Genomic DNA, 72,089 nt, shown 5'->3' on the forward strand with positions numbered 1-72,089 from the left:
TGTTCTTCTTTGGTACATCCCCATTTACTTGTACATCCCCATTCTCCTGCCTCTCCCCATAACCCCTGATCCCCTGATTAATCAAGAACCTATCTATCTCTGTCTTAAAGACACTCAAATCTCTTTGTGAGGTTGTTGTGGCTTTGCCTTGTACCCACAGTAACACAAACCTAACAAGACCATATGCCCAGCAACAGGTAGAAATCTGCCTCGCAACAGCAGTAGCCAGCCGACAAAAGGCAGGATGGGATGCGTCTTTCCCAGTAATGATATTAGCAGTTAGGATCAAGTGTGAATCCCCTATTGGTCGAAGCAAATCACAAGATGCTTGGGGGATCAAGGAGGTATACACATGCTGATATCCAGAGTCAAGGAATTTGATCGGGGCAGACAGCCAAATACACAGAAGGCAGCATCAAAGTGGAACAATGGCATAGTTGCCAGGATCCTCAGGAGCAGCAAAGCCAGTTTCCCGACCGCGTGTCCTCGGTGGCGTGAGGCAGCAGTGCTAACTCTGCGCTACCGGGCCACCCCTCTAAAAGATTTTTAATTGTGATTTAAAAAAAAAACATTTCGGCAGTGAAGAGAGAAGAGCGAGTTGGGTGGAACTCCATGATGTAGCCGAGAGGAGAAGCCGCACATCAATCCCGCCTTCTGCGGCAAAGAGTTCCACAGATTCACCACCCTCTGGCTGAAGAAATTCCTCCTCACGTCTGTTTTAAAGGATCGTCCCTTTAGTCTGAGATGGTGTCCTCTGGTTCTAGTTTCTCCTACAAGTGGAAACATCCTCTCCACATCCACTCTATCCAGGCCTCGCAGTATCTTGTACGTTTCAATAAGATCCCCTCTCATCCTTCTAAACTCCAACGCGTACAGACCCAGAATCCTCAAACGTTTTTCATACGACAACTTCTTCATTCCAGGGATCATTCTTGTGAACCTCCTCTGGACCCTTTCCAAGGCCAGCACATCTTTCCTTACAATACTCTAAATGGGGTCTGACCAGAGCCTTATACTGCCTCAGAAGTACATCCCTGGTCTTGTATTCTAGCCCTCTTGACATGAAAGCTAACATTGCATTTGCCTTCTTAATTGCCGACTGAACCTGCACATTAGCCTTCAGAGAATCGTGAACAAGGACTCCCAAGTCTCTTTGTGCTTCTGCTTTCCGAAGCATTTCCCCATTTCGGAAATAGTCTATGCCTAGATTCCTCCTTCCAAAGTGCATAACCTCACACTTTTCCACATTGTATTTCATTTGCCACTTCATTGCCCACTCTCCTAGCTTGTCCAAGTCCTTCTGCAACCCCTTGCTTCCTCAATACTACCTGTCCCTCTACAGATCTTTGTATCATCTTCAAACTTAGCAACTGTGCCTTCAGTACCTTCTTCCAGATCATTCATGTATATTGTAAAATGTTGTGGTCCCAGCACAGACCCGAGGCACACCACTAGACACCAGCTGCCATCCTGAAAAAGACCCCTTTATCCCCACTCTCTGCCTTCTGCCAGTCAGCCAATCCTCTATCCATGCCAGGATCTTACCCTTAACTCCATGAGCTCTTAACTTATTTAACAGTCTCCTATGCGGCACCTTGTCAAAGGCCTTCTGGAAATCTAAATAAATCACGTCCACTGGTTCTCCTTTGTCTAACTTGCTTGTTACCTCCTCAAAGAACTCTAACAGATTTGTCAGACATGACCTCCCTTTGACAAAGCCGTGCTGACTCAGTCCTATTTTACCATGCACTTCCAAGTGCTTCACAATGTCATCTTTAATAACAGACTCTAAAATCTTACCAATGACCGAAGTCAGGCTAACCGGCCTATAATTTCCCGTCTTCTGCCTCCCTCCCTTCTTAAACAGTGGGGTTACATTTGCCACCTTTCAGTCCTCTGGGACCCTTCCTGCCTCCAGCGATTCCTGAAAGATCATCACTAATGCCTCCACAATTTCCTCAGCTATCTCTTTTAGGACCCTGGGGTGGAGTCCATCCGGTCCAGGTGACTTATCCACCTTCAGACCTTTCAGTTTACCCAGAACCTTCTCCTTTGTAATGGTCACTGAACTCACCTCTGCCCCCTGGTTCTCCTGGAGCTCTGGCATCCCACTGGTGTCTTCCACCGTGAAGACTGATGCAAAGTAACTATTCAGTTCATCTGCCATTTCTTTGTTTCCTATTATTACTTCTCCAGCCACATTTTCTACTTCAGCACAAGCTCGCCAAGACCAATTTCCACACTCCCAACTAGTGTTCTGGCTCAGACGACATGTGCACAAGTCCAGCACCTTCCCCGGTCTCCCCGGGAACGTAACTAACCAGTCGGTTGAAATATCAGTCTTGTAATACGGTCTCCCTCTACGAATACTTCCGAGTGTCCGGCATGCAGAGCAACAGGTACCATTGTGGAAACAATTTACAATTTACAGTGCCGTCAATAAAGCAAAACACCCTGAACCACATCACAGTAAGGGCAAGGCCTGAGCAGGACTACTTGGTAATTTAGTCATTTAAGGCAGATCTTAGGGCAGCACGGTGGCGCAGGCTAGGTAGGTGGATTGGCCACGCTAAATTGACCCTGAATTGGAAAAAAAGAATTGGGTACTCTCAATTAAATTTAAAAAGGCAGATTTTAAAGAAAATAACTTGCATTCATATCCCATTTTTCAAGCCACATAAGAAGATATTGGGTCAGATTTCCAAAATCATGGTCAAAAAGGGAGGTTTTATGGCGTATCATAGAAGCTCTACAGTGCAGGAGGAGGACATTTGGCCCATTGAGTCTGCATCAACACTCTGAAAGATCACTTTACTGAGGCCTCACAACCCGTAACCTCACTTGACCTGCACATCTTTGGATAGTGGGAGGAGACCGGAGCACCCGTCGGAAACCGCGCAGAGAAAATGCCAGGGGGAAAGTGCAAACTCCACACAGACAGTCACCCAAGGCTAGAATCGAACCCGGGTCCCGGGCGCTGTGAGGCTGCAGTGCTAACCACTGAGCCACCGTGCTGCCCACACCGGTCCCCCTTAAAGGAGGAGACGGCGGTGGAGAAGCTGCACGGCGTCGGGAGGGCACTTGGAGCCGAAGCAACTGGAGGAACGGCAGATGATGAGGAATGTTCAGTGCTCACAGACTTGGTCAGGGCGCACTGTGGGTGATGAGGGAGCAGGACGTGCAGAGAGTTGTGACATGGACAGCAGAGTTCTGGACAGCATCAAATTGGCGGGGGCTAGAGTGTGGGAGACCAGCCAGGAGTGCTCTGGAATAGTCAAGTCTGGACATAACGAAAGGCATGAACAAATTCAATCTTTTTTTTTAACGCTGCCAGTGTCGAAAGGCAGGGCAACACTGCAGCCAATTCTGAGCACAGCGAAGAGCCCTGAGCAGTAAGGAAGGGAGCAAGACATGAATATCATAGTCCATGTGACAAACGTGGCTTGGCCCCTTCAGGCCATTGTTGTGCGTCTGGAGCGTGTCGTGATCTCTGTATGTGCATGTACAGAAGGGGTTAATGTGTAATCAGTAGCACCAGATGATCACTAGAGGGCCGGACCAACAGGTGTATAAAAGAAACCACATTGGATCTCTCTCTCTCTCTCTCTTTTGGATGGACTGTGACCAGGACAGGGGAGTAGCTCAGATGGTTAATGTAGTTACTGCAGTTAGATCTTGTTAACCTTATCACTAGTATCAATGTTAAAGTAAAGAACTCACGCAATTATTGTTACAGTTACTCAATAAACCTTTTGTTACTACTGGAAGAGTTTGAGTCTTCTTCATCGAGATTCCGAAGACCTCATCAGTAGCAAAAGTTGAGTACATCAAAATACACAGAGAAGCGTAATAAAAGATAATACAGGAGGGTAATAAAAGAGAGAGAGCCAGAGCTGTGGTCACCAATGGCTTGCCGCTGGAAATATCACACTTGGAATCGGTGCAATCTTGACAGCTCTCTTCACTCAATGCAATTGTTCAAAAAAAGTTCTCCAACCAGCAATTCTGGCAGCTCCAAAATCCTGACCTTGTTGGTGATGAATTTCAAAGCCCTGTGACTGATTCCCCCTCATAAGCAGCTGAAGAGTTGCTGCTAATCCAAAATTATGGGCTCAAGTTAACATGGGCTGCATCATAATCTGCCCTCGATTAAGCTCCTGACATCAATGGATTGAGCCAAAAGGGAAGACTCATGCAATTTTAAAATTATCTTGACCGTAAAAAGATCTTATACGAGATATTAAATTGTACATCTAAAATAAATGTGGAGTATTGCTTCAATAAATCTGGTAGTTTTGGGGATGGCATCATATGGAAGACAATCTGACCTTTTACCCTCATAACTGGCTATCATCCAGCACAAGACAACTTGCATTGGCTGCAGAGAAACAAGGATCACTCAGTTCATCTGCTCACCCATTAAATTATTACTTTCAGGACGATAAATCCCAATCTGATTTAAGGATCTGCTACAAAATAATAATGGGAACAATTTAAAAACCAATTCTAATTTGTTCCTGTTGAACTGCCTTTGTCCGAGAGCCCTCCGATTTTAAATGCATCATTCTACCAGTGTCTTACCCTTATTCTCTTTTCTAAATGTTCCTCCTTGACCTCTGTTGTGGGGAAGTTGCTGGAATCAATCACTGAGGAGGAGGTGACTGAACACTTGGAAAGACAAAGCTCAATCCACCGTTGCCGGCATGGGTTTTATGAGGGGCAGGTCATGCTTGACAAACTTGCTCAAGTTTTTTTCGGACGTAACCAGCAAGGTGGATAATGGGGAACCTGTGGATGTGGTATATCTGGCCTTCCAGAAGGCGTTTGATAAGGCGCCGCATAAAAAACTGATCCAGAAGGCGAGATCGCAGGGGATTGAGGGTAGAGTACCCAGATTGGATTGAGAATTGGCTGGCTGACAGAAAGCAGAGGGTCGGGATAAATGGGTCCTTCTCTGGCTGGTGAACTATAACGAGCGGGGTGCCGCAAGGGTCAGTCCTCGGACCACAATTGTTTACAGTTTATATAAAAGGTCTGCCAGCAGGGTCAGAGTGCAAGACAGCAAAATTTGTGTACGATACTAAAATAGGTGGGAAAGCAGGCACTGAAGAGGAGATACAGATTTTACAGATGAGATATAGATAGGCGATGAGGTTGTGATAAAATTTGGCAGATGGAGTTTAATGTAGATAAGTGTGAGGTTATCCATTTTGGCCAATAAAATAGAAAGACAAATTATTATCCAAATGGAAAGTAGATTCAAGATGAGTCTGGGCAGAGGGATCTGTGCATCTTTGTTCATGAATTACAGACAGTCAGTATTCAGGTACAACATGTAATTAAAAAGGCAAATGGAATGTTAGCGTTTATTACAAATTACTGGAGTATAAAAGTGTTGTTGCAATTGTTTAGGATGTTGGTGAGACCACATCTGGAGTATTGTGTCCAGTTTTGGTCCCCTTATTTGTGGAATGATGTTGTGGCATTGGAGGCAGTTCAGAGGAGGTTCACCAGATTGAATCCAGGGATGAAAGGGTTGACGTACGAGGAGAGATTAAAACAGTTTGGGCTTATACTCGCTGGAGTTTAGAAGGATGAGAGGGGATCTGGTCGAGGTATATAAGGTACTAAACGGGATTGATAAAGTAAACGTAGACCAAATGTTCCCCCTTGGGGGGAAATCTCGAATGAGAGGTCACGGGTACAGGATGAGAGGCAGTACGTGTAGAACTGAGATGAGGAGGAACTACTTCTCGCAGAGGGTGGTGAATTTGTGGAACTCGCTGTCCCATAGTACGGTGGAATCTGAGTCATTAAATGTTTTCAAAAAAGAGATAGGTATATTTTTGATCAAAGGGTTAAAGGGAAATGGGCAACAGTGGGAGGTGGATTTGAGACCAGGAAGAGATCAGCCTTGATCTGATTGAATGGCGGAACAGCCTCGAAGGGCTGAATTGCCTCCTTCTGCTCCTAAGTCCCGTCCACTCCAGGAGATCCTGCCACTTGCGTAGTTGTCATCCACCACGGCTCAATGGGGTAGAATTCTTACCCCTGAGTCAAAAGGTTATTGCATTCATGGCTTGATTACCTAATCCGGGCTGACAATCTAGCACCGAGGGACTGGTGCGCAGTTGTTCCTGCTGCCTTTCAGATGAGACGTTAACCTGCGGCCCCGCCTGACCCATCAGGAGAACGTGCCAGGTCTGAGAGCACAATTTCGAAGAACTGGAGGGGAGTTCTCCCTGACGTCATGGCCCATACTTAGCCTTCACGGACAACTTGCCTGCGTACTTGCAACTTGGGTTTAACAGAGTCAGAACGCTCCCATAGCACTTGGGCAGGAGTGAGGTGAAAAGATACTCGGACAAGTGGGGAGCTAATTGGCACTAAAAGAGCAGAGGCAGGGTGGGTGGAGGTGAGGAGACCGTCTTGCGCAGTGAGTTGCGAGGATTGGGAACGCACTGTTGGAAAGGTGAGCTTTGACAGCAACTTTCAAAAGGCAACTGGATGAAAACTTGGAATATTTGTTGGGCGAGGAGAAGGGCATAAAAGTGGGGCGAATTGAAAGTCACTTTCAGAGAGCTGGAACTGATCTGGTGGACTGAATGGTCCATCCCTGCCACACGTGCCTGGATTTGGATTCACTGAAAACATTTTTAGCTCGCTAAGTTTCTCACTGACTGATGCACATCTGTTTCATGCTGGGTAGTCAGGTCTAAATAGTAAGAATCATAATATTAGTTCCAGCCCCAACGGGCCCATCAGGAAATCAATGTAATGATCCTAATATAAGTCCAGGCTGTTGAGCAATGAAGAGCTCATGTATAATTCAGCTGGGCTTATTTCGTAGCATCCACAGTGAAGCGAGGAGTACCAACTCAGATAGTTTTCAGAGAAAGAGATCAATAATTCTACGCTCATATTGGAAATGCTTTCAGAAATGATTTGCAAAAATATTTGTCCTACTCACTCAAATAATCTAAACGCGTGCTTTGAACTCCTCCAATAGCCTAACATTTAATTGGATGGATGTTGAAAAAAATGTCAGCAAGACCAGAACTAGGCCCCCGTCGCTAGAAGTCACTAAAAAAGTCCAATAACAAAAAGGGCAACTTGTGCTCACACAGTCCTCTTAATGTCATAAAATGTCCCAAGGTACTCATAGTGATGCTACAGCACAAGATTACACTGAGCCACATGAGATGGTACCAGGGCGCATGTCTAAATGCTTGGCCACCAAAGATTTTAAGGAGTATCTCAAAGGAGAGAAGAGGGATAGGGAGGCGGAAGGGGTTTGGGGAGGGAATCCTCGTGCTTAGGATCTGGAGAGCCGAAGGCTTGTCCACCAACGGCAGCGCAAGATGCTGATTTAGAGGAGGGCAGATGGTTATTGTTGTGTCCTTTAGATGATATAAAGAGGGCAGTCACTCATAAAGGATTTGGTGAGCGCGTTGTGGGTTCATTCATCTAGAATTGGCACACGAGAACATTCACACAAAGGAACAAAGCTTGAAGCCATCAGCAATGGAGCTGTGTGCGTTGTGCACTGCTCACAGGCAAAAGTGCAACTCAGACTGGATCGCAAGTCACAGTTCCCTTCCAATGATGCCATGCTGCCACCCCTTAAAGGCATATTACAACAGTTGTCGGGTTGCAAGGGAATACCGAGATAGGAAGAGATGACCTCCGTGAAGGGACAATGCTAACTCGGAGACTACATAGGTACGTCTGACCTGTAAGACTGCTGCTGTGGTCTGTTCACAGACTCAGGGGACTATCCATCTCATCCTGCTAATGGATAGCGAAGGACAGCTGTTTACTGTCCACTTCCTTGAAGGTAGATGTACCCCACATCTCAACATCCTTCAAAATCCATGGCCTCTACCACCCAGAAGGACGAGGGCATCAGATGCAAGGGGCCACCGCAACCTGCAAGTGTCCTTCAGGTCACACCCCATTCCTGACGTAGAAATACATCGGACATTCCTTAATCACCATTGGGTCAAAATCCTGTGCCTCTCTCCCTAACGGCACTGTATGAGTGTACCCACATAACAGGGACTTCAGTAGCTCAAGAAGACAGCTCACTACCACCTTCTAAGGATGGGCAATAGAGGCTGGTGCACATTGCGAATATTCCAACTTTGGACCAACAACTCAAAAGCAAGAGTGCCACCAACCGAGACAAGGATTCCTCCTTCGCATGATGAATGCTTATCCAGCTGACTAAATCCATCGTTCTTGAGACCATTGACTGCCACTTATATCACCACAGGCTTGACCGAATCCACGGTCTTTTAAATACTTGAGGGGAGTCGTTGGGGTCACGATCAATCAAAGTACAAGAACAATCACCAATTCCCACTCAACACTTCTGCTGAAAACAACTCTCCCATGCACCACACAACTGTTGGAGCATTCCCCACTTTGTCTGGCTGGAACTGAAGAGGACGTGCAACAGCTGATAACAGGAAATCATAGAATTTACAGTGCAGAAGGAGGCCATTCAGCCCATTGAGTCTGCACCGGCCCTTGGAAAGAGCACTGTACTTCAGCCCACACCTCCGCCCTAACCCTGTAACCCCACCTAACCGTTTTGGAGATTCAGGGCAATTTAGCACGGCCAATCACTGCACTTTGGAGCATGCAGGTGGCGGAAAGCGTCATAGATCGCAGTTATGTAAATGTGGTCACACCCAAGGTGCAGGCAGAGAAATGGGTGACCACCAGAAAGGGCAGGCAGTCAGTGCAGGAATCCCCTGCGGTTGTCCCCCTCTCAAACAGGTATACCCCTTTGGATACTGTCGGGGGGGATAGTCTATCAGGGGAAAACAGCAGCAGCCAGAGCAGTGGCACCACGGCTGGCTCTGATGTTCAGAAGGGAGGGTCAAAGCGCAGAAGAGTAATAGTAATAGGGGACTCTATAGTCAGGGGCACAGATAGGCGCTTCTGTGGACGTGAAAGAGACTCCAGGATGGTATGTTGCCTCCCTGGTGCCAGGGTCCAGGATGTCTCCGAACGGGTAGAGGGCATCCTGAAGGGGGAGGGCAAACAGGCAGAGGTCGTTGTACATATTGGTACTAACGACATAGGCAGGAAGGGGCATGAGGTCCTGCAGCAGGAGTTCAGGGAGCTAGGCAGAAAGTTAAAAGACAGGACCTCGAGGGTTATAATCTCGGGATTACTCCCTGTGCCACGTGCCACTGAGGCTAGAAATAGGAAGATAGAGCAGCTAAACACGTGGCTAAACAGCTGGTGTAGGAGGGATGGTTTCCATTATCTGGACCACTGGGAGCTCTTCCGGGGCAGGTGTGACCTATATAAGGACGGGTTGCATTTAAACCGGAGAGGCATAAATATCCTGGCCGCGAGGTTTGCTAGTGTCACACGGGAGGGTTTAAACTAGTATGGCAGGGGGCTGGGCACGGGAGCAATAGGTCAGAAGGTGAGAGCATTGAGGGAGGACTAGGGAATAGGGACAGTGGGGCTCTGAGGCAGAGCAGACAGGGAGAAGTTGCTGAACACAGCGGGTCTGGTGGCCTGAAGTGCATATGTTTTAATGCAAGAAGTATTACGGGTAAGGCAGATGAACTTAGAGCTTGGATTAGTACTTGGAACTATGATGTTGTTGCCATTACAGAGACCTGGTTGAGGGAAGGGCAGGATTGGCAGCTAAACGTTCCAGGATTTAGATGTTTCAGGCAGGTTAGAGGGGGATGTAAAAGGGGAGGCGGAGTTGCGCTACTGGTTCGGGAGAATATCACAGCTGTACTGCGGGAGGACACCTCAGAGGGCAGTGAGGCTATATGGATAGAGATCAGGAATAAGAAGGGTGCAGTCACAATGTTGGGGGTTCACTACAGGCCTCCCAACAGCCAGCGGGAGATAGAGGAGCAGATAGGTAGACAGATTTTGGAAAAGAGTAAAAACAACAGGGTTGTGGTGATGGGAGACTTCAACTTCCCCAATATTGACTGGGACTCACTTAGTGCCAGGGGCTTAGACGGGGCGGAGTTTGTAAGGAGCATCCAGGAGGACTTCTTAAAACAATATGTAGACAGTCCAACTAGGGAAGGGGCGGTACTGGACCTGGTATTGGGGAATGAGCCCGGCCAGGTGGTAGATGTTTCAGTAGGGGAGCATTTCGGTAACAGTGACCACAATTCAGTAAGTTTTAAAGTACTGGTGGACAAGGGTAAGAGTGGTCCTCGGATGAATGTGCTAAATTGGGGAAGGCTAATTATAACAATATTAGGCGGGAACTGAAGAACATAGATTGGGGGTGGATGTTTGAGGGCAAATCAACATCTGACATGTGGGAAGCTTTCAAGTGGCAGTTGAAAGGAATTCAGGACCGGCATGTTCCTGTGAGGAGGAAGGATAAATACGGCAATTTTCGGGAACCTTGGATAACGAGAGATTTTGTAGGCCTCGTCAAAAAGAAAAAGGAGGCATTTGTCAGGGCTAAAAGGCTGGGAACAGACGAAGCCTGCGTGGAATATAAGGAAAGTAGGAAGGAACTTAAGCAAGGAGTCAGGAGGGCTAGAAGGGGTCACGAAAAGTCATTGGCAAATAGGGTTAAGGAAAATCCCAAGGCTTTTTACACGTACATAAAAAGCAAGAGGGTAGCCAGGGAAAGGGTTTGCCCACTGAAGGATAGGCAAGGGAATCTATGTGTGGAGCCAGAGGAAATGGGCGAGGTACTAAATGAATACTTTGCATCAGTATTCACCAAAGAGAAGAAATTGTTGATGTTGGGTCTGGAGAAGGGTGTGTAGATAGCCTGGGTCACATTGAGATCCAAAGAGACGAGGTGTTGGGTGTCTTAAAAAATATTAAGGTAGATAAGTCCCCAGGGTCTGATGGGATCTACCCCAGAATACTGAAGGAGGCTGGAGAGGAAATTGCTGAGGCCTTGACAGAAATCTTTGGATCCTCACTATCTTCAGGGGATGTCCCGGAGGACTGGAGAATAACCAATGTTGTTCCTCTGTTTAAGAAGGGTAGCAAGGATAATCCCGGGAACTACAGGCCGGTGAGCCTTACTTCAGTGGTAGCGAAATTACTGGAGAGAATTCTTCGAGACAGGATCTACTCCCATTTGGAAGCAAATGGACGTATTAGTGAGAGGCAGCACGGTTTTGTGAAGGGAAGGTCGTGTCTCACTAACTTGATAGAGTTTTTCGAGGAGGTCACTAAGATGATTGATGCAGGTAGGGCAGTGGATGTTGTCTATATGGACTTCAGTAAGGCCTTTGACAAGGTCCCTCATGGTAGACTAGTACAAAAGGTGAAGTCACACGGGATCAGGGGTGAGCTGGCAAGGTGGATACAGAACTGGCTAGGTCATAGAAGGCAGAGAGCAGCAATGGAAGGGTGCTTTTCTAATTGGAGGGTTGTGACCAGTGGTGTTCCACAGGGATCAGTGCTGGGACCTTTGCTCTTTGTAGTATATATAAATGGTTTGGAGGAAAATGTAACTGGTCTGATTAGTAAGTTTGCAGACGACACAAAGGTTGGTGGAATTGCGGATAGCGATGAGGACTGTCAGAGGATACAGCAGGATTTAGATTGTTTAGAGAGACTTGGGCGGAGAGATGGCAGATGGAGTTTAATCCGGACAAATGTGAGGTAATGCATTTTGGAAGGTCTAATGCAGGTAGGGAATATACAGTGAATGGTAGAACCCTCAAGAGTATTGAAAGTCAAAGGGATCTAGGAGTACAGGTCCACAGGTCATTGAAAGGGGCAACACAGGTGGAGAAGGTAGTCAAGAAGGCATACAGCATGCTTGCCTCCATTGGCCGGGGCATTGAGTATAAGAATTGGCAAGTCATGTTGCAGCTGTACAGAATCTTAGTTCGGCCACACTTGGAGTATAGTGTTCAATTCTGGTCGCCACACTACCAGAAGGATGTGGAGGCTTTAGAGAGGGTGCAGAAGAGATTTACCAGAATGTTGCCTGGTATGGAGGGCATTAGCTATGAGGAGCGGTTGAATAAACTTGGTTTGTTCTCACTGGAACGAAGGAGGTTGAGGGGAGACCTGATAGAGGTATACAAAATTATGAGGGGCATAGACAGAGTGGATAGTCAGAGGCTTTTCCCCAGGGTAGAGGGGTCAATTACTAGGGGGCATAGGTTTAAGGTGCGAGGTGAAAGGTTTAGAGCAGATGTACGAGGCAAGTTTTTTACGCAGAGGGTAGTGGGTGCCTGGAACTCGCTACCGGAGGAGGTGGTGGAAGCAGGGACGATAGTGACATTTCAGGGGCATCTTGACAAATACATGAATAGGATGGGAATAGAGGGATACGGACCCAGGAAGTGTAGAAGACTGTAGTGTAGTCGGGCAGCATGGTCGGCATGGGCTTGGAGGGCCGAAGGGCCTGTTCCTGTGCTGTACATTTCTTTGTTCTTTGTAATCCACCTAACCTGCACATCTTTGGACTGTGGGAGGAAACTGGAGGAAACTCACGCAGACATGGGGAGAACGTGCAGGCTCCGCATAGACAGTGACCCATGGAGGGAATCGAACGCAGGTCCCTGGTGCTGCAAAGCAACAGTGCTAACCGCTGTGCTACCGTGCCGCCCCAGCATTGTGCTACCGTGCCAGCCTGAAAGGAAAAAAAATGTAACGTTGCCCCATTAAAACCCATCTCCTCGTGAATCCCCTTTGCCATGATGAGCACTCGCCAATCGCTTCGAGGGCAGAACCAACTTTGTGTAAAGGCCCAACTAAATAAATCTCTGGCTGGTTTGTACCCATAGTTGTTGCACACCAACTAACCGGCAGAGAGCCATGACCTCCAGCCTTTGGAAGGGAAGTCAGGGTTTACTGAGGGGATGAAAACTGCCATTCTCTGCTCGCTAAAATGTTTCTCTGGGGACACCTTAACCATCCTTTCTAGTCAAACACTGCTGAGTTATCCCTCAATTGGCAACTCATGCTCATTCTAATTGCTCGGCTAAAAAGTGCAGGGAACAAACTTTTGTGTCGGCAAGAGACAGGATTCTGAGGCGGCGAGGGTGGTAGTGGAGTGTTGTGTGATGCATTTGGTTGAAACAGAGTAGAGCGTGTTGTAATATTCCTCTCAGGGACAGGAGCATGCCACCACTAGAAAGGAAGTGTGTCATGCCATCCGGCTGTACCTCCACTTGTGCTTTCCAGCGGAGCGCGCGCGCACACACACTCGGCAGCCCTGGTACCATCAAACTTTACACCTCTGTCTCGTCTACAGAACGGAACACACAAATTGTTCACCCAATCCCTTAGGCGTATTTGGTGCTTTTATCACCATTGTAATGAAATACAACGGTGCAAATGTGAAATCAGGAGGGGGTAGCCTGGCAGCCTTGGAACCGAGACTTACCATTTGGTGTCACGCTGAGGAAATAACCTATTCCCTTGCATTTCTGTTTTTTCGCGAATGCTTGCAGGCGCTCAGGAACCGGAAGAGGTCATTAGGCCCAACAAGAATCCCTTTTTCATTTGACAGATCTCCACAGTGGTTTGTCAACTCCTCAAATATTGTTCAATCCCTACTCCCTCCAGAGAGGCATCAGATCGTCTCTGATTGAACCCAGCCATTGAGCCTGCCTTCAAAGCCATAGCCAAAGGACACGAGTGTTTTTCCTGCTATTGAAGCTGAATTCTTGTGAGATTACCCAGATTACAAAGCGGACGGTTTAATAGTGTGAGCGCAGACTCGACAATTCCCCCGGCCTTTACTGTCTCCTGTTCAAAAAAAAAACATCAAAATGGAGATAATGCCCGGTGGATGGCCCCTATGAGAATATCCTCACTGTTTTCATTTTGCTTCGACTTCCTTATGCTGGTTTTTGATACAGAAATTGGTTATTTCATTTTAGCCATGGCAATGGACATGATACAAGGCAAGTGTGTGCGCATTCTTCCCTCTCCCTCCATCCTTATTTTAAAAATAAATTTAGAGTACCCAATTCATTTTTTCCAATTAAGGGGCAATTTAGTGTGGGGCTAATCCACCTAACCTGCACATCTTTGGGTTGTGGGGGCAAAATCCACGCAAGCACGGGGAGAATGTGCAAACTCCACACGGACAGTGACCCAGAGCCGGGATCGAACCTGGGACCTCGGCGCCGTGAGGCAGCAGTGCTAACCCACTGCGCCACCGTGCTGCCCGACCCCCTCCCTCCATCCTGACTGTCTGTAGATCAAGTTCAATTGATTGGAGGGGGTGCAGAGGCGATTCACCAGCAAGTTGTCTGGGACGGGACATTTAAGTTATGAAGAAAGGCTGGATAGGCTTGGGTTGGTTTCGCTGGAGCAGAGAAGACTGAGCGGTGACCTGATTGAGGTGTTAACCCGTTTTTAAAAACGGGTTAAAATGACACGGGAAACAGGCAGGGAGGCGGATTTCAGACCAGGAAGGCATCTGCCGTGATCTGATTGAATGGCGGAGCGGGCTCTGGGGGCTGAATTGCCTCCTTCCGCTCCTTGTTCCTCTGTTCCCATAACCGTCATCATTGAACATGCCTCTAAATGCCCTTCGAGGAGCAGAGGCATAATCACGCCAAAATGAAAACTAATGCGCGATGCTAAAAGAAAATTACTCTTTGAAAAGCAATTAAAAAGACGATAAGCACCCTCTCCTCAGCCATCTCGCAACTGGTTTGAAGCCTGATGGATTTGCAAAGCAATTGAAATGAGATTTCCCTTCACTTTATGGGATGCGAGTTGTTCTCGTTTACAAGTGCAGGCGAAACCCACATAAATCTCACTTCAAAGCGTTCTGCTTCAATCAGGATTTGCATAAGCAAAAAAAAGCCAAATGGCAAATATTTACACAGCAGCTCATTTTAATAATTAATTCAGCAACAAAAACAAAAAAACTATTCAACAGATAGCTATTTTACACTGAAGTAATTAGATTTCTCAAATACACTACAGTTTCTCATTAAAAATTGGCTGCGATTTCAATTCATGCGCAGGGGCTCAGCCGTGACAATACTCCATCCAAGAATGGATGTTGCTCGTGCGGACCACGCAAAACAAGAGAAGACTGAAGTATTCCATCGCTGGCCTGATGGTCGGCGCACGAGCTGGGAACGTTGCAATTTTCCATCACGGACCCAAGTTACGTTGTCTGTCGCAGTGAGGTTCCCGAAAGTCAGACGGTGCCTGCGGCTGGCTGTCGGGTGAGGATCGCAGAATTGCAGCACCGTGGCAGCACGGGAAAAGGCCATTCAGCCCATCATCTCCGGCAAGGCTCTCGCCAAGTGAGCCACCCTCCGAGTGCCGCACACATCCCCCGCTGCTACCCGTCGCGTTCTTGCATTCTTCAGATGACCGCCCAATTCCCTATTGAACGACGCCTTGACTTAACCTGCCTCCATCGCGTTCTCAGGCAATTCACCTGGTGACGGCGCTGTGTCACCTTGCAAGATGTCGGCTGTCTTACCCCGCCCAACCTCAAAATAGCAGTCATCAGACCGGTTTGGGAGTGGTGAACCACGGTGGATCATCAGTTGGGGCGAGCAGGAGATCTGCCCGAAGACAAAGAACCTTTTTCAAGGCAACCGTCAATAATATATTCAACTGTGTGCAGGGTTACAAAGCACTGGGACAGAGCCACAGCCCTTCTCTCAGATTCTCCCCATTCTCTTCGGACATCTTGATGACATATCTCCAAACGCACACGCTCAATTAGAATAGTGTTTGAGTTTACCCTTTACCCTACAGCGAACAACAGATCCCAACCAGTTGCTGCGTTGGATATTTTTTCTTCACGCCTCCACTGCTTCTTTTGCCAGTTACCTCAAGTTGGCATCCTCTCGTTCCCGGTCCTTCCGCCAGTGGGAACAATGATTCCCCCTTGACCCTGTCCAGACCCCGCCTGGTTTTGATTTTGAAGACCCCTGACAAATACCTTCTCTTCTCCAAGGAAATGGTTGGGAGGAGATTCAAAGGAGGTACTGAAAATGATGGGTCACGCTCTGACACATAGCCCTCCACAGGCTTTAAGGCCGAAACATTGAAGGATGAATCCTGGGTTGTGGTGCTCTTTTGTGAATCGCTAAATTCAGGATGGTTGGCGCAGTGTTCAGGAAGACCACAAAATAGCTTGAACTTGAACAAAGCTAAACATTTATTAACACTACTAATTTGGATTCGACACTTACTCCTGAAGAATACACAGTTAATTATTAACATTCATCTACAACTAATCTTTGTCCTGTTATAAACTATGATCTGCTCTTACTCACACTATCTTTACTTCTGACTGTCTCTAGCTACCTCCTGCACACTTTCTCCCTCAGAAGGCTTAGCATCAATGCCGTATATAATTGTAACTATAGCTCCCTCTAGTAGCTATTCTGGACATTTCATTAACCCTTGCAGTTCTTACATTTATGATAATACCACAGTGGGTGAGATGCTAAAAGGCGACCGACATTCCTGTGAAATCCCAGCCCAACGAGAGCCAATGCCATCGACGAGGTGGGGGGCGCGGGGGGGGGGGGGGGGGGGATGACGACAAATATATTCCTCTCCATAACTAGCTTTCTAACTGGCAATCAACAGCAACATAACTACTGCGTTTCAGCCTCCTGTAATGAAATGCCCCACATCTTGCTTGGTGTGCTATTGCTCACGCTGGGAAACCCGACACACTCCATTCTCCAGCATGAACAACACTGTGCCGAAAACTGGTGAAATGCAAAGGGAAAATGCTTAACCATTCAGATCCATTGAGACATTGGGCACCAGTCCAACCATTATCCTCAATTATGCTTTAAAATAATGTTTGCCCAGCTGCATAGTTTCAACGTTTATCTCAAAACTTCAGCTGTTCTATCCGTGCGCGTGCACGCGAGCTGGGTGCATGCACTCAGTGCACTACTGAGGGAGTGCTGCACTCTCAGAGGCGCTGTCTTTCAGGTGCTCTCTCAGGTGGAAGTAAAAGATCCCTTTGTGCTGTTTTTAAGAAAAGCAGAAGAGTCTTGCCCTGGATCATGGGCAATGTTTATCCCTCACTCAACATGGGGCGGATGTTGTGCAGTGCTCAGAAGATGTGAAACATGATACAAAAAAGCAAACTCTACCAATCATTCCAATCCATCCTCTTTATTCCATCTCCATAACATCACGTGACTCTGACCTTCCCTCGCTCTGCTGCTGATGCACTCAGTCATGCTGTCAGGAACAGAATAACTGGTGCAGGCCATTCGGCTACCCGGAGGCTGTTGCATCATTTAATCATGGTTTTGTTACTCTGAGACTCGACGATTCCAACGCTACCACCCCCCCCCCCCCCCGCCCTACCCCTCTTCGGGGGGGGGAGGGGGTCAGCCTCCATTGTTGTGCTTTCTGACAAGGTGCAACTTGAAGTCAAGCCACCACGTTTTTCTTGGCAGGGCGGCGGTCTGGGAAAATGTGTGTTGCAATTTACACCGATGTCGGCGCGCACTCAAAAAAAGAGCTCAGATTGCAGATGGTGGTGCTGCTTAGAGTACCGGTAGAGAGCACCGAAGAGATCGGAAACCTCTTCAATGCGCTCCGAAGGGACACCTGTTGCTGCATTAGACCTGTGCCCCTTGGGGTTCAGAAGAATGAGAGGCGATGTGCTTGAAACGTCGAAGGCTGTCACGGGGTTAGACGGGGTCAAGGTCGGGAGGGTGTTTCCACTCATGGGGGAAGTGTAGGAGCAGGGGGTGTCGTCGAACAATAAGGGTGTGCTCGTTTAAAATGTTGAGTGGCGAATCTTTGGAATTCTTTACCCCAGGGAGCTGCGGAGGCCAGTACCTTGAACATTTTCAAGGCCGAGATCGGTGGGTTTTTAATCAGTAGGAGAATTTTACGTTGATAAGGCAGAAACTTGCACAAAGCGTTAGATCAGCTCTGATCTTGTTACACGGTGGGGCAGGGCTGAAGGGTTTAATGTTCCCGTCCCTTCTGGTCCTATCCTTGCTGCCTGGGAAGCAGACACTTGTCAGTTTAACAGGCTCAGGCTGTGAAGCCCCTTGTGAAGTAGTCGGCTCGTGACATTCCCTGCCCACGTTAAGGCAGGAAGGTTTTATTCCGTTCTCCATTCTCAGCTCGGCGTTTGTTGCGCCTCGGCAGTTGACTGCGAGGAGCTTTTTTCAACTACGGCAGCCCTTGCATTGAAGGCAAAGCACTGAGAAACGGACGACTCACTTGAGTGAGCAGGTGACCGCCGGTACGCACGGCACTAAGCAGCACTAATCAGTGGGGGAGTCAATAAAATTGGAGTTGGGCAAAAAAAGTTCTTCCTGGGTTATCAGAAGCTGTGTCAGGCGAAGGTAGCAACATGGACCATCTCCTTGGTATCATGGTTTGAGCACGTAGGTGGGAAGAACGGTTTGCACAAGAGAATTTTCAAGAAACCCTCACTTCTCTCAGCATACCTTGGTGCAAAGACATTTTCAACACTGGGGGTGGTGGGGGGGGGGGGGGGGGGGGGGGGGGGGTGGAAGGCATCCAGGTGCAGGCCATCCTCAGGCTGTCTCGAAAGTTGCTAGTTTAGTGGCTCACAACTGGCCACTGGCTGCTCCGTTTGAGAAAGGACAAGGGTGATCAAGAAGGGGGATGTCCCAGGGGTGAGGAACAGGAGGGACAGCATGTTTCAAACCCGCAACCTCTACTACCTCAAAGGACAAGGGCAGCAGATGGATGGGGATGTCGACCACCTGCAACTTGCAACTTCCCCTCCAATCAATCCTGCCTTGGAAAAAAACTGGATCGTCCGTCCCTTCACTGCCGCTGGGGCGAAATCCTGGAACCCCCTCCCTGCCAGCGCCGTGGGTGTACCTACGCCGCATGGACTGCAGCGGCTCAGGAAGGGGGCTAAGTTCCACCGGCGCCCACCTCCAGTGAACAAATTAAAAAAATAGCACCAAGAAAAGGTCGCGGCGAAAGGTCATTAAGCTGGAACACCAATCCACTTCCTCTCTCAGCAAATGGCAACTGAGCACTTCTATCATTTTCTGTTTTTATTTCAAAGTGAATGCTTCACTGATGACAGCCCCACTTACAGGGAGTGCTCCCTGACTAGTCACAGCAGCAAAAGATAATTTATGATAGATAAGCTTTAAAAAAATTATTTGCACTTGGCATGTGTGCAGCCAGCACTTGGAAATAGAATGCCCCGAAAGCATCAACGACAGCAAGTTGCATTCATATGGCGCATTAATATAAAATGCCACTGCCCCATAGGACTGCTGCCTCATGTGCCCAAATATATGTGGGTCAAGAATCAACCAGTTCCGTATTTATCGGATTCAAGCTGGTTAGTGAAGTCTAAAACAAGGGGCATTTTCTTTATTGAGTGTTTCTTGACTTGTTCAGCTCTTGTGCCCATTCCACCCAGTGTCCCAGCTAGCCCCTATTTCTCTGCGCTGAAAGGCAATTAATGATCATAGCCTGTTCCTCCGAACCGGAACAATGTAAGTTGACATTGACAGACTTTAACAATGTAACTGACGCGATGATGGCATTCAGTCACGTGAAGACCCACGGCAGGAACCCACGTCCCGGATCAGACGTCACCCTCAAATCGGACGACAGCCAAAGACGAATGAATGTAAAATGCCCCCGGGGCGTCTCACGCGAGGGGTGTCGGACCAAACCGTCGCTGAGCTGCACGAGGGCTGGTGACCCCAAGATTTGTCAGAGGGGCTGTTTTGGAAGGAGCGTCTGGAAGGAGAGCAGGGAGGTAGAGGGGAGAGGTCAATTGCGCGAAGTTCAAAAGCTTAGAACCTCATCCGTTGAAAGTGTGGCCTCGACTGGTGGAGGCGATGCTTGCGGAAGCCCAGAACTTCAAAAGTCAAGATATTTCCTGAACATGAGCCAATGCGGGTCAGCGAGGATGGGCGTGACAGCGGAAATGAGCACTATGTAGTCAAGTGACTGAAATTATTTCATTTCAATGCATCTGATTCTTCTCCAAGGCATAGTTACAGCCCTCAACTCACTTTGGTAAATGAGTGATTAATGGCTGGCAGCACTTTTGTTTTTTCTCATCTCCCTTTGGGACTCCAGCCAGAGGTAGGCCTGGCTCGTGCTCTGCTGGGCGAAAGACTTCAATGCTCCAAGTGGAACGCTTCTGCACAGCGCAGCCAGGCAAACCAGTCCTTCTGGGCAGACTTCCCAGTTTCGCTGACATTCCCTGCCAGTTTTACCTGCCACCTTGCAAACTCTTAGCCCCTCGCTTAAGAGTTGCAAAATATGACCTTTACATGCCCATGATCACCAACACGCCTTTCACTGGAGACTGAGAACATCACAGAATCATAGAGACTTAGACCAGGTGGAGGGTAAGTCGCCATAGTCTTGAGGATACTGATTGAGTATCTTGAGCACATATAAAGAGGGACTGCTGGGATACTAGAGTGATGGTACATCAGAGGCAGGGAGATGCCTGTGAATAAACCAACCAGCAAGAAAAGGACCTGTTTCCAGTTCTAGCTTAATTATTTGGCGTGTTCAATTGAACAGCATCCCATCAAGCAGTTACAGGCAGGCACAGCGTGGTCCAGGCACACAGGACAGCTCCCTCAGTCTAGAGCACTGACATTTTTTTCCGCCCTTCCAAAACCATGACCGCCTGGGTATCTCAGGAAACCATCTCGTTGCCCCGCTGTGCTGGGGGCGAGACTGGATAGTGCGGCGAACCCGCTCAAAACTCCATTGGCTTTGGCGGGTCTGGAAGATCCCATCGCTGGGAGGAGAACAGCCCCAGGTTCTCCAGTCTTAGGCTGGAGGGCCCCGCATGAGAAACTGGGGCAAGCTTGTGCGGGGGTCATGCCCAGCCTGAAACAGACCGAGGCCGAGTTCCGTTTCATTTCACGCAGGCTGATTCCAATTAGATTCAGCCTCTTGTGGGGCTACTAACTTTTTTTTTGGGGGGGGGGGGGCGATGTTGCATTGAGACAATAGAGGTATGAGATGTATTTAAAAAGGGGTTTAAGATGGAGGAGAAAAGCCACAATCGAAAGCTGCTGAACTCAATGTTGAGTCCCGCCAATAAACAAATTAACTCGTCAACAAATTAACAGTCCCTTAAAGGGGCACTGTAACAAAAAGATAAAACTTTAAAAGGAAGCTTAATAAGTTAAATTAAAATATCGTTTCCAGGGTTGACGATACACTCCGGCCTCTGCAGTGCCCAACGGTCATGGAAGGTCTCAAGTGTATTAGTGGACATGGCATGCTCCCTCTCCAGGGACACCCGGGCAGGAACGTAGCTGTGGGAAATGGATACATAATCGGTGTCATGATATTCAGGTAAACATCATAGCGCATACATACTGATGGACAGATCAACGGACCAATCAACACACACACAACACCACAGCCAATCACAGGCAAGAGCATACACAGTACAAAACAGGGAACACGACACTTCCTGAGTATTCCAGCAGGAGACAGCTCAGGGCACAGAGCTCACAGCAAGCCCCTCAGACATCCACCTTGTGCTGAGTGCCACTCCAAGATAGTATTAGGAATAGGTCCACAGATTCTAGGGTTATGATCGAACCTCAGTGACCAGTTTACCACTGTAAATAAATGTCAGCAATAAAACTGAGTTGTACCATTCGCAACCGTGTTGGTTCGTCTGTGTAGCAGAGCACCCAACACATCAATCGGGTCTAAATATCCGCTGCCTGGAGCTGTTAACGGCCACCTAGGCCCAGGAGCGGATACACCTGGAGGTTCCTCTGAGCTGCCCACCCCCTCCACACCAGGTGACGAAAGATCAGGGGTGTGGGGTTGAAGGGCAAGCGGAAATTGAGGAGCAAGCCTCTTTCAAACAGTCCAAACAGGCTGCAACCTGTGGCAGCCGGTGAAGGTACACGGAACACGGATGCCTCAAGCCGCAGAAAATACAGGAGTGGTGTCAATTACAGCTGGGTGTTCATGTAGAGGAACGCTGCACGCAAGACCCTCCACACCAAGTCCCTGATGGTCCACGGGACGGCTCCCACATAGATGGCCTTCCATCGGTGGGGGGGGGGTCCTCCGCAACTACCAGGAGGGAATGCCGCGACAAAGGCAGGGAAGTGAAGAGGGTGTGAACCAGCCAGCCCGGACAGGAATCGCCTCCTTGCAGAACCGAAAAGGCAGGGAGGGAATTTCCACAAAACTGCTCCGATTGCCCGACCGGGAGGTTTCGGGACAGGGGCTGAAATTCCGCCAGAATGCACACTCGAGCCGCCTCGGCACCTTGTGCTCGAGCTGCTATTTTCCACGCGAGGGAGCGCTCCGACCACGAGGTAACGCGTTCCAGACTTCAGCTCCTGGTAAAAGACTGGCGGTTCCTGCAAGGTGCCACAGAGGTTCCCACGTCCTGATATTGGGGCTGCGGGTCATAGCTGAGGCTGTGCAGCTGGTGGGAGGAATATGTCGCCAGGGCACACCGCCAGGAGGAGGCCCAACATCAAGGCATCGCTGTAGGCTCGGAATCTGGAAAAGCGCCACTTGGCCGTGAAGGCACATGAGCGCCTCACCATACTCCTTAATCGGAGACTCGGTATCTCGTCAGGGAGCCAGTGCATCCCCTCTGTCGCAGAAGAATCAGTGAGCTTCCTCTGTATCTTCAGTAACAAACTCCGGTAGCACAGCATTGCGCCGACCAGTTGGTTTGTGTAGGATACGGCTCGGAGCAGTCCCGCCCACCCACAGCCAGTCACGGCAACCTTCCATCAATCAATCAATCGATCAGTACCCTGCGCCTGCCCATCCTCGACCTGGGCAATACAACGAGTGTAACATTCATATAGGGAATGGGCAGAAACTCATTCTGGGACGAACCCACGCGTACCTTACTGTGAGTGCTTGCTGCTGAGACAGGGGATTGGAAGTGGACGCATACCCCAGCCCCAGAATGCCAAAGCAATCTTATCCACCCTTCCAACCACAACAAAAAAACACACAGAAATGTCACTGTTTAAAATGATGAGAACATTAGCATATGCTCCTCATGACTTTTTCTGTGGCATCGTCCTCCTGCCTGGTTGCCTGAGCAACTCAAACAGCATCGCGCATTTTAAGCAGTGCTTGAAAGTAATTCAAGGCACGGGCAAACAGCGTTACTAATTGAAGTATCAAAAGTCTCACTTGCTGGAGTGTCAGACATCAACTAAAGACCCAGGCGGCCCAGCCCTCCGGGACCTGGCGAGGGTGCTTCACAAATCGGCGTCCACTCAAGTAGAACAAGGGACATTGGGGAATGAGTCAGTCTCCCAATGTTCAGGTTTTGGAGGAATTAATGGACGCTTGCACATGGGCAAGGACATTGGCGGTGAAAGTTCAGCGCAGGAAGACCAGCAGGCTGCAAAATAAATGTCGGAATTCACAGGGTGCATTTTTAGTCGCACAACAGTGGTGTCTTTCATGTTTACTTGCAAAGTTCTTTGTAAGCCTTGGGTTGGTAAGTGTACTGATTCCTGATTGATCTCATCTCCTCGGAATGATTTTAATCCGTTTCGAAGGAGAACGGCGCTTTTATCCCTGGTGTCAAAGACAATGGGCGAGATTCTCCACTCCCGCGCCGGTTGGAAGAATCGCCTGGGCCGCCAACATTTCCCAGGACGCCGGTCCGACGCCCTCCCGCGATTCTCCCAAGCGGCGGGAACGGCCCCGTCGAGTTCCGCAGGCCGGAGAATCGCCGGAGACACCCAAAATGACAATTCTCCGGCACCCCCGCTATTCTCAGGCCCGGATGGGCCGAGTGGCCAGGCCAAAACGGCGGGTCCCCCCCCCCCCCCCCCCACCGGCGCCGTCCACACCTGGTCGCTGCACGTCGTGAACGGTGCGTGAACGCTGGGGGGGCGGCCTGCGGTGGGCGGGGGGTGGAGAGAGGGGGGATCCTGCACCGGGGGGGGTACCTCAAATGTGGCATGGCCCGCGATCTGTGCCCATCGATCGTCGGGCCGTCCTCTCTGAAGGAGGACCTCCTTCCTTCCGCGGCCCCGCAAGATCCGTCTGACATCTTCTTGCGGGGCGGACTTAGAGAGGACGGAAACCACGCATGGCGCCAACCCGCGTATGCGCGGATGACGCCAGTTATGCGGCGTCGGCCCCGTCATCTATGCGGCGCCGCCTTTACGTGGGCAACAAGGCCTGGCGCGTGTAGATGACGCGGCCCCGATCCTAACCCATTGTCAGGGCCTGAATCGGTCAGGATCGGGGCCGTTTCGCGCCGGCGTGAACCTCGATGGCGTTCACGACGGTGCGGCCACTTCGGCGCGGGAGTGGAGAATCCCACCCAATAGTTACCCCTCAGCCAACATCACCAAAAATAGATTATCTGGCGAAAAAAAACTTTGCTGGAAATTTGCTGCATTCAAATAGTCTGCGGTGTTTTCTATATTAGAACCGTACATAACGACAGGCAATTTAATTTGCTTTGAAGTGCTTGGGAATGTCCGAGGGTTGGGAAAGACACTTGTAACGCCACCCCGAGCAAGTGGGCGGTCAATGCCAGCCCCACTGGCCCCGGAGTCCCAACTTAAGTGACATGATACAATAATTTGTATCAGGTTTCTTAGATCCTTGGCTCTTGACTGCTCCAATGACTTACAGGCACCAGATTTCACAGCCTGCTGGGGGATTTGTTTTTTAATTAAAGGGGAAGTCCATCTTAAAGGCCTCGGGCCCCAGTGATTGTCCAGGTAAAAAAATTAGGAAAGCCTGAAAGAACAGAAACGACGCAGGAAAACAAGGGGCAGATAAGGATTTACAGGAGGATCCTTCCACACTGTATGATTGCAAGGCTTCCAGTTTGCCCAATTTGGTAAACAAAAAAAAAAAAGGATTTATAGTTCCGGCATCACACTTGGGCTTTTAACGCCCAAGGATGGATTTTTAATCCAAATCTTTGCTAAATCCAAACACTTAAGAGTTGAAGATCGCCAAATAAAACATAGAGTGCTAATCAAAACCATGCTTCCGCACTGTATTAAAACAGGTTAGTCTCGGCAGACGAGTCGAATCCACAAGGACCCACAAATGCAATTTCAAAAAGAAACTCGGTCCTTTGAAGCCAAGCCGTTCTCATTTTCCTCGTCTTCTAAGGCTGTCACTGCTTTCAAGAATTCAGCATGTTCAGAGATCAATGACATTTACAATATCTGAGGGAGGATTCAGAGCTTTGTGAGCATGTCAACATTTCAGATCTTTCGCGGATCCAATCATCCGCCTTGCCGCGCCAGACGTTGACTGCACAATAAGTTGTGGCTTCAAAACAACAGCAGGCCTCAAACAAGGGATCTTTCAAAGTAACACTTGCTTTGATCAATGGATCACAAGAACCTAAATTAAATTCTAATGTGCCATGTTAAAAACCAGACCCAGGGCTGATGCCTCCTGAAGCAAATGCTGATGCTTGAGATGCCCAATTTTAAAATCAAAGGCAAAAAACACCCTTCGGTGCAAACTCCAAGAGCGGGTTCAGCACATCCAAACGGAAATCTTCTTTCACTTCTCATCCAAGTCCGCGTGCTGCATTCCAGCTCCTCAATGACTGACCGCCTGAATTTATTGTTTGGTCTTGGCCACACAGTCGGAACAGGTTCCATTTTCTGTCTAAGTTATCTCGTCTCAGCCAAGGCAACAGGGGGTACGGTTCGCCGAGGCTGGGAACAGGGGCCGTCAGACAGAATTCCTTTCCCCTGATCGCTATCAATTGCATTCTGTTTTCATTTTAGCTGATGGGTGTTGTGCAGACTGGGGAACTGCACCACTTGGGCATCTGAGAGAGATAAGTGCTGATCATCCAATAGCCCACATTTGAGAACAACAGGCTTTCCAGTAAGAACAAGATTAATCCAGCAGGCCACAAGAGAAAGCACGTTTGCCTCCCCCTTTTGAAGTCTCGAGTGTTATTCACAATAAATACTCGTGCAAGCAAATACGTGACTGAGAAGATGCCACATATCAGTGACTTTGGTGGTTGTTGTTATATTACGATATTGTAACATTTATATTACTCTTTTTGTCTAGCCGAGTTGTTGAAATGTAGTCTTCCAGTGATGATAAAGTAATTTAATAAGTAATATAAAATAACCTAGTGAGTTCTTTTTACTTAATACTGAACTAGTAAACTAACAAATAACTGTAGATTAAACTGTTAAATAAGATAATGCTATGTACTGATATCTATTAACTTCTCTCTAGCTGTCTCTCTTCTGTACTCTCTGCACTCCTGACACACTCTCCACCAGGAAAGAGCGGGAAAACCTTTTTATAGGTTCTGATAGTGTGGCCATCTAGTGTTCAATTACCTGTACTTGCTTAACACAGTCTGATCATGTATTACTACACACAGAGATCGCTACAGTTATGTGATAAATGCAGACAGAGGGATCCATGATTGATAGTGTTGAAAGATACATAGATTGCGGTATCGGAACATCCACTGATTTTCGATTAGGAAGACCCATTGATTACTGCATTGGAAGATTTATTGATTATGGTCTCAGGACATCCATTTGTGGTTGATGGGGGGTGGGGGGGAGGGGGAGAGGGCAGGCCAAGGATGGGCTGCTGACGGTAAATCAGTGTTCTTCAAACTTTTTTTCTGGGAACCCAGTTTTACCAACCGCCCAACCTTCGGGACCCAACCCGGCCGACCTATGCGACCCACGCCAGCCGACCTGCGTGACCCACCATTTTCTCGTACCTTGTTTGCTGCTGACAAAAATGGAGGAAATGGTTTTGGGTCCCTTTGGCCCTCGTACTCGCTCCTCCAATGGAACCTGTTGGATGAAGGTGAAGCCTTCCAGTGTCGGAAAGTATGGAGTCTCCATCTGTCCAAAGTTCTGAATTTTTTTCCTGTAAAATGTTAACAAATAAACCCCCCCCCCCCGAACTTGTAAAATAATATAAAATTGGCAGTGGCCATCTTGGCTTGGTCTGGAATCAGGGCGAGGGAGGGTCCTGTGGGCTGATTGGGGGGGGGGGGTATGAGGGCTTTGTGAGGGCCACGAAGAGTCCAGCAGGAGTTTGTAGAGTCGAAAGAAATAACTTTGTTTACAATTACATATATACAACAGCAGCAGTACTCCACCACTACTCGCTCTAGCTGGTTACACACTGGCAAGCTCTATTTATGCAGGTGACTCTGCAAATGATTTCTACGCCCCCCCCCCCCCTCTCACTGGGGGAGCTCATGAACACTAAGGATTGTGGGATAGGCATTAGTCCCCAGCCAGTTTGGGAATTTGTTTATGGAGAGTAGATTTGTGGGGTTGGAGTAATTGATGGGAAGGTTCCAGCTCCCGGTGGGGGAAATGGGTTCAGGTATTTACAGGTGAGGAACTTTGTGCGGAAGGAGCTGGCTACCATTCCTCGGTTGTCACCCCACTCATTGGTGTCTGAAAATAAGATATGGGAGGGGAACATTTTGGATATCTATTGCCAATTGATGGAGAGGGAGAGGGCCTTGCTGGAAGAAATAAAGATGAAGTGGGTGGAAGAGTTGGCTGGTGCATTTGAGGGGGGGGGCGGTGTAGAGTGAGTTACATAGGGTAAACTCGACCTCCTCGCGAGCGAGACTGATTCAGTTTAAAGTAGTGAACGGGGCACATATGATCAAAACGCGCATGACTGGGGTTTTTTCCCCCCAGAGGTGGAGGACAGATGCGCGCGGTGTTCAAGGAGGCCGGCAAACCACACGCATATATTCTCGTCCTGTCCGAAATTGGGGAATCCTGGGAGTCGTTTTTCGAGGTGATGTCAAGAGATTCGAGGGGTGAGGGAGGGGACGAGCCTGTGGGTGGGGGTCTTATCTGCCGGGAGTGCAGGAGGGGGTGGGGGAGGGATGGGGGAGGGGGAGGGGGAGTAGCCAGGGAGGGGGGTTTGCAAATAAAGAAAACGTCACAAAGGTGGAATGGTGGGTGTTTTGTTTGTTATGAAAATTATATGAAGTTGAAAAGTTGAATGAGCATTATGTATATTGTAAAATGGAAAATGTCCTGAATTAAAAACTACTCTTCAAAGGATTCAAGAACCATTAAGTCAGGAAATCTTGGTTATCATTGCAGCAAACAATCACAGCAGTTCATGTAAATAGACTGTTTCAACCGACTCAGGAAATATATCATGGGGCCTTATCTGCATCAATTTGGCAATGCCTGGTGTCGACAGAAACCTGGGTTCTCAACAGCTCTGAAGAGAGGGTGAAATGTGGATCGGGAAGGAGGAGGGGTCGCGCTGGGAGGCGCTGGGGAGGGTGAATGCCTCAACCTCGTGCGCGAGGCTGGGATTGATCCAGCTAAACGTGGGACACCTGGCGCGCCTGACAAAGTCGAGGACGAGCTGGCCGTAGGGGATACGCCCCCCCCCCCCCCCCCCACCCAATGGCTGTGAACCATTTACGGAGGTTACAGATGTTGCATGAGGAGTGCATTTAAAAAACTTTACGATGGGAAGAGCACGAAAAAAGTTAAATGATCCTGAGTGAGGAGTAAACATATCTCGCTGATCCAATCCTCTGCGAGCTTCGAGCAATGTCACTTGCGTCTGTTGAAGGTAGCATCGTGTTGTGCCTGACTTCTGATTCATAAACAGCGCGAGAGCAACTAGTCATGAGTAGTTTACCTGCCTGACAGAAACCAGTTCTCTTCAGAGACTAATATTGCAGGAGACAAGACAATTACAAAAATATTCTATTAAGTATGAACATTCTTCATAAATTATTTATCTGCAATGTAATTGCTACTGACCTATCTTGTCATATTAACTTTGTCTATGATTTGTTTAGTTTTGCTCTCTGTACTGAGCTAATAGCTTTCTGCATGATATTTACTATTCTGTGGGATGGTTTTCTTTTCCTCTCTCCCTATTTACTCTGCTTTCCTGAACAGTAGACGATCACGCCTGTTACAAGGGGAAAAAAATAAAGTACTGCGTATTTAGGAAATCTAAGATTTGAAAAAAAAAGAGAAAATTCCAACTTTTCCCCATTCCGATGAAGGGTCTTCCTCCAGGAACGTTGCCAGCTCTGTCTCTCTCTTCACGGGGGCTGCCGGACTTGGCGCGCATTTCCAGCGCTTCCTGCCTTCACCTCTCCCATCCTGTCACAGCCGGCGGTCAAGAGTGGGAAACGAGCCGGCTCGGAGACTGGGGCAAGGATAACTGCGCCAGGTGCCTGGATGAGGCACCTCCAGAATGAGGTGGGGCCAAGGGCAAGGCGCACCTGGCCAAGTTGAAGGCGCTCCTCGTCCAAAGCATCGGCAGGTCTCCGAGGCGGCTTCTCGCCGAATGGGAAGACCCCCGGGGACTCCTGCAAGGTTCCTCCAATCCTCGGATTCAACATTCACCTCCCCCTCCCCGCCAGAGAAAGTGGAATATGGGATAATGTCACACAGCTGCGGCAGGGAGTGTTTATCCCAGATAGTGGGTGAAGCACCTATTTGGGATTGGCGTCGAATTGTTTTGAGGCTGACCTGGGATTTCTTGATGAAGCACAGCAGGATAATTGTCCCGATACTGCATGTTGCCTAGAGTGACCATTCTAATACCCTCATGGCCGCCTCGATGTTCTGCCCTCTGTCAGAGCGCATCGAAAGCTCTGCTGCCCACAGCCTCTCTGACATCAAGCACCCATCGCACCAGCACTCTTTCCCCAACATTTCGGGTTGCTAAACCTCCAGGGTTAGCCTGGGGTCTCCAGGAACTGAAGTGCGATCCCCAGGACATTGGTCAAGATTTTACTTTTGTCATTTTCTTTGCAAAGTAATGGCTCCAGCGTGGAGCGAATCCGGGAATGCATTCAATCACAGTAGGCAACCCGAGCCACATTGGCTCCCATTCCACTTGCTTTTAAATCCCGCCGTGGCCTCATCCCTCCCTCCGACCCTGTAGCCCGCCGAGGCAACTGCGTGCCTCCAGTTCGGCGCCCTCGAATTCCCATCCCCCTCCAGTTTGCCACTCGACTTGAGCTGCCTGAGCCCTGGGTTCTGGAATTTCTACCCCACGCCACTCAGCCCCTCACCTTATTTCTCTTCCTCAATAATCCAATCGCTCTGAAGTGTGATGACTGCCTCTCATGCAGGAACGTGTGCCAGCTACTTTGTGCACAGGAAGATTCCAACAGAACGAGCAGTCAGAACAATGAGGAGAAACAGGGGCTGGTTTAGCACACTGGGCTAAATCGCTGGCTTTTAAAGCAGGCCAAGCAGCACGGTTCAATTCCCGTACCAGCCTCCCCGAACAGGCGCCGGAATGTGGCGACTAGGGGCTTTTCACAGTAACTTCATTTGAAGCCTCCTTGTGACAATAAGCGATTTTCATTTTCATTTCATTTCAAATACCGGCCCAATCATTTCCAGCCCAATGCTCTGCTCACTTGGATTGTACAGAGGTTAATAATCCCATGGAGCAAAGTGTTGGCCCATATTTGATGGACTTTGGCTCAACACCTCATTCAAAGGCTGGCATCTTGCATCTGCCGTCAGGTGACTGTTATCTACAACCGGGGATCTTGTTGGCGACAAGTTGACGTTTCTCTTCCCGCGCGCAATGGCATACTTCCGTCTGTTCCCACAGCGAGTGAATATGAACCCGGAGCTTCCGGCTTAGGGGCAGGGACGCTAACCCACTGCGCCACAAGATCTGTTCGGGACGAGCACATGACTGACATTTTGTCGCCATTACCTCGTCGATTGCTCCGACGGTGATTGGTGAGCAAACCGCATCACACGGAGCAGGTTTTGGGGCTCAATCCCACACTGAGCCCAGTTAGTCCACGTGGGCCTTGACACTGTTGTGTTATATTGCTACTCCTGGTAGCATGTTATATTACTTGAAGTGATATGTGTTACTCATTTGTTTATGCCAAGAAGTTCTCAATTTTGATGATGATGAATACTCGAAGTCGACAATGATAACAAATAATTTATTGAGTAACTAATCAATTAGTGTGAGTTTTATTCTTTCATACTTTTACTAGCAGTTAAATTAAACAAGATAGAATTATGAAAAATGAAATGAAATGAAAATCGCTTATTGTCACAAGGAGGCTTCAAATGAAGTTACTGTGAAAAGCCCCTAGTCGCCACATTCCGGCGCCTGTTTGGGGAGGCTGTTACGGGAATTGAACCGTGCTGCTGGCCTGCCTTGGGCTGCTTTCAAAGCCAGCGATTTAGTCCTGTGCTAAACAGCCCCTGCAAAACCCATGCAAACACGGGGCGAGTGTGCAAACTCCACACAGACAGTGACCCAGAGCCGGAATCGAACCTGAGCGCCATGAGGCAGCAATGCTATCCACTGCGCCACCGTGCTACTTAGAATTAGAACTTAGAATTAGAACAACAAGAATTAGATTAACTATGAATATTATACTTGCACTTTGAGTTAACTCTACATTTCTCTTCAGAGCGGGAAAACAGATTGAGCCTGTATTTATACCCCTGTTAGTGTTGCCCTCTCGTGATCCTTTGACTGTACTGACTACACATTAACCCTTTATGTTCATGCATATACAGAGATCACCACAGTCGGCACCTCGGGGTCAGGCAAGGTGAAAGGCAGGATCACGAACCAGTGCCTCCTGCGGGAAGTGCATGTGCATGGGCATTGGATAAGGGGATCATCGATGTTGGCTGCTTTGGTCCTGCTGTGAAGCAGCGAGCTGGTAACCAATATCGGTGACTGAGACAGACAGCTGGCTGAGGTCAGGACGCCAGAGGCAGGGAGAAATAGTTAAAGAAAACAATTTGAGGTGCTTTATGTCGCAGGTGCAACAGCGTGGTAGGGAAGGATGCAAAGAACCGCACCGGTTCCGGGTCACAATCCACAAATTCCTCCCCTCCCTGACTGCAAATGGTGCAACTTCAGATCGCTAGAAGTAATCTACGAGATAATTATTTTTCTTCCTCATTCTTTCGCGGGATGTGGGCGTCAATGGCAAGGCCAGCATTTGTTGCCCATTCCTCATTGCCCTTGAACCTCTGGACCATTTCAGAGGCCAGTGGGAAGAGTCAACCACATTGCTGTTGGTCTGGAGTCACATGTAGGTCAAACCGGGTAAGGACAGCAGAATTCCTTCCCTCAAGACGACATTGGCAAACCAGATGGGGTCATCGGTGCGGAAGAAACTAGTTGGTCCCATTTTTCCACAGAGGGCATTGTCACTATAAAGGATGGCATTAGCAGCGGAGACTGGGCCTGATCACTGCGTCCCAGTACTGACACAGTAATGTTGGCAGAGTGGGAAGATCTGCCCATGGCTACACATTCGGCGGCGAAAAATGCATCCTCTTCAATAATTTAACAGGAGAGTTGTAGCGGCTTTCAGACCTGAAGGATGCGGGTATACATTTGTGCAGGCATTAGATTGAGCTAACACTGGAAAGGTATTCAAGGTCAAGGTGAAAGAGCGGAGAATTGGGACGATCGGAGACAGCTCTGTTCTGTAGACAACACAGGCTGGGCAGGTCAACTGGCTGGTTCTTGAGCTGAATTTTCAATGATTCATGTGGCATTTGTGACCAGCTGCTGAGGGTTAAAGTTGACCAAACTCATTAAACGCTCGCCTTAAACGTTCAAATTCTTCACAATGGAAAGCAATCACCCTGGCACATTCCGAAGTGCAGGAATAATAAAAAGGCATTCTCTCCGCAAGAACGATGAGAAATAACCTCCCCATGTCCTTATGTGTTCAGGTCTATGACTGGAAATTGACTGGACTGCGAAGGCAAGCAAACCGTTCGCTTGTGGCGAAGGACTCAACTGCTGGACATGGTAAAAAGTGCTACAAAAGAAAAAGCATGGTGTACAAAGGGGAAGCGAGGCTGGACTGTTGAACAGCTGGTCTGGGTTCAGGTGGCCCATCTTTCTGAGGACACTGATGAGCTCCACTTGGGCAGTATCCAGTGTTACCCTTCAGCGCCTTCAGGATGGTCGTCAGTGTAACATTTTTGGACGGCAGGGAGGCAATCCTCCTTTACCCGAAGCGTAATGGGTGGGGGCCCAAGAGCACCACTGAAGCAGGTGGGGTGACGAGCTTCCAGGGCAATGTCCTGGAGGGTAGGGATTGAGGTGCATCATGAGGAGGCTGGGTAGCTGGCACATGTTTGGCTGAGGCTCATTGGTCCAGGAGCGAGGAGAGTCAATTTGTTCCCCCCCCCCACTTTAGTCTGTATGCGACTCAAATCTGCTGATGAAATCCTCATCTACGTTTTACTTCAGCACCATCCATCAAGTTGTCCTCATTAAAATTCTTCTGCTTAAATCACAGTCTATTATTAGTCCCGGTATATATTCCACTTAAATTAGCTCTGTGCTGTGCATGTAGAATACCTTTCATCTGTGCAGCTTTTGTGTGATTTAGCTGACAGTCTCCAGGGAGGATACATTTCCATAACTCAGTGAACCCTACCACAACCAGATGAACTGAAAACACACTCATCTCCTGAAAGTCAATCATATCCAACATTCACACCCTCTTGTCACATCAAATTGGATTCTGATCCCTGCCTTTTGAATGGTTCCAGACCTCGCTGTAACTAAAAATGAATTTGACATGATCTCCTTTCGTCAGACACTGTATTTCCCGCAGTGACTCCTCAACAAGCCATTGTTTCGAACAATTTTCTTTTTCAATCTCCTCTTACCTCCCCGCCCCCGGTGTCGAATGTTTTGAGGTGCGATGATGAGTCAGAAAGCCGTGCCTTCAAATCCTTGTCCAGGGCTTGAGCACAAACGTCTTTTCAGGACAGCTGGATATCTGAGGGCGCTTTGCAACCAACTGAATAACTTCTTGAAGTGTCGTTAGTCACTCAGGCAGCTGAGGAAAGCCAGCTGCTAATTTGTGCACAGCAAGTTTCCAAAAGGAGCGAGGTGGTAACCTTGATTCATGACGTTGATTAAAGAACAAACGTTGACCAGAACCAGCTCCCCAGCTCTCCTGCGAAAAGAGCGTCGTGCAATCCTTTGCCCAAGAGGGCCGACAATGGACCTTCAACAGAGCCGTGATAGGCGCTTACATTCCGAAGCACAATTGCCCAACGTGCTGTCCCCTGAAGCACGCCTAAATCTGGAACAATGGGTGGGATTCTCCGATTGGCGACCCCAAAATCTCGTTCACAGATTGACCGGAGAATTCCATTCTTAGGCCGAAATCGGGGGGGCAGCGCCGTTTATCGGATGCTCCGGCCCCTCAAAAACGGCATATTTGAGGAGTACGCTGAACGCCATTGGGACGCCCTCAGGAGCGGTCGATGACTCTGGGTCTGTACTCGTTGGAGTTTAGAAGGATGAGGGGGGATCTTATTGAAACTTACAGGATACTGCGAGGCCTGGATAGAGTGGATGTGGGAGGATGTTTTCACTGGTAGGAAAAGCTAGACCCAGAGGACACAATCTCAGACTAAAGGGACGATCCTTTAAAGCAGATATGAGGAGGAATTTCTTCAGCCAGAGGGTGGTGAATCTGTGGAATTCTTTGCCGCAGAAGGCTGTGGAGGCCAAATCACTGAGTGTCTTTAAGACAGAGATAGATAGGTTCTTGATTAATAAGGGGATCGGGGTCATGGGGAGCAGACAGGAGAAGGGGACTGATAAAAATATCAGCCAGGATTGAATGGTGGAGCAGGCTCGATGGGCTGAGTGGCCTCATTCTCCTCCTATATCTTATGGTCTTGTGAGTGGGAGCGGGAATTAAGGGTAGATGGGGAAAGGAAGGGAGGTAAAGACAGAGGGGAGAGACAGACAAGGGAGAGGAGAGAGGGAGAAGAGGCGAGCGAGAAAGGGCGAGAGGAAGACGAAGAGGCAGATCATTCTGGAATTAGATGAACTGTCAAGATTTTGTAACAAATGACTAAACCAATCATGAAAATATAAACAGTGTGTGTTTTAACAGACCACAAGTTGAAGCTTAATCAGCTCACTGCCAACTTGGTTCATTCCTTAAATGAGATTCAAACCGTTTAAAATGTTTCCAACTCAATTGAATTTCTCCTAATGCTGTATGTTAGGAAATTTGATTTAGTGCGATCCAGATTTCTTCATAGCTGCATAACCACAGGCCAGCTGTATTACTCCATTTTATTGCACGATTCACTTAAATAAATTCAGACAGAACAGAACTTGTTAGAGGATCACAATAAAATCCCATTTGTTCAACATATGCTGCGCGAGTGAAGCATTCAGCTCCTTATCAGCTGTTTATGCACCAGGATTTCATTATCCCCCGGTGGGAATTCATGTTGAGTTATAATTGTTCCGATTGCCGCCGTTTCTTGTCTCCAGCCTGTGGGAAATTTAGTGGCTCGTACAGACCGTGTGGCCACGTCACGACGCAGCTACACAAAGGGTCACACAATGAGGAGGCGCAGGACTCCTCCCGCCCCCCCCCCACCCCCCGGCGCCCCCCGAAATGCAGGTCAGAACGCAAGCACGGAGCTGCTGCTCTGGCCAGTGAATAAAGTGTTGTCTGTTACAAGTCCTTGTTGTCAGCATGTGGGAACTCAGCACATCTAGCGTGAACACATCTGATCCTGGCCTTTAAAGTTTTGGATGAACTACTTCCACTACCGCCGGTAACGACAACAGCGGGTCTGCAGGTCACTGCAGCGACCTGTCAAGCCTCCTGTGACAGCCCCTTCCAACCCACAACCCTCCACTGGCCAGAAGGGCATGGCCAGCAGACGAATGGGAGTGGTGGCTACATCCATGCTCCTCCTAAACTCAGTCCTAAATCTACTTCCCTTTATTTTGAGGCTATGCCTGCTAGTTCTGCTTTCACCCGCCAGTGGAAACAACCTCCCTGCATCTATCCTATCGATTCCCTTCATAATTTATATGTTTGTATAAGGTCCCTCCACATCCTTCTAAATTCCAACGAGTACAGTCCCAGTCTACTCAAACTCTCCTCAGAATCCAACCCCCTCAACTCTGGGATTAGCCTAGTGAATCTCCTTTGCACACCCTCCAGCACCAGTACATCCTTTCTCAGGTAAGGAGACCAAAACTGAACACAATACTCCAGGTGTGGCCTCACGAACACCTTATACAGTTGCAGCATAACCTCCCTCGTCTTCAACCCCTCTAGCAATGAAGGGCAAAACTCCATTTGCCGCTTTAATAACCTTTTGCACCTGTAAACCAACTTTCTGCGACTCATGCACCAGCACACCCAGGTCCCTCTGCACAGCGGCATGTTTTAATATTTTAGCATTTAAATAATAATCCCTTTTGCTGTTATTCCTACCAAAATGGATAACCTCACATTTTTCAGGGGAACAGGGGAAAGATATTTCACATCGTACACGAGAGAAGGGGACAAGCTGCACTCCCCCACGCACTAAAAAAGACGGAGCCCACCCCCACATCTAACCACTCTTCAACTCTGGGGGGCTCCGTTCAAACGTGGGCAAAGCAATCCGCCCTCGGAGGTCTCCTGGTTCCTTCACCTTGTCAGATAGAGGATGTTAGATCACCGACCGTATTTGCTGCTGACAGTACAAAGGTTGTGACCCTGTAAATATCCAAGGAGTAGGATGTGCGTCGGTCAGCCCTGCGCTCACACTGGACGGCACTGCGGATCATCCGCCCGTCTGAACCTAATTTACCTGGTTCAGTTGTGAGATGGAATGGAGTGACACTGAGCTGCCAGGTCATTCATGTGGGTGAAGACAGGTAGCAGCAAACACTTGCGTTAATTTAGGAAACCCACATCAGTCCTCTCTCCATGCCCCATCTGCATGAACATCAACAGTTTGCAATTGGTTTTCAATGTGCTCCCAATGGTTCCCCCGAATCCACATCTCCAGTTCCACATCATCCCTGATGGAAATTAAAAGAAAATGAAAAGGAGAAGGGACTGGAGATCAGTTAAGGAAGCACTCCCCATGAGCCTGCTTGGCAAGCAATGGAAGAAATAGGATTCAAGGGTTCGGCACAGCTGCCTCAAGTGACATTTTTTGGGCAGTACAGTGGCAGAGTAGTTACCACTGCTGCCTCACAACGCCAGGGACCCAGGTTCGATTCCGACCTTGGGTGACCACTGCCTGTGGGTGACGTTCTCCCCGTGTCTGCGTGGGTTTCCTCCGGGTGCTCCGGTTTCCTCCCACTGCCCAAAAGTGTGCAGGTTAAGTCATGCCAACTTGGCATTTGGTGCCCAAAAGGTTAGGTGGGGTTACGGGGCTAGGGCGGGGACCCGTCAGGTGATGCCTTTTCTTGAACCGGTCCTTTGAACCCATACTCACTGTGTCGACTGTTCTGTTGTTCTCGTTCTGTGCTTTGGAAACCTGAGTTACGGCGATGGCAAGCTTGACGACGTCCATCAGTGCGAGTTTTATCCGTTGACCCATCAAATTCAGAGCCCCTCTAACTCTGTCATTGATGCATGGGAGTCAGCACGAATGTACGATCGAGGACGATCACAGGTATAAATCAGTGAGCGAATGTTTGTCAGGCCCACTTCTTCATGGCGAAGTCAAGCCTGACACAAATCGAGGTTATGGCATCGATGAGGAGAAGCTGTAAAAGAATACATTTATTCTCCCATTCCCTCGATGGCTGTAAATTCAGACTTGTTTTACATTTAAAACAGGCCTGCCTTAAATAAAGAAAAACAGAATAAAGCTGGAAATACCCAGCAGGCCAGGCAGCATCTGTGACAAGAGGAGCGGGGTATACATTCCAGGAAGAGGTCCTCTCACCTGAATTGTCTCAGCCTTCTCTTCCTTATCTCAATGGAGCACTTACTTTTTTCACCTCCAGTTGGGCCTCTCCAAATAATTTGCACTTGGATCAAGCTTTTCGCCATGAATGAGTGAGTCGAGCGGATTTTAAGTCTGCTGGCTGCCCGTCGCTATATCGCCCGTGGTCACGCAGTCCTGGGAAGCTCTTCATCCCAGGGCTCGGCAGCAAGAATGGGAAATGCGGAATGCTGGTCGGGTGGAGGGGGCATGAGAAATAAGTTGACTTCTGGACATGGCAGGGATTGCCCACCCTTTGCTGCTCCCAGGCCTGTTGCGCCGAGGGAGCAGCCGCTTTACAAGAATAAAAGATCCCCGTTATTTCCTCGAATGATACGACACAGAAGGGCTGAACAGGGAAATGAGAAAAGGCTCAGAGCAGCCTCCGGTTTCACCCTTCACCTCCAAAGGACGGCTCAGTTGGTTCCGCTATGCCACCCTGACCTCACTGGCTGCAGAGGAAGAGGGCGACCCAAGATGGACTGGCGCCAGCCAACAGTGGAGGTCTCTTGCTGGTTGACTGACGCTGGCAGAAGAGAATGGGGAGCTTTGTCTGCCTCGTGTGTCTCTAGACGCGGGAGCGACTAAGTCCAAGACACGAGGACATCATGAACATAGAAAATACAGCACAGAACAGGCCCTTCGGCCCACGATGTTGTGCCGAACCTTTGTTGTCCCAGATTATCATAGAATTTACAGTGCAGAAGGAGGCCACCCGGCCCATCGACTCTGCACCGGCTCTTGGAAAGAGCACCCTACCCAAGGTCAACACCTCCACCCTATCCCCATAACCCAGTAACCCCACCCAACACTAAGGGCAATTTTGGACACTAAGGGCAATTTATCACGGCCAATCCACCTAACCCACACATCTTTGGACTGTGGTAGGAAACCGGAGCACCCGGAGGAAACCCATGCAGACACGAGGAGAAGGTGCAGACTCCGCACAGATGAGGTCCATTATTTTTTTAAAAAAGTATCTTTATTCAACTTTTCAATTTTACACACAACAGAAAACAATAACAAGTAACAACCAACAACCCCCCACCTCAGAAAACTGAAACAGATCAGCCCGCAGTAGGTCCATCATGTCTTGAAAGAGCTACCCACCTATACCCGGCCCCACTTCTAGTCTACACGGCCCCGCAATTCCCTTCCCCTTCAAGTATTAATCCAATTATCACTGACAAAGCTATGATTGAATCTTCTTCCAGTGGTCTGAGGTTGCAAGGGAGAGGGGACACGTGAGCACAATTAGGTGCACACACATCTTTTATCTTCAAGTTAAGTAACGTGTGAGGATTGAAGGGAGAGAGGTAAATGTTATGACAGTTCCGACAACAGATCTCTGTCCATTGTAATTAATAACAAGAACATCACGCAGGCTGCCATGAGTCAGGCATGTCGCCCTGCGCATCACTTGCCAGCATTCATTCCCACTGCAGAAGGCTCTGCACCAGGCACTGCCTGATGAATAAAGCAACTGGTTATTCTTAGTGCTAATCAGCATATTTTCCCACATACGTGGGCAGACTGGGGTAAACAGAACTCCTCATCTCAGGCATCACAAATGTCAGGCTATAATTTAGAATCGACCACCCCTCCCGCTTGTCAAATTCAACAGTGCACCCGGCCCCAGAAGCTGAGAATGTCAAGCACAAAGCCAAGGCAATCTCGGACAGTCAATCCCGGATCACAGTATTTGTTGCAATTATTGGTCTCAGGAATTCCTTGTTTCATTAGGGATTCATTCTGTGAACAAAATCTGGAAATGAATGTTGGCAATATAAACAGATTAGTATTTTGCACATTCCGATGACACCACCTCTGCTGTTTCAACAGAAGCATTAATCCAACTATATTTAACGGGTTTTGTTCTTGTGGAAGTAATATACAAACATATGTCCCAAGCGCTAATTTTTTTCTCATCTGTTAATTGTGGAGATGCGTGCGTCACTGACAATGTCAGCATCTATTTCCCATCCCTAATTGTCCTCGATGGGGGGTGGGGGGGTGGGGGGGGGGGGGGGCACTTTCTCCCTGTGTCTGCGTTGGTTTCCTCCGAGTACTCCGGTTTCCTCCCACAGTCCAAAGATGCGCAGGTTAGGTGGATTGGCCATGCTAAATTGCCCTGAGTGCCCAAATTGTCCTTCGTGTTGGGTAGGGTTACTGGGTTATGGGGATAGGGTGGAGTTGTGGGCTTAGGTAGGGTGCTCTTTCTAAGAGCTGGTGCAGACTCGCTGGGCCGAATGGCCTCCTGTACTGTAAATTCTATGACTATGATTAAAACGTAAAATCCTCTATCTATGACTTGCGATCGTAATTTCTCCGCTCTGAAGAAATATCGTGGTTCAGCAAGAAGCGACAACTCGCGTCAGGGCGTCAACTGTGAATCATCTGGTTGCGCTTGTACCTCTGAGCCAGGAGGTTCAAGTCCACAGGTGGACCTGAGGAAGGGTTGCACTGTCACATGTCTTGCCCTTGGCGTCATACATTGAAGCACGGTTCCCCCTGTTCTCTCGAGTGGAGGTCTAAAATCCCGCAACCCTAATTTGAAGCACAGTAGGGGAGCATCCAAGCCAACGTCTGTCCCACAAACAACATCTCACTGCGCCATCTCACCGAATTCAGAGTGGAGGGAGTTGGAAAGTCGAGATCCACAAAATCCAAGCAGATGGTGAGATTTTGAAACAGGGCAAACCTTTTGAGGATGGGGGTGAAAGAAAGATCTTGATTCTGCGTATATTTCTTCCTCATCACAAACGTGTTCAGTGGTTTTAGCCTGAAGTACATCTTCTGTGTCTTTTCAGTAAAGTCTGGACCATTTCCTGGGCATCCCAGGCCACAGAAATTTTAAAGCACTTGACTGTTTCTGAAGTGTAGCCACGGTTTGTAATTGAAAATATGGAAAGATGTGTCATTTGAAACATGGAAGTCTGGCAATATCTGGTCTGAGAGAAACACGAGAGGATACAGGGAAAGATCCCACAAAGGGTTAGAACAGCAGCTGCAAAGAGCAGGATTGTAAAATGCGTATATCCTTGGTCAAGCAGGCTTAGCAAACAAGACAAACAGGATATTGAACGAAGCCAAAAACAATGGCTCACACCTTAATTGAAAGTAACTATCTTAGTAAGGATATGGAAAAGAAAGGATGAGGTTCAGTTGAATTTGGTGATAATTCTAGGTGTGAAAATTTGCAGGTAAATTAAAGAAAACTGGAGACTATCAGTCTACGAGAAACATAATTCAAAGCCAAAATCAAAGTCAAAATTATGAGCTGAGGACACAATTGGAAAATAAGACTATAGAAATGACAGGAACCAAACCAAAATTCACACCTCTATTGAAGTCAAAGCATTTTGAACATCACAAAGGAAACAAGGTAATCAGATCTATGAGATGAAGTCATGTCAAAATGAATACTTAGTTGGATTAGAAGGTTTAGATCAACGATACTTTTTACAATCAAAGTGAAATAAGTTACTTTACAATAAAGTCATAAAAACTAGATAGCTGTTCGAAAAATATATAAACCCAGAGACCAGGGCAGGAGCTACCAGAATGAGAACCAGAACTCAGAGAGGGAAGAAGCAGAGAAGGAACAAGCAGCTTCGAGTCAGATTACAGTCAGCTCGGTCATGGGGAAGATAAGACATAGCAGCCGAGCTAAAACAGCTAATACATCTAAGGAAGACTAGAATTTAAAGAGTAGGCAGAGTCAGCTCAGAGATAGCCAGCAGAGCCAGCTCTCATAGCTCGGTCCGTGGGAAAGATAGGACACAGCAACCGAGCTCATAAGCGAATACATCGAAAGAAGACCAGACTTTAAAAAGAAGATTGATTGTCAAGTTCGTCCTGAAGGTCCCTTCAACCAACCAGAAGGATCCAGAAGCAAGATCTTTATACCTTTCTGGAAAGAAAGTATCTGCAGCTTTTAAAAGAAAAAATATAATAATAAAATAACTTAATTTAACCTGAAATAGAAGTTATTCCAAAGTCTACTTTACTTACTTCGCAATGCGGGACCCAGGATCGATGCTACTAAGTGGTAAGTAGATGAAATCTTCGGTGAAGGTATGGGTTATACTGGGGGATAACTTGAAAATATGGTTTGACCTGAATAGCACCCACTGAAGCTTGCATCGGAGTCCGGGAGTGAGAATCCCTGATCACCATTTAGAAGACCGGCCCTTTTTGGTATAGGGGGACTTCTAAGAACAGTGGTGAGTTTTCAAAAACAGGTTGCAATGGGAGAAAGAGGGCAACCAATTTGTGCGCAGAAAACACCCGCAGACGGCAATTACCGAGCGACTTGCTTCAATTTGAAACTGATGTTCAGGGGCAAATTTTGGCCAAGGTGAATCCCTCCACTCTTCTTCCAACTAATGTCTGTGAGATCTTTTATGCTCGTCCGAGAGGACATAGTTTTAAGGCTTTGTTCATAAGGTGGCGGGGGACGGTTAGCTGGATGGTGGTTCGAGATGCAGAGTGACGCCAACTGCTGGGGATAAGTTCCCATTTCCGCTAAGGTGATCCAAGAAGACCCCACCTTCTCCAACCTTGGCCCCCGTCCGAGGTGCGATGACTCTCAGGTTAAATCGCCACCAGTCAGCTCTCTCACAAAAAGGGGGGAGCAGCCGAGGGTCCTCGGGGACTAGGGAGACTTTCACTTCACTTTCATAAGATGGCGCCTGCGATAGTGCGGCAGTGCCTGGAGTATCAGCCGAGGGTTTGCATTCAGGTCCATGGAGTGACGCCGCATGCTTCAAACGACAGTTCCAATGTCTGAGCCAAAACTGGCAGTATGGTAGGCAAGCACAAGACCACGTGGGCAACCTATCTGGGATGCAGCAGAGTCAACCAGCAGGGAACGCACTGACGGAGATGGGGCAGGGAATGGGTTGCCCAAGCGATGGTGAGGGCAGCAAGTAGGAGGTTGAGCGACAGTCAGGTAAGAGATGGGCGGTTTGCTCCTGCGGGTTGCTCAGCCTGAGAGGCGGCTGGAATCGGTGCCAAGCAGAGTGGCATTTGTCTTGCCAAAGTTACATTAGAGGCCTGCCTCGTCCCAGACTTAATCCTGCGAACAGAGCTGAATATCTTTTTTTCAAAATGTATTTTATTACAAACATGTATCAAAACAGGTCACAGCGCATAAACACCCCAGGAAACATGTTTCCCTCCAATCAACTATATAGTCTGTACAGATTTTCCCTCTTTTTCACCCCCGACTCCCCCAGGATGAACAGCCCCTCAAACACGGTCACAAACATCCCCCACATTTCCTCAAACCCCCCTGAAGAGCCCCTTAACTCATACTTTATCTTCTCTAATCGCAGGAAGTCGTACAGGTCACTCAACCAAGCCGCTACCCCCCCGGTGGCGATGCCGACCGCCACTCCAGCAAAATTCACCGCCGTGCAATCAGAGAGGCGAAGGCCACGACATCGGTCTTCCTCCTCTCCATGAGCTCTCTGAGACCCCAAATATCGCCACCAAAGGGTCCAGGTCCACTCCCTCCTCCACTATCATGGCTAAGACTGCGAACACCCCCGCCCAGAACCTTCCCAAATTTCCGCAGCCGCAAAACATGTGCGCATGATTCGCTGGCCCCCGCCCACACCTCTCACACTCATCTGCTACCCGCTGAAAGAACCCACTCATTCTCGCCCGAGTCATATGCACCCTGTGCACCACCTTAAACTGTATCAGGTTCATCCTTGTACAGAAGGAGGTCCCGTTTACCCTACGCAGTGCCTCACTCCACGCTCCCCAATTGATCTCCACTCCCAGCTTCAATTTCTCATTGAACTTCTCCACCCTCTCGCCTCCCTGCTCCCCCAGCCACTTGTATGTATCCCCAATTCTCCCCTCCCCTTCCACATCCAGGAGCAGCAGTCGAACAGAGCTGAACATCAATGTTTCACTCAGAGGTATGACGATACCAATATGATTCATCATTATTCCTGCCTTTGCCTGTTTTATATATTCTCCGACGTGCATCGTGAAACATCAGAGAATGACACATCCGCACAAAACAGTCTATTCAAAAACACTGCAAAAAGATAAATAAACCTTGCCAAGTTCAAAATCTTCCACACTCCACCCACCTTGTCCTCGCCTTTCACCCCACCAACCGCCGCCACCTTCAAAGAATCATCTCCCACCATTTCCACCAACTCTAGCATGATGCCATCACCAAACACATCTTCCCCTCATCCTCCTTTTGTGAGGGGCACGCAGGATGCAGCACGAGTCTGTACAGTCAAACAGAAAGTCACTTTATTCACAACACTATGTGCACAGTACCAGCCATTCACTACCAGCCCCCTCTCTCGCCGGTACCGCACTGGCCAGCTCTATTCAAGCAGTTGCACTGCTAATGATTGCCCCGCACCCCACCCCCCCTCTAATTGGGGGAGCTCATATTCCTCAAGGAACGCGGGTGTAACCAATTGTCCCCAGCCAATAGGACATGGGCAGGTTATCACACCTTCCTGTCAGCATTCCGTGGGGAGCATTCCCTTGGTGACACTCTGGTCGACTACTTCGTCCCCTTCCCATGGCACCTTCCCTTGTAATCGCAGACGGAGCAGTCACTGCCCCTTTAACTCCCCTCCCCCTTCCCCGTCCAGGGCCCCAAACGCTCATGTCAGACGGAGCCGCGTTTGACTTTCACCTCCTTCAGTTCGATCCACCGCCCTGGCTGCTCCCAATCCGGTCTCGACATCGGGGAGGCTACACGCAGAAATTGGTGACCACTTTGCGGACCACCTGCGCCCAGTCCACAGGCATGACCCCCACTTACCTGTCGCCTGCCCTTTCACCTCACCCACCTTGCCCTCACGCCCACGTGCACCCTTGGGCTGCTGCAGTGTTCCGGTGGAGCCCAACGCAACCGGGAGCAGCGGAGTCTGATCTTCCGATTCGGCACATTGCACCCGGCTGAAATTCAGTTCAACATCTTTTCATGAACCCTCTCCTCCATCTTGACGCTCTTTTCCAGCCCCAGCCTCCTCTCACGCACCCCTCCCCCGCTCGGCTTATTGCCACTTGTTCTTAAGTGTTGCTCTTAACAGATACACAGAATTGTTTGGGTGCAGAAGGAGGCCATTCAGCCCATCGTGCTTGGGTCAGCTTTCCAAATAAGCATGATGACTCAGTAACGCTGTCCTTCATTTCCCCGCACCCTCGCACATGGGTAGCACATTCTGCTCACCTATCTTTACGCCATCATTTTTCATCTTTAAAACTACCATCTCTAAAGTGAGGGAAGGGTCGTGTGAATTGTTAGGACTTGATGTGCCAATGTTCGATTCCACTTGGGTTTGCGAAATGCCGTGTGCTTGTTTGAGGCGTTCCTGCACAGCTTCATTCATGGCCGCGTTTGGATTAGGATTCCGAGGCTGCAAAATGGGTATTGATCGGAGCCAATTGGAAACACAAAATATGACTTCATTAGGACGGAGGAAAATGAGGCAATAATTCTAAATAAGTGGAAAGCAAATTTTAAAGAGATGATTCTTTGTTCAAAGGGTGATAAAGAATTGGAACAATCTATCAGTAAGGCCAGCCAAAGGCATTAGTCAGAGCTCAAATTGTAGTGAGGTGCCGGGCTGGTGGATGAACTACCAAAGGGTCTGAACGGCCATTTATGTGACAATGTGGCTCAATTGGCACTTGTGAGTTGACCTCCTCCACTCCGAGTCTTGAGTACATTATGTAAGGTGCCATATTGGTTCAACGCTAAAGATATTGGGCGAAATTCTTTTGTTTGGGGGATTCAGGGCGCAATCCTCCGTCCACACTGCGCTGGGAAAGCGTCTCGCCGCAGTGCAGCGTGGATGTTAAAAGCAGGCTTGCAACGCCTCGCGAGATTCAAGGCAATCTCGCATTCGGGTGGGGGGTGGGGTGGGGTCGGGGATTCTTTTGGCCGCCTCGGAGATCGGGGGGCCATTTAAAAATCTCTCGCAACAACAGAGCTGAGCTCCCCATTATAAAAAAAACAGGGCTATGTGCGACCTCCCCCGATTCTCTGCCCAATTGGGGTTCGCATTTTCTGCATCGTGAGGCGGGGAATTCCGCACATCTTTAGGACATACAGTGCAGAAGGAGGCCATTCGGCCCATCGAGTCTGCACCGACCCACTTGTCATAATATCCACTCATGTATATAATGAGATGCAGACAGGCAGTGATTGACGCACAGGATGACCAATGAACACACATGACACACAACAACCAATCACCAGACAGGACACCACCACTATAAAGCACATTAAGACTCTCCCTCTCTCTACAGGACACAGCTACTGAGAGAGTAAGAGTGCACAAGCCAGTGAGCACTATCACCATGAGGTAGAGAGTTAGTCTGGTCAAGCCAGTAGGAGGTTATCTGTTAGATTGATAGAGTGTCAACTCACAGCAGACTATGTACAGCAATCAGGAAGTTCAATAAAACAGTGTTGGACCATCTCCTGTGTCAGACGCCTGTTTCTAGTTTCACTGCATCCAGTTGCAGTCAACATTGAACCAACCTACTTAACACATCACCACTTAAGCCCTCACTTCCACCCTATCCCCGTAACCCAATAACCCTTCCCAACCTTTTATTTCAGTCACTAAGGGCAATTTTATCATGGGCAATCCACCTAACCTGCACGTCTTTGGACTGTGGGAGGAAACCGGAGCACCCGGAGCAAACCCACGCAGACACGGGGAGAACGTGCAGACTCCGCACAGATAGTGACCCAAGCCGGGAATCGAACCTGGGGCCCTGGCGCTGTGAAGTCACAGTCCTAATCACTTGTGCTACCGTGCTGCCCCAGATAACCTATTGAACTGTGGTCAGGTCTGCTGTTTGGGGTGGGTATTGTGCCATGACATGTTTGAAAGGGGTCTTCCTTGCACATTAAACCAACATCCTTCATCTCACATCTGTTTGTGGGATCGTGCTGTGTACGGACTGGCTGGCACATTTCCCTGTGCAATCGTTCCATCCCATCACTTTCCATGAGTGCTCTTCCTGAGGACACCTCCTCGGCTCATTGGCTCTTCATCCCGAGCCGTATAGTTTTGGCAGATATTGTCAGTGCTGATTTACCAATGCCTTCCACCCTCAGGGGCAGGGCAGGGCAAGGAGGCAGGTCCCAAGTCTACTGAAACCGGAGTGGAAATCAAGCCGACATTATTCTGAACCACACGCGAGCCATCCAGCCAACCGTTCCCAGGTTAATAGGAGGAATTGGAGTCATGGGGAGAAGGCAGGAAAAAGGGGATGAGAAACATATCAGCCATGACTGAATGGCGGAGCAGTCCCGATGGGCCGAGTGGCCTAATTCTGCTCCTATGTCTCCTGGTCTTAAAACAGTTACCGCACTTGCATTAATTCATTTGACATGAAATATGTAAGTGTTTGAGCGGCATTGGCAGACTGTACATTTTATCTCGTAAGTAGCAACGGAAAACTATGCAGATCACCTTGGACCTGAAGCGGTGTTACAATGTGGGGTGGCAATAAGTGACGGGAATCCCACCTCTCAAAGTTGCTCGCCTGTCTTGTGACATGGTGCAGAACCCCAATGCTTTCCCTTAATAAGCATTGCCAGGAGTTCCGCAACTATTTCGGCTGGCCTTGTTACAGGCATCAGCTTTCCAGTAACATTGCCAGTCCCAATCAATTTCCATACTTTGCTCGCGGAGCTGTCCATGTGTGGCACAACCCAATTATGCTTGGTTCTTGGAAAAAAAAAGCATTGAAGGATCTAAGTTAAGGACCCTGAAATTCGCCGCTGCCGAGGAGCCTTTATGATGACAGTCATTTAATGCCATTGTGCTAGCCTGGCATTTGTTAACTTGACTGCTCCATAAGAAACTTCAACCAAGCAAGGAATGCCATAAGCGCTCATGACTTGTGAAATACGTCACCTGTGCAGGCTAATAGAGGCAGCCTAAATGGGCTTAAATGTTAACTACATGTAACTCTGCAGAAAGAAAGGATTGAGTGGTATAGGAGAAAAATAGTTGGGACTGGATCAATCCCTCTTTCAGAAAGGTGTCCTTCTGGCTTCTCCCTGTTCTTAAAACATGGTGTGTATTCGGGTGGATTTTCGATCTCTCAGAATCCAGGAATTTGATGAGCGGTGGGAAAGCAGCCATGATCAGATTGAATGGAGGGGCACGTTCGCGGGTCTGCGTTTAATCATGAGCAGTCCCAAAAAGGTGAGAGACAGATGACTTTATTCCAAAGCAATGCTGCAAAGCGAGGGGGAGCACAACCCATCCCAACCGGGACCACCCGAAGTTGCCGGTCCCCTTCTGGGCCGGCTTCTGTCTGGAGAAATTAACCAGCCCTCAACTGGGGAGCTCGTACACCAGGTGCCTCATGGGTAGATCACTCGGGTGGTCCCCTTGGGACCTCGTGGGGTCACACCTGTTCCTCTTCTTTCTCTTCTCGTGTCCACAGCATTGACTCAATGGCTAGCCCCTTCCCCTGTGAGTCAGGAGGCTGTGGTTTCAAGCCCTTACTCCAGAGTCGTCAGTGGAGGAGCCTCAGCTGTCACTCCAGTGGAGTAATGGAGGAAGGCCGCAAAGTCCGAGATGACATTTCTCAGGTGACATGTTAGAGCTTCCCTCCTAGGTGGACACGAACCACTCCATTGCATAATTTTGAAGAACAGAAGCATCTATCCAGTTATATGCCAGCTTCCCAAAGTCCTCTCCAACATTGATCAACGCCTCACATGATCCGACGTGTTAACGTAAGCCTACTTGTGACACTCATAAAGATTATTATTACTACATTACAGGGTATGGGAATTCGCGGTCTGCAAATTGGCCGCCATGTTTCCCACACCATAAGAGTGACTATACTTCAAAGCATTTCATTGGCTTTAAAGCCCTTTGGTGGGGGGGGGGTATCCGGAGGTTGGGTAGGGTACTATGTACATGCAACTCTTACCCTCTAACACCTAACTTCCAGACAAATGCAAGGGGCGCGGAGGCAGGAGGGGCTGAGGGTGGTAGGGAAGTGGTGGGGGCAGCGATCTCAATCTTTAAGAATTGTCCCATGTTGCACACTGTGGTCACACGGCATTCACAGGAGTGTACAATGAGTCTGTTGATGGAGCATAACGGACAGTGGGGGGCTTGCCTTAGGATGGAGGTGTCGGGGGGTGGGGGGTGGGGGGGGGAGGTTTCGTTCATGGTGAAGGTGAAGAGAAGGTATAGTTGTTTGAGTGGACAGTGCCTGGCTGCCCATCTTTGATGGGGCTTTCACTGTGGGTGGTGGCACTATTCCACTGATCTCATGATGCCTTTCTCTGTTCGCAACACAAAATAGTTTTCTACAGAAATATAAGTGCCGGAAGCATCTCTGTAACTGATCCCTGGATCCCCAATGCCGAGCACGCCTCTCAATGGTTAGATACATTCTGTATAAATAGCCAGAAGGGTGCCCATGGTCATCAGACGAACCTTATGGACTTTGGTGCTGCGGGACCAATTGCCTCAATCAATCAACTTCATCCAAAGTCTTTGCTCAGCCACCGCTTCCTTTCATTTGCATCCATCCAATTATGCCAGCCTTCAGAACGGTCCAACACTCCCGGCACCCGCCCTACTCCAACACGGGAGGAGGTCCCATGGCACAGTGGTAGCTTCCCTACCTCTGGACGAGAAGCTCCAGCTACAAGACCAACGCCAAGACTTGCCAGCCACAGAAGGAGCGTTCATCGCATGGTTCAACGGGCTGATAATCAGCTGGGGAATCCTTCAACCACTCTCCACCCCCCCCTGACTATTCCCCGAAGTGAAACAAAAGGTACGGCCGAAGATACACTAAAGAAAAACAGGGCATTAAATTTCCTTACCTCTCCAGAATTCACATCGCTCTCTGATCTACAAGCCTTAGAGCTCCAAGCTCTTTTTCCTTTTGATTATCTTCTCTTGTCCCAGGCGGTGAACACCATGACGGGCCATGAGTCATCACTCTGCGACAACCTTCAAAGACAAAAAGAGACAGGCCAGCTTGCATGACACTCAAATGCCTCTCTCATCTATTGCTACTCACCTCCGCTTAGTTGGTTCGTTCATTTCTATCATTCCGTCGCAAAATTCAAACATTTTCTTTGCTAATTTTATCCCATGCTCACCCCCAATGCTCTTTGATTCCTTTTTCCGCAGCACATCTGCATGGATTCTGGGCACTCTTCAATACCTGAATCGAGTGGTCGTTGTTTGGGGGGGGGGGGGGATTTGGCAGGAAACACCGGAGGGCATTCAACAGTGAGAAATGACCCAATTGAGCCTTCAGGCAATTGATCAATCAAGTCCTCAGTTAATGTCACTTTCTAGGAGAAGGGAACTAAATAGCCCAAATAGAACATAGAACATAGAACAATACAGCGCAGTACAGGCCCTTCGGCCCACGATGTTGCACCGAAACAAAAGCCATCCAACCTACACTATGCCATTATCATCCATATGTTTATCCAATAAACTTTTAAATGCCCTCAATGTTGGCGAGTTCACCACTGTAGCAGGTAGGGCATTCCACGGCCTCACTACTCTTTGCGTAAAGAACCTACCTCTGACCTCTGTCCTATATCTATTACCCCTCAGTTTAAAGTTATGTCCCCTCGTGCCAGCCATATCCATCCGCGGGAGAAGGCTCTCACTGTCCACCCTATCCAACCCCCTGATCATTTTGTATGCCTGGTCTGGAAGTTAGTTGTTGGAGGATAAGCATTGCATTTATGTAGTACCCTTCCCAACCTCAGGATGTCCCAAAGGGCTTTCAGTCTAGCGGCACGGTAGCACAGTGGCAGGGACCCGGGTTCGATTCCCGGCTTGGGTCACATCTGTGCGGAGTCTGCACATTCTCCCCGTGTCTGCGTGGGTTTCCTCCGGGTGCTCCGGTTTCCTCCCACAAGTCCCGAATGACGCGCTGTTAGGTGCATTGGTCATTCTGAATTCTCCCTCAGTGTACCCGAACAGGCGCCGGAGTGTGGCGGCCAGGGGGTTTTGCATAATAACTTCACTGCAGTGTTAATGTAAGGCGACTTGTGACAATAATGAAGATTATTATTATAAGAGCAAGAACTGGGAACAGGTAAACAATCAAAGCTGAGAGTCGTTCACACATGCCATCAGCTCAGGAGTCTTTGATTCAGGGGTAGAGCTGGAGGGGATTAATAGCTACAAAATGAATTTGTACCTTTTCAGTGAACCGAGCTTGGAAGTGATTGAAAACCATTGTCCCCTGTCCCAATTCAGCATAAGGCTGCTTCAGCATTTCACACCAGCAGCACACAAATTTGCTGACATCCTGCATTGCTGAAATATATTGCAGAAAACAGCACCAAACGTGTTCGGATCCGGTCGTCACTCAACCGTGACAAGCCTTGCTTATGCTACAAATCCCAACCGGAAGTCATTCATATTGGCCGACCGTCCAGCCTTGTGCACACTTTGAAATATGTATCTGATAGCTCCTGCAGATTGACCCTTCCACACACCGGATGATGGAGGTATTCCCCGGCTCCAGTTGTATTAAGTGGGCACGGTCTCCGTCCACCATCTAGACTGCTAAGTTAGGCGAAATTTCAGTCAACGCAGTGACAGCGGTGCGCTGGAAAAACTGAAGCCGTGTTAAGATTCCCCCCCCACCCCCAAAGTTTTTAGATTTTAATGGCGAAAGGGGTATGGGGAGAGAGCGAGAATGTGGGGTTGAGATAGAGGATCAGCCATCAGAGTGAATGCTGTATCAGGCTCAAAGGGCCGAATGGCCTGCCCCGCCCCACTCCACTGCACCAAAGGGACCAATCCTTGGGTGTCCACTGATAGGCTATGAGAGCAGCAAGCTCCTCGACTGCGTTAGCATCAGAGCTGGGCTATCCTATCCTCGCCCGACGTCACACATAAGCTTCACGGAACATCCAGATACCCCGAAAAATGTGGACTCTGCAACTTTCTCTGTTGTAAATCCAGCAACTGAACATTCTCCCTCCGCCAGTCCTGCTCAAGTGGGCAGGAGATGGCTCACCTCCAATGACTAACACAGTTTCAAAGCATCCTGTTTCAAAGAAAATTCTAACTGCGTTCAATGAAAATTAATCACCCAAAGAAGTACAATAGAATGTGTTTTCTTCCAAAAACCTCAAGCTGAAAATGTCCCCTCGACTTTGCAATTTGTCCTCCCAGTCAACAGAAAAACACAGTAACCAAGGAAACCGCATGACTGTGTCCAACGGACTTAACCCATGGTCACGACTCACAAATGTCACCTGAATATCTTACGCCATGTCCCAAAGTTGTCCACCTCTGACAACTCTTACTGAAAAGAAAGATGAGCGAGGAAATGGAAAACTGGTTTAATTAGGTGCTGGACACGAGCCAGAGAGATTGCCTCTTAATCTTGGCATTGAACTGCATTCGAGAGCATGCTTCAAATTGGCGACCCAGAGAGACTGTGCCCAATTGGGCTTCATCACAAGAGTAGACAAAGGTGCTCACACTGGGTATTAGGGTGGGGGGGGGGGTACAGGAAGAGTCCGTGGATCAAATTTTCCAGTCCTTCCTTTAAAAAAAAAATATTTTTATTGAATTTTTCCATTTTTAATAAAAATATTTTTATTGAATTTTTAAAAAAAAATGTTTTTAATTGAATTTTTACGTCGTCCTTCCTATTGGTGAGATCTTTCATTCCCGCCGATGGCAATGCCCCAAGGCGGGTTCCTCACCGGCGCAGCCGACGAACCCAAATCGTCGTTGACGCTGGTCCCGTTGCCGGCCAACCGTGAGCCGCCTCCGTCACCGGAAACCACACCACGGGATGGGGGTCGCAACGGAAAATCCCGCCCAGTGCCTTTACTCGGGAGGGCTTGGGAATAAATCCGTCTTAAAAGACAGGCTGGCTTCGGATTCATTCTTTGCTCATCAGAGACGCATCTGCTCGAACATTGTCCTCTGCTACAGAGTAAACAAGGCCAGTTTCAAAACATTCAGCCAAATGGGCTTTTGAAAAACTTTGGCATCGATTGTGCCCGCGTAGGCCCTCTGCTGAGGTAATCCAAAGCGAATCATCACTCATTGGGCTTCTTCTGGGTTGCCTTATGCCTTCCTCTCCCTCAAATATTCAGCCAATTTTTCTTTGACGGACGTAACCCGTCTCTCCCTCAAACACTGCTTGCTCCCTTTGGCAGAGCTTTGAGTTCTAACAGCTCATTGATCACAAAACAAAACAGAAACATGAAGTACTGGAACATGAACAAACACACACAAAAAAAAATGTGGACGCATCTCAATCTGCAGCTCCAGGCAAGGGTTTGTCAGCATTCAAGTCAAAATCTCCAGTGAACATTTGGCAATAGTCCTGTTCTCAGTACTGCGGCCAGCACACCAGCAGAATCCTTGTTATTCTTCGAGTAATGTTGCAAGATCACTCGCTTCCCCTGAAGACACAGCACTCGCTCTGAGCTGCAATTAGCACTTGGCCGAGATGTGGTCCATGTCGAGCTTGCTGATTCCGACCATCACAATTGGCCACCACAGCTCCAGCGTTGAGATAATGAGAAAACATTGCCAGTTGGGTCCCTTTCGCCAATGCTACAAACTGGACACGTGTGGACATGGGGCGAGGGCAGGGCCTGTGGATGAATGGGGAAGCCTGTCAATGTTCCTTCTCTGGGATCGCGCATAAAGGAACATCGAAAAGTCACCCCGGGGGGGAGACAATGGCATTGCAGCGATGTCACTGGATGAATAATCCAGGGGCTCTGGCTGATGCTCTGGGAAAGTGCGTTCAATTCTAGCCAGTCAAACGTGGCTAGCACTGTGGCTACACAGCGCCAAGGTCCCAGATTCGATTCCCCGCTGGGTCACTGTCTGTGTGGAGTTTGCATGTTCTCCCCGTGTCTGTGTGGGTTTCCTCCGGCTGCTCCGGTTTCTTCCCACAGTCCAAAGACATGCAGGTTAGGTAAATTGGCCATGCTAAATTGCCCTTGGTGTCCAAAAAGGTTAGGATTGGTTATTGGGTGATGGGGATAGGGTGGAAGTGAGGGCTTAAATGAGTTGGTGCAGACTCGATGGGCCAAATGGCTCCTTCTGCACTGTATGTTCCATGTATCTATTAATACATCTTGACTATAAAGCTAGACCCTGGTGACCCTGACAACTATCATTGATTTCCATCCTTGAGGGGTGGAAATCTGCCTTACTTACCTGGTCTGGCCTACACGTGACTCCAGGTCCACAGCATTGTGGCTGAGTATTAACGACCCTCCGAAATGGCCTCACAAGCCACTCAGTTCAAGGGCAATTTGGGACAGTCAGCGAATTATGGCCCCCATCACTCGGGGCAGTTCCCTAGGCCCAACCATCTTCAGCTACTTTATCAGTGACCTTCCCTCCACCGTCAGGTCGGAAGCGGAGATGTTCACTGATGATTTCACAATGTTCAGCACCGTTCGCGATTCCGCAGAAACTGAAGCAGTCCAGGCCTGGGCTGACAAGGGGCAGGTAACATTGGCGCCACACAAGTGCCAGGCTATGACCATCTCCAGCACCAGAGAATCGAGGTGTTACCACCCCCTCAGGGGCCAAGCTCTCTGTTGTATTCAATTCCCCTCCAAATCATCGAGTATGAACTCCTCCGGCAATTGAGGTATGGAGCCCCCCCCTTTCTGAGAGGAGCTTCACGGCTTATAAACCCCAGTCTGGATGTTATTATCCAGCCTACTGAGCGTTCAATGAAGTCTCTTCCTTCAGCCACAACACTAATCATTGTCCCTTAACATTGCTGAATCCCCCACTATCAACATCCTGGGGGTGGGGGTTACCATTGACCAGAAACTGAACAAACTAGTCATTTAAATATTGTCACTACAGGAGCAGGTCAGAATCATTCGGCAAATAACTCACCTCCTGACACTCAAAAGCCTGTCCATCAGCTAAAAGGCACAAATCAGGTGGGTGATGGAATACTCTCCGCTCCAACAAGAGTCAAGAAGCTCGACACCATCCATGACAAAGCAGCCATGCTTGATTGGCACCCCCACCCACAAACATTCACTCCCTCTACCACCGACGCACAGTGCCAGCTGTGTGCACCATGTATAAGATGCCCTGCAGGAACTCACCAAGGCTCCTTAGGCAGCACCTTCCAGACCCACGACCTCTACCATCCAGAAGGACAAAGACAGCAGATACCTGGGAACCCCACCACCTGGAGGTTCTCCTCCAAGTCACTCACTATCCTGACTTGGAAACATATCACCGTCCGTGCACTATCGCTGATTCAAAATCCTAGACCTCCCTCCCTGACAGCACTGTGGGTGTGCCTACACCACATGAAGAGCAATTAGGGATGGGCAATCAATGCTAACCTAACCAGTGATGCCTAAATCCTGTGAATGCGTGTCTTGGAGAGGAACTTGCAGGTGGTGATGATTCCATGCATCTGATGCCCTTGTGGTCGAGTCTATCTTTTTCTCCCATCTCTCACTACTTTCTGCTCTTCAACCAGCGTGCTGCTCTCAATTTGGGAATAACATTCTGACTCTTCTTCTTGTATGACAGCCTGCGGTTTTACAAGTCGAAGTCCAAATTAGATATCGATGTCGCAGCACTCTGCAGAGTGAGGTGGATTGGCTTGATTCCTGCGGCAAGCGTTGTGGAGGGCACATTTATTCACCATCTGACCTGGGCAACCGCAGCCATACGGTGGGCGATATCTTTGCCATCCCATTTTTGGAGAAGGTGTGATGTCCTTGTCCAGTGGGTGTGGATCCTGTGCAGTGTTTTCGAGGGAGCTCAAATCCTGGAAACGTTACGATGGGAGCGCTCACCAAATATCTGTTGTGTTGGCATTGCGCCATCCCCGTGGCTTCTCCATTTGTCCTTTTCGCATGGCATTGCTCAAAGCGCCTGTGTGGCATCAGCCAGGTTCGTGTGATTTGAGCCACACATTCGGTAGGTTCTGAAGGTCTTCGCAGGTCTGGCTTGTGCCGGGTTGCCTTCAATGCGGTCAAGCCTTTTCAGCACTTCAGCGCACACCAGGAGGATGGGATATTAGACAGGATATTAAGATGGTTCCCTTCAGCCCAGAACCCACTCTGCTAATAAGTGCAGCAACTCAATGATGAGGAATCAAGGGCTGAATTAGCTATCAACATGCTTTCCCAACAAAAGACAGCCACACCAGGATCATTTTGAGCCAGTTGAACCGTGACGTTTTGTTTGCAAAGTGCCAATCAGGCACACAGCAGCCGGAAAAGCATGTTCCACCTCTCGGCAATCGTTTCAAATTTAATATTAATTGTTTTCCTCTTCCTGACATCTATTTGTCAATTTCTGAAGGGGCAGAGATGAATTCTAAATGTATTCACATGATAAAGTTTATTTAAACTACACGTGAGTAATTTCTTTGGATAAACAGCAAGATGTCCTGAAGTAATCTGGTTGTTCCACAGATGAGAAAATGGTATGAAGCCCCCCCTAGGTGCCGGCAATTCATTTTCACAGACCAGTCATTCAACCTCCTGCAGAGGGAAGAAAACAGCTCTCTCCAACCAATATTTCTGGACGCACTGACAATCCATTTAAAGGTACAGATAGGTTTCCCCTGCTGCGATGTACGAGGCAAATCCCTCGCTGTCTTGTCCCAGTTGGAATCCAACCAATTTAAAGTATTTGTTTTTTTCCTTGCAATCCTGCTGGCCAACCTGACTCAAGGCTCACATGGTCGACTGCTGGGATTTACCATGCGAGCTCCGCAAATATTTCGGTTTTATTCCGACCGTCGCTCCTCCTTCCGTGAAGTTGCGGAATCTAACCCTGAACACCCCACCAGCCACCAAGCGCATCAATTTCCCTCACCTATGTATTGTGCTAAAGATGTTTGGAAAATTGGATTATAAATGCAGTGACCAATTTAAGGTTTCAACACCTGGCATTAGAGTGTGTTTGTTTAAACATAATCCTGTTCTGCAGGGCCTGGGTAGTTGTAGCAGCCAGCGGGCGAAATTGACCAAGAGGTGTGTTTTTCTGTCTGGGCTAATGCCTTGTGGTTTGCCTGGGGATGTCCCTGGGGAGTTAAAGTGCTTTGCGGCTTGTAAAGAGGAATTTCTTTTAGCTTGGTGAGACGAGGTTGTTGCCGATTGGAGCCAAGATGTGCAGAGAGACATTTTTTGAGAGGCTGCGGAGAGAGGCAGTTTTTGGAGTTGAACCAGCCATTTGGAGACAATCAGCCATAGTCTGAAGGGGTTCTATCAAGAGCCAGAATCTGTTCTATAACACGTGTATTACTGCATGCCATGCTGGTTTAAACTGGACTGAGAGCTGTCTGTTTCTTTTCTTGTTGTTTAATGGGAAATTGTATTGTTGTGTTAAGGGGTAATTATAAGCTGTTCTTTATTGCGTGTGAAGTTAAAAAGTTCATATCGTATTCAGAATAAAGTTTTGTTTTGGAAATACCAAATCCATATTTTTCATGCAATCGCTCCTGGAGCGAATCGTTCTTTCCGCACAGTCTTAAAATAAACTAAAATATTGGGGTTTCGATCCAGTGTCCGAGCCACTGTTGGGGTCTGGTCTGGTAGCGTAATACCTGCTCCAATCCAGCTCGTCAACCTTCTGCGAGTGTTTGGTGGGACGGTGTACAGAGAGAGCTCTTTTGCTCTAGATCTAATCTGTGCGGTACCCCCTGCCCCTGGGGCTGTTTGACGTGACAGTGTTGAGGGAGCTTTGCTTTGTGTCTAACCCTGCACTGTCCCTGCCTTGAGAGTGTTTGATGGGGACAGTTTCGAGGGAGCTTTACTCTGTATCTAACCCCGTGTTGCCCCACTCCTGAGAGTCTTTTAAGGGATAGTCTGACAGGAGCTATTTGTATCCAGCCCCCAGCTGTACCTTCTCCGGAAATGTTTGGTGGGATGATGTCCAGGAAACTTTCCTCTGTATCTAACCTGTGCTGAGCATGTGCGAGGAGTGTTTGACAGGACAGTGTGGAGAGAGCTATAGTTTGTCTCTAACCTTTACTGTACTTGGTCGAGGCCTGTTCGGCATGACGGGTTAGAGAGAGTTTTACTCTGTACCTAACCCATGCTGTGCCTCTCTTGGGGTTGCTTGATGGGGTAGGTGGACGGGGCTTGCCTCTGTGTCTGAATTTTATCTGACTGTCCTTAACACTGGGTGTCGGAAGCAGAAAAGGGTACCATTCGGAAGCACAGATATTCCTCACTTCAGAGAAGGCAGAAAGTCAGGAAGAAAGTTTGTGCATCAAAAAAACACAAGCAGTTAACCTGGCAGTAACAGGAATCTGCAAGTAACTGGAACAAACACATCGAACCTGATTAGAGAATTAAAAAAGAAGTGGACCGGGATTCAGTGGTTGTTCACTGGTGGTGGATTCTCTGCCCCTCACCCACCCCCCTGTACCCCCACTCATGGGTTTGCCGGCGGCGTGGGGTGGTTTCAATGGTAAATCCCATTGACAAGCGGCAAGAGTAGAGAATCCCGCCACCCACGCGTCGCGTACCGAATTCTCCGTCCTCACCAGCAGCGGGATGGACTCGCAACAGAGAAACCAGTCCCCCATGATTAAATTGTTAAAATCACACCGGAAAAGAAAATAAGTGATGGACCTGTGAAAACAAAACAGTCTCGGCAACACTTCATCATTACCCGGCCTCTTAATTTATTTTCTTCTTTCGTAATCTATCAGCCTCATCCCTTTTTTGTTATTTCACACACCGCGTGCTCTTGTCATCTCTCGGAGTGAGATTGATGAACTGACGCCAATTACTGCCAACTCCGTGGATACCTTTCGAGTTTGCGACAAGCATCCTCCGGGACATTGATGCGAACACGCCATCTCATTAAACTTTCAACTTCGAGAGATGTCAGAGGGGGAAGTATCCACTCACCCTTACGTCGCGGGATGGAACCGAGAGCGCGGGAGTTGGAACTGCAGGGCTCTCTCACACAGTGCAACCGGTACCACTTGCCTGCTTCACTCAAGTGGCCTCCGTCCGCCCAGCTTTAGACCGCGAGCCACCGCAGCCTGCAGGTGAGCCTTGCTTCGCCTTCCGCAAGTTACTCGGGTTGTCAGAAGGTTTTGCCGTTTGAAGGAGCGAAGGAAGAACAAAGTGTTTCCTGCCTCGTGCCCGTGGTTTAAGGTGATGCATGAACTGAGCACTCTTTTTTGGTGACCCTCGGCTGCGGTCACCCCCATCGCTCTTCCTCCTCGCCACGCCTTCGCTGTTGTCGGGAAGAGGAATCTGCCCCTCCAGTTCACATGAGTTCCCCCCCCCTCTTCCAGCAGTTTTCCACGTTTTCAGAATCCAAACCCGCCCTCCTCCGAATCACCATTGCTGGATACGCCTTGTCTTCTTCTCCTGCCTTTGTCAGCCCTGACGGGTGTGTCCTGGCTGCCGAGGGCTGGTCCCCTTCACTCAGGTCTCTCAACAAAAAAGAAAAGCCGGAATATCTTTCGCGAGAAGCTGCGGGTCTTTTTGCCTGAGTGCCGAAATTTAGCAGAAATATTAAAAGATAAATAAAACATCAGCCAACTGACTTAAATAATTCACAAAATCTATTTTATTTTGACGTGGATTCCTTGCAGCGCTGCCTCTTTGTTTAATAAAAGATGCTGCTTTTTGAGAACGTCACATTGCTAATGTATTTCTGGTCTTCAATACAAGTGTCCTGTGGGATGCGTGGCAATGGTGCTCAATCCTGGACTCATTTGACATCCGCTGAAAGCAACAGCCATACAAGGGTGTCGGATGGTAATGAGGAGCAGGGACTTGGGCTCATTGTTTCCCTGTGGTCCGCCACAGGCTCCGTGACTAATTGCTGTACGATAGCTGGAGGACTGGCTGATCACAGGACGAGGAACAAATCTGCTATGAGCAACGCAGGGTCATAGGCACAGGTCCTTACTGACTGAACCATTGGGAATGATAACATGGCACTCACAGCCTGAAGACCACTGACCTCTCTGCCATGTTTCTGAATGAGGATCTGTTTAATCCCAAAGAGCAGTTTTTAATGGGGTGGGGGACACAGAAGGTAAGGCCCCAGATGACCATAGGCTGCTTCCCCCTTCAGGGCGGGGGGGGGGAGAGATGGCTGGTGACGGTTTAACCTGAGGATCACCATGCCTCAGGCGAGAAGCAAGGTTGAGAAGAATAACCTCTTGAGCCTTTGTGAATATCCTCAGTCGGTATGGGGAATTGAACCCGCGCTGCTGGCCTTGCTCTGCATCACGAACCAGCCGTCCAGCCCATTGAGCTAAACCGGGCCCTGGGGGATGGAGGAACTGGCTTTGGAACGCACCTCGGCTCGCTTGTTGGGCGTCTTCGCGTCTGTGACAGCCTGATTATTAACATAATCACTTGCCACTTTCACATTGTGCCCATGAACACCGGATCCTGAATCTCTGCTGGTGCTGAAATTATCTCCTCTTGGACTATGAATCTGAGCACTAGGCTTTGGCGGGTCAGACCGGTGACATTGTACAAACGTACAGCATGTGAAGAGTTAATGTTATGTTAAGCCTAGCCACTAGAGGGAGCTAAGGGACAGTACTATAAATTGCACTGGCTCTTAAGCTAAGGGGAGGAGATTGGACAGGAGCTGACAACGATAAGATTCATAGTGTATTTCAGAGTTAGTTAAGATATAATAGTTACTATTAGTAGATAGAGATAGTGTTAGTGAGTGCAGTTGAATTCTTACATGTATGTTTGCTATTCAGAATAAGTGGTGAACACAAATTTAGTAGTGTGTGTCTTTGTGTATCTTTGTGATCACTGTGATCACATTGTGATCAATGCAAAATATCTTGCTTTCCCCTCTCTCTACCCGTCCGGCAACAGAAAGGTGTTTTTTTTCAAATTATAATGGCAGCACATTTTGCCCAACCCTTTCTTTGCAAATATTCCAATCCTCTGTTCATAGCTTACACAGCAAGCTCGAGGTAAGAGGGAAATAAAACACACACACACACACACAAACTTGAGGTAGGTTTCGCAGCATCCACCCCATTTTGCACTCACACAATAAATGGGGGATGAGGAAAAAGGAGAGGGTTCAGACCATAATAAAATACGAGTCTCAGTTTTGCATGTGTGCTGAGCCCAGAATCGCGAGTCAACTGGAGCGTTTCTTCCCCCGGGGAGGTTGGCTGATTGCAGACTGCCCCCGTTCGTCTAGACTGCCCCCACCGTCTTTCCAGAGTGAGGCTGGCACGGGAGGAGCAGGCGTGTTGAATGAGTCAGTCGGGGGTGGGGGGCACAGGTTCCAAGGTTCCCGGAGTTGGCAGGTCGGTTGGGGGTCCGAGGTCTTTCTGCGGCCAAGCTTGCCAGTGGTCGGTGGTGGCCGCCCAGAGTTCCGTTCACTTTGGAGTCAAACAGGGAACTGATGGAGTTCAGTTCCAGCGGACGGTATCACCGTGCAGCTAGGAGGGGGCGGGAGGAATCACGTGACATGCCTCCTCGACCTTGGGCACTGCGTGTATATTCCCAAGGCTCGGAATCTGGGTGTTTGATTGGAAGCGGCAGCTCCTTTGTTTATTTGGAGACACTGGCGTTGGGTTAACTCAGCCGCCGCACTGTTTGTTGAAAGCGCGGTGCTCCGTCTGATAATGCTTTGACCATTCGCACCGTTTGGTTTGGGTCAGTGGGATTCAATTCTTCAACCGTTCTGAGTTGACCGATCTCACCAGGTACTGCGTGGGGCAATTGTCCTGGGTAGCGGGCAAGAGCGCAACGGCAATGGCAGGCGGTTCTGGGTGGGCGAGGCCGCACGACACCATCAGGCTGTCATGAAACCTGCTGCCCTCGCGCTATCATTGCCTGCAGACAAAGAACGGGCAAGATTTCAGCCGCATCTGAACCCTGCAGAATCTTCTGAAAGAGGCAGCCCCTTGAGGAGAGGCGGTGAAGAATTGTTGGGGTGGTGAGGGGTGGGGAGGAAGATCCCTTGGAGCCAGGAACTTAATGTCCAATTTGTGGCCTGATTTAACAGCCATTAAACTCATTGCGTACTGTCGCAACCTGGATTGTTGCTTTCACAAGACGACCAACCCCATGTTGCTGTCATTAACCTCAGTAAATTCAACTCTCAGAAGAACACGCTTAATGTTATTGCAACCCAGAGCAGCTCATATTAGCTGCTCACCAAATTGCTTTCCTTGTTCAAAAAAATTCAGAGACGATGAATAATTCAAAGGCAGAGAATGCATCTGACATGAAGCATTTGTGGTCTAATAACATTTAATAAGGACAAAAATCAAATCAAACAGGTTGAGCAGAACAACAAGTTACAAATGCAAGGCAAGCAGCCCTTGGAATTTTATACTCCAGTTTATTTGCCCCCTCCATGTTGAAAGATATATTTGTTCTTTGAATTCCTTTCGCTGCCACTGAGCGATAATTATGAAATAGGACAGCAGTGAGACTGACAAACAATCCCCCCCGCCGCCCCGCCAAGTCAAATTGCTCCCTGACTCATCTGTTGGAGCTGAATCTACCTGGTACAGTTCCACCTTGTTACCTTGTTATGGTGAGTGTTGCTCACCTGTAAGCCAGACAGTGCCAGAAGAACCGATTAACGCCATTGTGAATTACACGGCGGCAAGCAAGTGCAAAGCATGAGGCGGGAGCCTACCCCTCCGATTCTCAGCCCACCTCCAGCCACCGAGACACAATGGGACAGATTCTCCGATCGGCGACATCGCGTTTAGCTGGAGAATGCATTGTTCCGGCGGAATCGGGGGCGGCGGCGTTTTTCCGACGCTCCGCCACCTGAAAAAGCGGCGTACTCGATGGGCCGAGTCCCCAACGGCATGGGGCGCGTGTCCTCTCACTTTTCGAGGACCTTACGTGGCGACAACGGACTGTGTCCGGCGCGGCCACAATCGGGTCGGGGAGGGGGGGGTTACACCATTCCGCTGGCAGGGGGCTTCAGCGGGGGAGTTTTTGGCAGGCCGGATCCGCGCGCAGCCGCGCCATGTTGTACGGAGCGGCCGCCACAGGCGGCCTCTGTGCACCTGCAAGGCCATGGACCCGGCCATTCTCTGACCGTGTCCGCAGGGAAAGCTGGCGGTTTTATGTGGCCCGGCTGCTAACCCCCCCACTGGACGGAGCTTCGGTGCGGGTGCGGTTTTTGGTCGTAGGACCAGACGGATCCTGCAGACAAAGCCGCAGAATTGGAGAATCCAGCGCAAGATATCTCGAATGCAATTTCAAATTGAACCATAATTATGGTTCAAATTGTTTGGCACTGGTGTCCATAACCACCTCAACTTCAAATTCATTCTCATGTTCTAATCCCTCCTCATGCCTCATCCTTTCCTACCGCTTGTCACCTTCTCCAGAGAGAACGAACCCATGAGCACTGTGTTCCTCCCTGAGCGCCCCCTCAACTCCGCCATCGTGCTTCCCCAATCTTCTGCACACCACAGACAGTGGCTTCCCGCCATCTGGGCCCCAGCAATTTACCTCCCCAATCTCATTGCCCCTCAACAACTCCGCCCTCCCCAGCACGGCACAGGCCCGCCTGCGGACCGGTGGGCCCCGACTTCGGACCAGGCCACCGTGGGGGCACCTCCCAGGGCCAGATCCCCCCCGCGACCCCCCAGGAACCCCGGAGCCCGCCCGCGCCGCCAGGTCCCGCCGGTAAGGGACCTACTCTAATTTACGCCGGCAGGACCGGCTACAGACGGGCGGGACTTCGGCCCATCGCGGACCGGGGAATTTGGGCGGCCCCGGCGCCCATTGAGTCACGCCGGACCCCGCCATTCTCCGAGGCGGGTGGCGCGGCTCACGCCGGGTTGGTTTCTGGGGGGCGGCAGAATTGGAAGGACGGCGGGGTGGGATTAACGCCGACCTCCGGCGATTCTCCCACCCGGCGGGGGGGGGGGGGGGGGGGGGGGCGGGGGCGGAGAATCCCGCCCCAGATGTTTGAAGTACCTCTGAAATCTGGTGCCCCACTTTAAATCTGGTTGCTGCAATTGTCTCTTTAACTCAGAACCCTTTGTTTACTCTTATGAACAATCCCTTTGTCTCTGTCCTCTTAAATGTAGTCGTCTTGAGAACCTTCTGCTCTAATTCCCTGGTTATCTGGACTGGAACTTATTCTTTAGGAACCTTGCACCTTTGCCCTGTTCAGCTTCTCCTGGCGGAGTTGAGAGAGGCTCACTCCAGTGTCTTGTCTCCAACTGCCAACAAATTCAGCTGAGGCTAAAACTTAAAAGCTTGCTTTATCCTTACAGGTGGCTCCAGTTGCTAAGCAACCCCTGCTAGTTCTGCTTATTCTTCACATGGTAACTCTCTCTAAGCAGAATGGAGTCACAGTTGGAACTCAAACAACCCCCACGCTTCCAAATAACCTAATGGTAGGTTTTACCCTCCCAGCTACAGAAACATTAAATTAAACACACTTCAAACTTTAAGCTATTTCTCATTGTTTACCAGTGCAAGAAAACTACCTTTGTTCTCCTAACATTTGGATGAGAAAATCTGACGATTCTGGCTGAAGGACAGGGCTAAAATGAACTGAATGGTCTTCACCACCTCTGTCCATTTTGTAATCACAAGCGGAGCAGGCAAACCAGCCCTTTGGGCCTATTCCATCATTCTGTTAGATCATGACTGATCTCTACTTCAACCCTGTTTACCACCTTTGACCCACACCCCAGTACCCTCACCTGATAGAAATTGGACGTATGATACGGACTTTGCACGTGATACAACTGCCTTATTGCTCCTGTTTCTGACCTGTAGATTCCTTGTAAAAAATCTTCTTGTCATTCCGACTAAAAACTGCCTTGTAAACATACCTGTAAAAATCCTTGCTCAAATGAAGCAAACAGCTGTTTTGTTTTGCCCAGGACGAGCAAAGCAGCGCGTTGAAATCGGGCAGCAGAAGATGTCTGGAAAAACGCACTCACAGGGACTCGCAGTCCATCCCAAAGTCGGCCTCCATTCCACCCGGTCACGGAGGCAGGGTTTCCTCTGGATGGGCGTGGCAGGGGCTGAGGATATGAATTTGGCAGGGCTTGGCCATGAGGCAGCATTCCTGCCTCTGAGTCAGGGGTTTGTGGGTTCAAATCTCACCCGGACCCCTGTATCTGGGCTGACATCTCGGTGCAATGCTGGAGAGGTGCAACCCGGGGAGTCGGAGGCAGGGGCAAACTACCAGGAAACAGCAACGTTCCAGTGAAGCCCAGCGCAAACTGGAGGGAACATCACCTGACCTTCCGCATGGGTGCGTGACAGCCTTCCGGACTCAGCATTGAGTTCAACGGCCTCCGACGGTGAACTCTCTCTTCCACCTTCACCCCATTTTTATTTCTATCAATCTATTTTCATTCCTTCCATCAACCGTATTTCCCTCACCGCTATCTCCCCCCTACCCCCCCCCCCCCCCACTCCCCCCCTCCCCCCACCCCACCCCCCCTCCCCCACTCGGGCAATCTATATCCTGCTCCTCGTTGTCCTTTGGCGCACTGCCATTAACACATTCTGATCCCCGAACGTGCCACTATCAGTGCCCTTCTTAGCCTTGATCGCCTCCCTTTGTCTCTCTGTCCGCAACACCTTTGTCAATCTCCACCCATCTATGGACCTCTATCCAACCCCACCGCTCCGCAGCACCACCCCCCCCCCCCCCCCCCCGCACCCCACAACAGTATAAATCTGACCCATTTCCAGTCCTCTCCAGCTTTGACAAAGCGTCACCCAGACTCGAAACGCCAACTCCTCTCTCTCTCCGCAGACGCTGAAATTGTCCAGCATTTTCTGTTTTGGTTTCAGATTCCATCATCCTGCAGTAGTTCGCTTTTAACCAACGACCAGAGAAGGCTTCATCCTCTCCAGCACAAAGGAATCCGAGAGAGAGAGAGAGAGACTAAAATGTGCTTCAATTATAAAAGCTCTGAAGTGCAAGCACTAAATTCAAAAATAGGTCCTGCTGGTTTTTGCAAATATATTCAAAGCCAATTAACACAAATCAATGTCACATGGTTATCAGAAGAGCAGGGAAAACATTTCATTCATGACAAGTCTAACTGAGGAACGTTAGACACATTTCCTGTGCCGAGGGATTGTGCTCCAAGTTGAACGATCATACCAGATGTACAGGCTTGAGGCAGGAGGAGGCCATTTGACCCTTCAAGCCTGATCTGTCGTTCAGTAAGATCAGGGCTGACCTGGTTGTGTAAATGCAACCCCACAGTCCTGCCTACCGCCCCCCCCCCCCCCCCCCCCCCCCCGATACACTTTCACCCCCTCGTCGACGGTCACAAGCTACGGGGACACGGAACTTGTGAGGCCTCATCGAAAAGAACAAGCGTCACTGGCAGTAGCGACTCAGCGACCCCCAGGGCGGTGACCCAACAAGGACCGCGTGACGCACAAGGAAAGCTGTGGCGCTCCCAAATAAGCTACCTGGCGAGATATACAAGAGGCACCTTGAGAGCGCAAAGTACAACTTAGGGGCCCCTTCCACTGCACCAGGCCCTTTAACACCTTAAAACGTGGGGGACACAGATCAGCACGAGGTGGCAATTGAGCCTTAGGCTCGTGATGTTGAATGCGGAATGGGAATCTCGTTTACTCAGTGATGCACGATCAATGACCACTAAAGCGAGAGTTGTAGTCCAACTGAAGGCTTTAATAAGCTAGATGTTTCCCCCAGTAGCTCAGGTAAGAATGCAGGCTGCTGGGGCAGCACTGGTTCTTATACCCCGCCTTGCAGGGCGGAGCTACCATACAGCTTGACCAATAGGAAACATACAATATCTACCAATGGTGTTCCAGCATTACCAGGTACCGTAATACCTCCACACAGACTACCACACCCAGCATTCACAGAGGCAGAGAAATGGCTCCGTCCCTTGGGATTAAACGGTCACATGGCTCTGTGGCGGACATACATCAATTTCCTTCCACTGTGGATGGCGGGTGAAGAACCTCCCATCACAAATGAGAACTAAACACTGCAGACAATGGCCATCCTGAAAATGAGACCACCCGCACAGTCGCTAAAACTGACAAAAAGGTAACTCACTTCCCTCCAATTCTCATCAGCTGACACATGGTTGAGGAGCTTCAAAGGCGAGTAGCCTTTCCCCAACTCTCCTCTTGGAGCTGACCACGCCAGCACCACCTTTGGGAGGAAAGTCCTGTCTCCCCCGATCTTTAAAGGTGCAAATGAACCGTTTGTAAGTAAACACCCCGGGATCTGGCTCTCGTTCCTCTTCACAAGATCCCGGATCTGGGGCATTCCTTAAACATCAAACGGCGGTCTGTCTAGGTTGGCATCTCCCTGCATCTCTCGGGTGTGACCTGTTGTTGAAGTGTGGAATCTCTGTTAGTTTGGCACAAGTGGAACGCCCCCCCCCCACCCAGCCCCCACTAAGGTAGGATGTTTAATGGGGCTGGGTGATGCTTGGGGGCAGCTTGAGGTTGCAAAAGGTGCTGGGGTGAAATTCGTGCCTCTGCTGTCGGTGCCCACATGAGGCAGACTTCCTTGTCACATTAAATCACCGCAGCCGCAGTTGCATCAGGTATGAGGAGTTGCTGAATAAAAGTCCATGTTTTATTCACGAGAAAACCTGCCTAAAATAGCTGCCAGTGGGCCAGACAATAAAGCAGAGAAATAGGTCCCTTTTTAATCACAAAACTGTGGCCCGAATTTAGCTCGACAGCAGTGCGGGTTCTGCTTTAGATGGTGGCTCTCCGCATAATCCCCATTCTTGATTGCTTCTTCCAGGCTTCCCAATGAGCAATTTTAATCAGCTTTGCTGCTACAACCTGCAGTTAATGCAGACTTCTTTGCTCTCCGCAGAGTTTAAGACAGCGCTGTTGATTTTCTTTGCACCGTGCACTTTTGGGGACATCATCAACTTTTCGTCCTGAGCGAAACGTGAATAAATGACTGTTAGATGTCAGTCTGAAGCAGCAAGGTTTCCCCCTCCCTCGGGAGAGGCGGCAGGGCGGGTTGAGGCAGTCTCGAGTCCTGTCGGAGTTGGCTGCTGCTCTCCCCACTCGAGAAGCTGTGCGCCTGTAGTGGGGGACGTGGTTTTGAGGGTGCTGGGGCCGGAGAGCAGGGGGGCAAAATTTCCTCCGTGCCCTTCAGCCCTCACTGCCGACTCTGTTTCTGGTGAGGCCCATGTGACCTGCACGCCTCAGGAAACCCTCATCCTCACCTTGAAGTCCCTCTGTGGCCTCGCCTCCTCCAACCTCTGCCTTCTCCTCCCAGCGATGCACACGCACGGGCCCCTTCAGCAACACCTTCCATCAACTTCACTACCCTCTCTGCTCCAGCCTTAGCAACCTGCAGCTGATATATTCACTCAGGCCCCAGTGCAGCACCTTTGCATGGTCACCTCCTCTAAAGCTACCAAATCAAATATTTCCTGCTCCTGATCAATAAATAATCACCTTTTCGAAATGTTCTGAGAGAACTGCCTGTCCTTGGGTTGTTGTTGTGGTAGTGTCTCAGAGTTGAATCAGGAGGTCGAGGATTCTGTGGCCCCATGCACGCTCCACGTGTTTGGAGTCAATGATGGTAGAGGCTCCAAGTTCGCTCCATCACATGGCTGACCTTCCCACTACCTTACTGCCTGCCGCTGGTGTGTGTTTGAAGGATTTACAGGTTGATGCGCAACCTGTTTGGCCACATCGTGTTTCCATTTGAATCCACAGCTGCTGGCTCAGAGGCAGCGATGCTACCCATTACACCACGAGACCCGCCCTTGTCTCTGGGGGAGCACTGCAACCTTGCCAGTGGATTGTTGATCTCAGACAGGAGTATTGCTTGATGCCAAGATTAATAATAATAGGACAGCACAGTGGTTTAGCCCTGTTGCCTCAAGGCGCCGAGGTCCCAGGTTCGATCCCGGCTCTGGGTCACTGTCCGTGTGGAGTTTGCACATTCTCCCCGTGTTTGCGTGGGTTTCGCCCCCACAACACAAAGATGTGCAGGCTAGGTGGATTGGCCACGCGAATTGCCCTTAATTGGAAAAATGAATTGGGTACTCTAAATTTATTCAAAAATAATAATTATCATAATTACTTATTATCGCAAGTAGGCTTCAATGAAGTTACTGTGAAAAGCCCCTAGTCTCCACATTCCGGCACCTGTTCAGGGAGGCCAGTATGGGAATTGAACCGTGCTGCTGCCTTGTTCTGCATTACAAGCCAGCTGTTCAGCCCACTGTGCGAAACCAGATTAGGTGTCCTAATTAAAAACTGATCAATTCCCCAGCATATGGTAACCCCAGTAAGAAATGAAACCGACTATCTCCATAAATACTGCCAACGACAAGAACAGATGGTCTTCTGTGGTGAGTTTGGTCAGGTGAAGGGAAAGTTGCCATAGTCCCAGCGACCATTGGTTGCTTTCCCCCTTGAGGGGGGAGGCGCAGGGTTGAGAAGACATGAATAACCTCTGCCGGATCGGGAATTGAACCCGTGCTCCTGGCCTGGTTCTGCGTCAAACACCAGCTGCCTAACCCACTGAGCTAAACCACTCAGCTTCTGAATCCCCAAAGCAACAAGTCTTCAATTGCCCGGCTGAGCGTGGCTCCAACTATCAGGAAGCTCAATACCCTCAGAGACCCAACAGCCCCCTTGATTAGCGCCCCCGCCACCATGTTAAACATTCACTCCTCCACTTCCGATGCACAGCAGTAACAGTGTGTACCGTCAACCGCCCAGCAGCTGCTCAAAACCTCCTCCCGACGGCAACTTCTAAACCCGCAAGGGGTAAGGCCAACAGACGCATGGGGCAACACACCCCTCTGCAAGTTCTCCCACCCCAGTGCGCACGCCTGCCTGACTTGGAAGTACACTGCCGTTCCTTCACCCTCGTTGAGCCAAAACCTTGGAACTCCCTTCTGAACGGCACCGTGGGTGGTCCTCCAACAGGCGGGCAGCAGGCGGTTCAAGAAGTCGCCTCACCAGCGCCGCCTCAAGGTCAGCGAGGGACGGGCGGCGAATGTTGGCCTGGCCAGCGATGCCCACGTCCACTGAATTAAAAACTAATTAAAACAAAACCCAGAGCCGTCATCCTGATGAAAGCAAAATCAACCGAGAAATAAGAGCCCACAGCTTGTCCCAGAACCTGTTAATAATAATTTAATCAGATATTCAGGCCCTCAATTCCACAGCTAATGGGTTTCAGTGAAAGTCTGGCTCCAAGTGTTAATTGGATCACAGCAGGCCTTCGTTTCTTCAGATGGAACCATTGCAATTAAATTACATGGAAAATTTCCCTAAGAACTCAAAGGAGCTGGCAATTCTTCCAGAGGACGCAGGAATATAATCTGGTAAATTTAAAGATGATTAAAAATTATTAAAAATTATTTCTCAAAGCTGGTGTTGTGTGAGTCAGACGGGGCTGCACGGACTCCCAATAGGAATATCAAATGCGGCCTCGCGAACCTGCATTGCCCGTGTTCCGATTTGTAAACAAAGCATCGCAATTCCGACCAATTCCGTCAAAATCTGCTTGAAGTCGTGAGACCGGTCGCAAAAGATCATGGCCTCTGTGAGGGAGCCTTCCCTTCCCATTTTCTCCTGCCTACCTACCTTGGAAAATGCACACGCACGCAAGCACACATACGGGACACCCTCATCCACATGACCAGCCTTCAAACGTGAGCCCAGAATGAACACAATGCCAAGATTTTTGGGTTGCACCACTCCATCGAACGCTCTAAGGCAGGTTCAGCACAGATTGGATCAAGAATAAAGCTCTCTTAGATACTGCCTTTCAAATTGCACCCAGTCAGGTAGAGCACAGGGGAAAGCAACCTGGACACTATCCCGTCAAAAACTTCCAGGACAGGCGCTGAACAGGGTTAGGGTACAGAGTAAAGTTCCCTCTACACTGTCCCTTGAAATACTCCCAGGGCAGGTACAGCATAGGGTTAGGCACAGAGTAATGCTCTCTCTTTCCAGCTCTTCAAACACTCCCAGGGCAGGTTCCTTTTGTGATATATCTTTAAAGTGCGTATCTGAACCTGATGTCCAGTGGACGAGGCAGCATATGATTCAATGTGCAGACAAAACAAAGCTGCAGTCCCATTGATGTGTTCTGTGCCGCTTCGCAGTGACCACTGTATGTTTATGGCCTCACCATCACATAAAGAACATTCAGTATTGTTCTTCCAATCCTTATTGTACGATTGCACTCAACAGAAGTACGCAACAGGTCCAACATGCATTAGATACCTAGCAAAGCACCGTCTGTACTGTGCCATCAAACACTCTCAGGGCAGGTACACCGTGGGTTATATTCAAAGTAAAGCTCCCACTGCAATTTCTCATCAAACACTGTGAGCTCTGATCGAACAACAGTTCCAATGCAGAGTTACACTCTGCTGAAAAACGCTGCCTCAGACATCTCCAGGTGGGATGCAGATTGGAGCGCTCCGATTTCCCTGGTGCCCAAGTCCTTTGAGGGCAGCAGATTACCTTTAAAACATCGTTCCTGCGACTTGCACATCTTGGGGGCTGCTGACACAAACAGGTCTTGGTGCTCTGTTGCTCTGGCGATGAGGCATCAGCTCCGAAAACGATGAACCCCCGGCGTCACTTGAACCCCAAAAGTGGCGATTTGTATTTACACCGCGCCTTTAAACAGCGCAAATAAAATTCCCACGGCACGGGCAGGACCGAACAAAACTCAACATCGAGCCAGCCACGCGAGGAGATCTCGGGACTCGATCACAAGAGACAGTTTGATGGAGCGCCCTGAAAGAGGAGGGAAGTGGGGAGGGAGGCTCAGGAAGAGAGTTCTGAAGCTGGGGCGGCAGGGGGTGGGTAACAGGAAAGGACAAGAGGCTGCCCAAAGCTATTTCACAAAGGGACCCTCGCAACCAAGCATGTTGCTTTTTCCCACATCAGCATGGGCTGCATTTGATCCCAGATGGGGCTAGCAATTCTGAATTGAACTAGCAATAGAATTCAGTCTATAAATCTGGAATATAAAAGCTCGTCTCGTGGAAGTTCCATCGGTAGTTGCAAAAACCCATCTGGTTCACTTATGCCCCTTTAGTGAAGGAAGTCTGCCGCCTTTACCCGGTCTGTCCTGCATATGACTCCAGGCCCCACAGCAGCGCGGTTGAATCTTTACTGCCCCCTCTGGAATGACTGAGCAATGTCCAGGACGGCACCTTTTTTCAGTGATGCCTGAAGCCCATGAAAGAACAAAGTTAAGTCCTGACACACTGCACCATCGCGCTCGCTGTGACATTTGCTTTAATAAATTGCTTGGGAACAAAATTAAGAACGTGGCTGATTTCCGATCCCCTCTTTTATCCTCCAGCACGCTCAAGGATGCTCTGGGACCGCGCAAACGCAATGCC

This window comes from Scyliorhinus torazame, chromosome 20 (genome assembly GCF_047496885.1).
Source record: "Scyliorhinus torazame isolate Kashiwa2021f chromosome 20, sScyTor2.1, whole genome shotgun sequence".
Taxonomy (NCBI): domain Eukaryota; kingdom Metazoa; phylum Chordata; class Chondrichthyes; order Carcharhiniformes; family Scyliorhinidae; genus Scyliorhinus; species Scyliorhinus torazame.